Below are 72,089 nucleotides of genomic sequence, written 5' to 3'. Positions count from 1 at the left end.
AAGTTCTGACATGGCTGGAGATCATATCAGGTCTGGCTTGATTAATTATTTCCACATGATCAATCAGCACCTTATTTAGATAACTGGAGGCACTCACTAGTTAATTTGTGAGAGTAGAACAATCGGGGCAAGCATTTATACGGTCAGTCAATACTCCAATTAGTGTTAGAAAGTCAAATAAAGGCTTGAAAATAGCTAGTAGAAGAAAAAGAACTGAAATAACATAGCAGCTTCTCTGGTTTTAGATAGACTTTTTCTGATTACACTGCAATGACTCTACTCACCCTCTCCAGAAGTATTTGCCTAATCTTTCTAATCATCTGCTTCATTAAATATAAATATATATCTATGTAAAAGTTTCTGTATGCTTTTAAAGCTAGCTAACATAAATGCCAACAGTGTATTCATAAAACATCCCTAAAATTTGCATCTCTATATCTACTCATTTCTCTTCTACCTTAACAGGACTTACTTTCACCTGCAAAACAGACACTACATCTAGGGAGTAAAAGACTGCAGAATTCATAGAAAGGATCAATTACCACTCCATGTACTACCTGCTGCAGGGATTATTTTGCCTGAAATATGTGGTGGCCAAATCTGAACACTGACTCCTGCACTCATAATAAAATCTCTGGCCACAGTGTCATGGGATAACCTGGCAGAGGTTTACGACAAACCTTCTCCAAAATTACATTGCTGTTGTTCCCCACAGCATCTAAGCACCGGCAAATGCCTGTATATGAGAAAAAGAGAAATCATAATTTTAGATATTATAATTCTCCACCTTCTGCATGCAGAAGGAAAGAATCCAAATACACAATCTGATATTTCAGTTAAACCATTTTTATCAACATAAGACTGATTTCAACAAAATCTTCTGTGTGGGAAAAAAAAAAAGTTTAGAAAATTAACAACATTTTAAAAAGAAAAATTTTGAATTGTTTGCATATTTAAACATTCATGGTAACAATTAACCAGCTCATTACATCATAAAAGTATCTATGAAATAATTTTATTATGTTTTTTTTATTTTCTATTAAGGAAGAAATTTTGGAAGGAGAATTTTTGCTTTGTGTCTGATGAAAGAAAAAGGCAGTCTTTTTGCACACACCTTTTATTGGTGAAAAAATCATTACTTAGATTTTTTAAAAGTTAGATCACAAACATATTCTATTACTTTTACATTTGATTTCTCTTTTTGTCCTTAAAATCATATTTTCTCCATAACATAAAGAAGAGGTTAACTTAGATGTGAAGCCATCACAAAAATCACCAGCTCACCAGCACAGCTGCAATTGTTAGGTTCTGCAGAAGTGTAAGTACAAGGATCATTTGGAGAAAAAAAAATGATTGCGTTATCTCAAAAGTCCCCAGTTATTAAACTCAAAGAGAATCTGAGGTACCCTTTTTTTAGACCATTGACTTGATTTCCACAGCAATGACTTTTGTTATTGTGTGTTCCTGATATTGCCAGCCCTTCAGGGAGAAAAATTATTTACCTTAAGGTATACAAGTAAACATATAAACAAAAATATTTACATACTCTGTACTGTGAAAAATAAATTGGTTTATTGGTTGCTTGGTACTGCTGCCCAATAGAAGTTCTCTCAGTTTCTTGGATGATTTTTGAATCAGTTTCTAAATAAAATCTTCAGCAAGCTGAATGTAGGTGATCTAAGATGCAATCTAGTTTACAAATCCTTAGTCTTGTATGACCTCATTGGGAATTAGTTAAGCAGGTGATATGTTGGAATTTTTTTGATTTTTTTAACATAGGTGGAATTATTCAAAATTATAAGTGCAACAAATGTGGCACTTATAGAAAGAAATAATTACTCTGCTCACTTACGTTAAACCAAATCAAAGTGGTTTATGGATTTTTGAATTCTGTGTAATTAATAGGCCAGTTGGATAAACTGTATGTTTGGCATCAATACCAGCAATACAAAAGATAAAGCATGATACTGTACACGTACACAGTGTGAGTGTACCCCTACACATCTCTAAGTGCCCTCCAATAACTCCAGGACGCTCTAGCTGCACACACACAGCTGTGTGCTCACATGCACATGCAACCTCGTGTCTCCTGGCGTTGCAAGTGCGCTGCCTTTGTGTGTGACCTGCAGCTCTGCTTCTCCCAACACCCCGCGGTGGGTGCGAAAGATCCGCTGGGCTCACGCCGTGGTCCAAGGTGAGGTCCCCAGCATGTGGCCGCCTAGTCATGCCATGCCTCAGCTGGAGTGCAGCTGCCTATGCTGTCCAATGAGGCAGAGACTCCATTAGACCCAGGAGGAGGTCAGGACAGTGGTGAGATGACTTGAGGCAGTGTCACACTGGGGTTGGAGTGCTGCTCTATTACTTCTCTCCCACATCACAAAATGTCGTGCCTCTTTATTCTTCCAGTCAAAAGGATTTGTTTCTCATAAGTCCCTTGCAATTATCTGATTATTGCTTAATCTAAGTGACGACAATTTCATGCAAGGCTTGTCATTGATAATTTCCTCTTTAGGGGTCTCTGGTTTGGGGCAACATTGTCTCAGAATAGAATATTCTATTTACACACTGTTAAAACTCACTCTCCTATCCATTGCTATAATCTGTTCTCAGCCTGAGCATGTTAAAAAGAGGAATCTTTGCAGGTTCCTCTATGGCAAATCATATAACAAATTTTAAGGATAAGTGCTTTCAAAGAAAGTAAAAGAATCTTAGGGAATGGAATGTGTTAGTAACTGGATTTGATCTTGCACCCTAATACTGGCTATCTTTGGTCTATTAGCATGTCTATACCTTGAGAAAGAAGCATATGAAAGAGAATTTAGTTAAGCTTCCTCTGACAAAGTAAACATATTTTTACAAGATAAAAAATAGTTAAAGGAGTATGGCAAAATAAGAAAAGGTGGTTGTGTCTTTTACTGTGTGTCATCTGTATCCTTTTCCAGCAGTTCCTGCAGAAACCATAGAAGTGGTAGTGTATGCCCTTTACACATGGCTGTATGCCAAGCCATAGGATTTTGTTATAATTCTCCTTTCCTACACCTCTTACCATATTGAATTTGTCCTTGGAATGGACAACATCATTAGGAGTGAAGACTTAATTATAGCCACTTAGAGACAATTTAAGAACTGTTGTTTAATTTACTGCAATTTTAAAGTGGAAGCTAGATTGTAGTTTGGAACCTCAGCAGTTTTAAAACACTGACACATAAGACACTTAGTCAAAGGTTTGTGTAGCACAAATTCATTCTCAAGGAGAAGTGAAAGCAGTAAGGGCTCTCAGAATAATTTTTTTTTAAAGCACAAGTGTATATACTGAGGAGTAATCTGACCAGACCTTTTCAATTTAGTGGATTTTTATAATTGCTTTAACAAGCCATTCTGACTGGGGTTTATCTTGCCGAGCTTTAGACATTTACAGGACACACATCTGCGTTGGAAATGGTTAACTTTAAGAAAAATATGTCCATTTTAGTGCATCGCTAGTTTGTCTATTTTGGCTCACTTCTTTATGTAGAAATGAATCTTATGCTAGATAAACTTGTTTTTCATTCATTTCAAAAGGTCCCTAGGGTGATTACCTCAGATGTGGATATTTAGTTTAGTTATAAAGAATTCCATTCCAGTTGCCTTATAAACCATAAAGCATTTGTTTTGATTCAAAATGCATGTGGATGAGGTTTTTAATGGATTTGTTTTTTATATCTGACAGTATCTAATTTAATCTTATTACTTTACCGTCTGTAATTCTGGGGTCTCTTTTCTAGTTCCTATACATGTGAATTTGAAAATACATGTCATCTGTCATATTCCTGAAAACATGGTAAACTCATGATAACTCTGTTAGCTTATGACAACTTTATATCCAGATTGAAGAGTGTGGTTATTAGTGTGGTTATTTTTCAACATTGTTCTTGTTGTTTTTCTCTTTATTAAGAGATCCTGCTGGGCAGTCAGATACCTCCAGGGATTTTGATTACTGTTCAGTAACTCAAATATATTGCAAGTTCTCCATTTCCCTTTAAATACGAAAGGTAGGGTGGCATAACACAATGTACTTGTTCCTTAAAACAGAGTAAAATTTCCAGACTACAGTTGGGTGAGGATAAGTTTGTCCATTTGAAATTACTGAATAATCCTTAGCAGTTTTAGGAACATTGTCCCTATAAAGGGTTGATTTCCAACTCTAAAATATTCAACACAGTGTAAGAAAATAAAATCAAATCAAATCCCTGTGGATTGGAAATGAAGAGTTGAATTTTAACTGACACACACAATGTGTCTTACCTTCTCTAGGTAAGATTTGGTTGATAAATGTGCTTCAATTTTTTGTCATATTCCACATAAGTTTCTCATGCAGTCATTTATTCCTACAAAGAAAAGAAAATGCATATCTATTTAGAAGAAGTACATTTTCCTAACAGCTGACCTTGCATTAAAATGTTGGTTTCTGTTAGTGAAGATTACTGATGGTTTGGCACTGGTAGTTTGTTTATAGTTTCCTCTAGCAGCAGACTAGCACAGAAATGGCTTCCCCAGCCTTCCTGAAAGCTTCTAGGTGGGAATACCAGATAGGGAAGTATGTAAAATCAGATTCTGAGGCCCATGAAGGAAACACTATAATGCAGATTACAGAATTTTTCCAGTTGTTTTATTTGTTTCAGTATGTTTTTTTATAACAGGACACTGCACTATCTTTGGGTTACAAGGCTATATTCAGCTGGCAGATAAATAAGGTGGGGGAATATGGACCTCTTTTCATGCTTTACCTCAGATTAAAAGACAAGAAAAGTATGTTTCATGGCTTTACATTGCATTTTAGCTTCTGTATAATTTTCTGCAATTGGCACACTGAGATCCTGAACAACACAACCTGCTGGAATTGTAGAAAGTCTGACATCAGAATTTCACAGGAAATAGAGTTCTCTAGTAGGAACATGTGCTACCTCGGCAGTTGGGGAGATGGGTGTGAATGGGGAGCAAAATGTTGTATCCTCCTTCACCTAAGTTGCTGCCTCTGCCCTGCTTAGCATAATGGTGACATATAATAATGTTTAAATCAAGTTGCTGGCTACTTTTAAAAAAGGCATTTTAAGTTTTTGGTGATCTATTTGTTATTTGGCTGCTGAGAGTGCTCAGAGAACCTTTGCAAATGTTCCTTAATGACACCAAGAAGAAAGTAATAGCTTTATACATAATGTTGTTATGAAAACTAAAATAGTCCTCAACCATACTACTTTCTCCCTTTTACTTGAACACCATTTTTCAACAACAACAATATTAACTATGGAAAAATGTTTTATTTTAAAGCACAAAGAAAATGAGCATTTCCCTTACCAGCAAATGCATTTTTTTCTCTTGTGTATAAATGCATACAGCTCTCATAATCCTCAATGCTCTCAATTATTTTTAGCTTTGACTTAAAATTAATTGGTGAATATTATCAATTTCAATGTATTTCAAGACATCTTTTCATTCTGAATTTCAGTTCATAGCTTTTTATGCATATAATTGAAATTCATTTTAATCTTGCTTTAGCAGAAGCCCATATTTTAAGGGCTTCTACAATATGCCCAGTCTGATTGCACAGGAAAAATATTTTTTCATTTGATGCAGAAATGGATGAAGGCAAGTTGATAAGTTTTAAAGAAGTTCAAAAATATAGAATTTTAAGATAAAATATTGAATTATTAATACTATTTCTTAGCAAGATTTCTGAAGCATGCAAACACATAACACTGTGTTAACTACATGACATTCCTCAGATAGTTAGATAATTTCCTTTTTTTCCCCAAAAAAATTTCTATTTCTGCAGAATCTATAATATTTTTAAAATATACTTATTTTTTTCCCCTGCCCCAAAAAAGAAAGAATTCAAATTTCTTTCTTCAAAATAAGACTTCACATCAGTTAATTGGAAATGATTGTGCCTTTACAATTATTTTTCGTTTTTCTTCTGCTTTGCCCCGGGGTGTTTTAGAGAAAAATTATTTTTCTGAGCAAATTAGTTGGCATGGCTTCTTTGTTGTCAGGTAATCTTTTAGTGATGCTGGAAACCTAAGCACGTAGATGATCGAATTTCTCTAATTTAGAAGCTGTATCATAAACAGTTTTAGTACATGCTAAAATATTTGGAAGTAGTACTTTGTTGCTGACAAGCTCTTTTTGTCATCTATAAAGAACTTAAAAATTACAACTTAACATGCAGCCCTCTTTACAAGACTAACTTTTCATAGCTAGAAAAATTGTAAACTTACTTTTAAGTGTAAATTACAAAGGAAACTGGGACCCTGCTTCAATATCCTTGTGTATTCACATCTGAATAAGTGAAATTTCTCTTCTCTTAAACTATGTTCGTAGATGAGAATAAGATGTTTGCTGTTTTCACTCCATAACCCTAAAGAGGACATGACAGCTTACATGTGGTCATAATTGCTATGTTATATTAAGAGCTGACCAGGTATGTAGAAGCAAATTTTAATTTTTTTCCCATTTGTGTATAGTCTCAGCGGTATCTCCTAAAGGTAACAACAGTAAGAGTTGCAGATAATGGTATCTTGGATCACTGCATGAAGTATATTTATGGATTTTCAAGTACTCTTAATTTTTGACAAGGGATTATTTTTTCGCACCTAAGATGTCAAGAGATGAGCACATGAGAGTCCAGCTGTGAGTGATGTCACAGCACTCGTGCAGTTCACATGGTACGTGGTTTTTCTGCATGCATACCAGTAGGATTACTTTACTAAGTGAATGGTATCAGATTATCTCTGCAGATTTGGCACTGATTATGCATAGATAGGAGAAAACTTTTTTACTCTGAAAATAGTCAAGCACAGGAATAGAGTCCCTGGAGGTCTCTGAAGTCTCCATCCCTAGAGGTTCTCCTGGCTGGGAAAAGCCCTGAGCAATCTTTGCTAATCTTAAGGGTGATGCTACTTTGAGCACACAGGGGACCAGAGATCTCCTGAGATTCTCTCCCAGTTTAAACTCTTTGCCTTCTCCATTCCTTTTGGCAGCAGCTGTGATGTGCCCAGGACCTGTTTCCCACCATGACTTAAACGTCCAGGGTAGTTCTGGTTACTGCAGGAAAAACTAATTTTATCTGTTAATAATAAAATATCTGATCAAAAGGGGATATTTGCCAGTTCAAGCATGTTGTAAATGGGGGGAACATCCAGGAGTGCCTCTTTAGCTCTGTAAGTCATTGTGTTCATCCTCATGACCTCATTTCACTGCTTTCCAGCTAGCAGCTGCAGATTTGAGGGGGAAGCCTCAGGTAACATAATCACTTTGATTGAACACGTGTTGTCCCATTTATTTTCTGGAAGTTAAAAGAGGTCAAAACAGAATTTCCCCATGTCCTATAGCACAGTTAAAAGAGCACAACTTGGGCAAGGACTTGTTTCTATTCATTATTTTTCAAAAAGAAAGAAAATTTACTTGCAAAATTTTTTTTTTTTTAAATTTTTTTTTTAATACATGAAACATTTATTTTTCAGGAAAATAAGTAAAAAATTATATGAAAGCAAATTTAGATTTTTTGGGAGTTTTTTGTTTTGTTTTGGGGAAAGGAATGAGAGGAATGGGATTTTCTAGATTTGGACCTATTTGTCCAAATAATAGGACAAATTACTATTTTTTATCCTGGAGATAAGGACAAAATACGACAATTTTTAAAAAAATAAATATTCTGCTTATAATGCCATTCCACAAATAATCAAGTTTCCTTTCTTTTTGTTTAGTTTTGTGACCTTATTATTTATAGAGGGCCTTGTGATGGTATTTTACAATGTTGAGTGTGTTACTTTCATTACATTTGTGTTCTTAATTTTTTCCTCAACTTGGATGTTTCCTTATAAATATAAAAGGGTTTCACATTTGGTTGAAACCTGAGCAAGGTTTTGTATTTGGTGCACAAATTCTCCCATAAATAGAAGTCTATGGGGTTTTCTTTTTTAATAATTTGATAAAATTTCTACTTAGTATATTTTACTTTGGACATGTCTGACAAGCCTACTGACTAGCCTGAAAACACAGAGATGTTAGTATGTTTGGTAATATTGCTGTCACTGTGTCACTTTATACCTTAAAGTGGTTGCCTTTGAAACTAGAGGCAGCAACTAGTTGTTGTTTCTAAAAAGAGCTTAGGATATCTTGAATTCCAGAACTGTTGATTTAAAGGCATATTTCTAAATTAAAGTTGATTATTTCAATTATATAATCAATATAAAAATATGTTAATATACTATCTAAAATATGCTATTTTTTTCCTACTGTGTAATTTACCAAACCTTGAAGGGTCTATTTTTTGCATTTTGTATTAGAGGCTTCAAGTATCTTTTCCTGATTGAGTTCTCTAAAGAGCTACTGCTCCATAGGAAATGAAATCTGCTCAATGCCTCTGTCTTTTATATTAAGGCTTTTTACTGTCATTCATAACTTGACTATCAATAGCAAATCTCTAGTGACAACATAGGATATATTTATCCTGAATAAAACAGCTCCAAGGAATGTTTCCAGCCACTGGAACCAAATTGTCTGCATTGTTAAATTGTTAGATTTGTCCCTCGTGTGGTTTTGGCCCAGACCAAATAAGACTCTTCCAAGCAGCTCCTGGGCACAGTCCAGCAGCCAGAACAGACCAGAGACCATCCCCAGTGGGCAATTCAGATATGCCTCATCCTGACCTGATTGTTTTGGAGGAGCAAAAGAGTTAATAGCAGCAGCACAAGCTTTACATGCTGCTGATCTCATGCCAAAAAACAGTCCCAGGATGCATCAGTCATAGCTATGGATGCTTGTTCTCCTCTCTCTCTCCTGTATCAAAAATGTCCCAGTGAAGACATTTTATTCCTCTATATTTGGTTGTATTTGGAAGTCTTTTGGCTACCATTTTCCTCACCACTGTATGTTCCATCTTGAGCTTTGTGGAGCATTTTGTTCTAGAGATATTGCTACCAAGGTGTTTCACATGAAAAGTATTTGAGCCAGTGATTACTATGTAGATTTAAATCCTTAATGGAGTGTTGGAAACCAGCACAAGTGAAGCTTTGATGCTGTATATGATGGTTGTAGAATCATGTGGTAAATCATGGCAATAAAGCATAATACACAGAATGGATTTACGTTTTAATATCACATTATAAAGTGGGTAAATTCCAGGGAACCTAGTTCATTTTTAATGTGCAAGTTATTTTTTCCTTTTCTGATTTATTTATTTGGATGTATTAAGATTAATTTCAGCAGGGCATGGATACTTGAGTTGTAGCAAAGTTACTATGTGAAGGAAAGACAGAGGTTGCACAGATCTTAAAGCTGGGTGTAATTATATTGCTTCTTGGTGTCAGAAATAGGAGAGAAAAGAAGCACAGTATACTTCCATCTGAACTCTATGAGCTACCAGATGTTATATGAATCAGAAACAAGTTATTGTTTTACTAGAGTATCTGAAAAACCTTCATAAAATATTATTATGTTGTGAAAGTGTTGAATTAAAACAATTGCAATATTTCATCTTTAAATCCATTTTCATTTAAACACATAGTTTTGCACTCTACTTTCTCCTCCAGGCTTTCCAGCAAAGGGATTTCCATAATCATTCCCATAAAGAGGAGTTAAAAATGTAGCCCAGAAACACATTTTGAATGAGTATTTCTATTTCTGTGTAATTCAGCTTTCTTGGGAAGTATATTTTTAATATCTGACCACTTTTGCTTATACAGAGAGAAAGAATGTAATATCATTTACAGTTTTGTTCCCAGGAAGGTCCATTTTCAGTCTCCCTCCAGCAGCAATTACTTATGGAACTATTAATATTGCTTTGAAACAACTTCTGAAGCACTTGCAAGTGTCTGGAGAACGAGGGAGTTTCATGCAATTTAATTTTCCTGAAAACTGTAAGATTCTTTTGCTACCAATTACTGTGTTTTTTTGCTATAAGTTTGCAATAAATTAGTCATATGTGGAACTTGAGGAATGCAATATTAGGTTAATTCAGACTATTTTCCAGATTTTTTCCCCCTAGGTTTTGACAGAAATAGTCAGTTTGTTAGAAAGACTTATTAATAGAGCCCTAATAATCTCCTAATTCCATGCATTGGCCTTGGGAGAATTCTCAGTACAGTTTTCATACACTGGTTTTTAAATCTTGTTCTGAAATGTGGTTTATTTAGGATTTTCTGTGTCATCTCATGTTATGTCATTTTCAGTACCAAGTAGCCCGTACTTCTCAGACCTCTGAAGGATCTACTATTTTTTTCACCAAATGATTCTGTTAGCTGCTATTTAAGCATGTATGGTCCATGATAAATATTTGCATATTGATCACACTGTACCTATTGTCATTTATAAAACAGTAACTTAAAAGTGAACATGTTCACATACATTTCCAAATTTAGCCTAAAGCCTTTCAGAAGCCTTGCTGTTGTTACTGTTTGTTTAAGATAGTTGCAGCCTCAAGTACACTCTGAGATTTTTTTTTTTTTCTTTCCATATGATATGCATGCTTTTGTCTTTTGGGTGTTTTTTTAAATTTTTTTGGTTTTTTTCCACTGAATAACATTTAAACACATACTAGGCAGTGAAGAATACATGTGCTTATGTGTGACATTTTAAAGAACTACTTTCATGAACATTCAAAAGACATAATTGGAAATAGAGGTGCTCAGAGGTGGTATTAAAATGAGCATTCATACACACATGATTTCTGTCCAAAAATAATGCCTAATCTAAAACCAGATAAAAGAACTGGTCGTGATAAATGAGGACATGGTGGAGGAAGGATCAGCATGCCAAAGAAAACAACAGATGATGGATGCTACTTTCTATGCCTAGGACTTCACTGAAAGTGCTCATTTGTGGCAGAGTAATGCAAAATATGAAAATATCCCCAGAATAGCCAGCAGCAGCAAATGATTTAGAAAGAAGTTGGGAGAAAAATTCAGTGGAGAATTCTTGAAAATATCTGCTACTAAATCCAAAGCTATGCTCTCACTGATCTTATATAACACTACATCTTGCAATTTATCTATTTTTGCACGTAGTTGTACGTTGCATGAGCTTGCCAGCAATATGTTGCAGATAGTTTTTTGTTTTGTTTTGTTTACATCTTTTTTCTTCGCAAAGTTCTGCAGAAGGTTCTGAGGAGTTTCCTATAGGTTTTAATATTACTTTCTAGTGTATTGGATTTTAAGTTCTTGTGAATAAGCAAGTTTGAGAAGTAATTTTACAAATATGAAAGACATTAAGCAGTGGAAATCAGTGTACCTAGATTTTGTAAAAAATATCTGCTGGACTCAAAGTTATGCATTATTTCTAGCTAAATGTTGATATTTAGTAAATGCTTTGTGCACCTTGTTACATTCTCCAGTGAGGAAAAATGAAAGGTACTTTGCATGATTTTTGAATTGTGTTTTAAGTGTCAGGCAAAAGATCTCTACCTTCAACTGAAATTCCAATGCTAGAGCAAATTAACTACTGGGGAACAGCTTCTTCATTAGGTCACATATTTTTAGTGTTCTCTGTAAAATGCTATTCATTGCCAGAGGAGATTTTGTGACGAGAAATGGGAAAAAGAGCAAAAGGGTGAAAATAATTAGGAGATGCAGATTAGAAATCAGTACAGTTGGGAATATATGTGATGATGAATGCATTATGGTATTTTGGGTGGATTAATGTCAGAGCTAACTTTAGAATGCACTGAAATGAGTGAATGCTTGGTACCTCCCTAGAAATATTTAAAAGTGAAAGTATTTGGTGATAGACAAAATGTTTTGTTTTTCTCTCTCTGTTGCTCCTGTTGGATATTAGGAATTTAAAATGGGTTCCTTCTCCATTCTGTAGTTCAGTTTGTCTCTAACTTTCTCAGTTTGGGTTTCTACTTAATTTAATTTTGTATTTGAGTGCATGGATATCAGCATGCATGATAACACCCTACTTTCTTCTAGTAAGCTTAGCAGATAGTATATTTTGGTCTTTTACTGACCAGAATTTGCCAATCATATGTTGCAGAGAGTGATTACCTTGTTTGATATGTAAGAACTTGTTATTTAAACAGCTTAGTCGTCTGAAAGCTGGCAATTAACTGAATTCAATACTAAACTAATTGGGACTACTTTAATCTATGGGATGCTCCTGGTCATGTTTTTATTGTATGGAGGAAGAATTTCAAAAGGCCTGAAAACTTGCTTTTCATCATGAAAATTTTGTTTCATATGAAAGACAACAAATGGATATAACGGATGTTGATGATCCTTTCACTGTGAGGAAAAGATAATGTGGATAATAGTAAACCACAACTGAGGTAATTGTGAATGTTGACAATAAATGGCACTAGTTCCAAATGATGCCTTTGAGCAAACTAGAAATATCACAATACTTTCTTTAAATTTTGATGTTCATTTCACATTTTTCATAATAATGATTTTTCTTTATTTGAGGTTGGGAATATCTATTTTTCATTAAATACTCCAGAAGAATTCTTCTGGTTTAGCTGGTTTTCTTACCCTGTTTCTGCTTTAATAAAATTCTTCTGTTAAAAAAGGAAATCATCTAATCTGAAACCCTTGCTCATAATTCATCCACAGAATCCTAGTAAATGAATGTGAACCAGATGATCTAGTTCAGTGTTCTTCCCTAATTCAATAAAGTTCTATTTCTGATTTTCACTTTATTTCAAGTTTAACTTGATTTTCAGATAAGGCCTGAGGTGACAAAATATTTAGCCATAAGATTTAGACTTTGAGTGACATAGCAAGGGAAAACAAGAAAAAAAAAAAGAAAGGAGTTCTGAACCAACCAATTTTGAAGGACACCATCAGTCTTTTAGAGATCCTAATGAAAAATGGTATGGAGCAAATTCATTACAAAACACATATATAGGAGGTAAGTTTTGAAATAGCAATTCTTGCAAGACAGTACCGGGAAAGTACATTCTCATTTAATCAGGGAATGAGGTGCTGAAGAACTAATATTTTTAGGGAAGGAAAATTAAGTTTGTGGTTAGCCTATTTCCAGGAAAGCTTCTTAGTGGATTAGAGGTTGTCTACAGATAAAATTGTCTATATAATTAGGATTAGATTTATCCTATTACTTGATACCTTGTCAGGTGCCTCACTGGAAGTTTATTAACTGCTAGCATGCTGTTTTTAAGGGAAGAAAATATCTCCAGGGAGTGATTCAGGTATAAGGTGTGTTATGACCACGCTTGCTCTTGCATGTGTCTCTTGACTAAAGTGTTGTTGTTGTGAGTACAATCACCAGTTTCTGGATGGGGGAATGATATAAATTTCTTCACTAAAAATATCTGTGATTATAAGTAAATTAGATTTTGGAGCTATTTTGATATTTAAAAGCATTTCTGGACAGCACAGGGTTTGCTGGGATGTTTTAATCTGCCTTCCTACAAAACTCTGTAATGTTCCTTGTTGAGCCCTAGTTCTAATTTAGCTGCCTGTCTTTGAAAATCATTTTGAAAAGGAAGGAACTGCCATTTGAAGGTAACAGTTGCTCTGCTGTGATTATCCACTCCCTGGTGTCACTGTTACACACATAAGGATAGGTGAGATGAATCCCATTGATACCTAAAATTCTGAATTACTGTATTCTGCTCTGAGTCAGACCTTCGCATATAAATCTGCACAGAGCAGCATGTGACCAGAAAGTTCAAGTCTGTCAGTTTAATGCTGTATACAATATTAATTCCAAACATTAATTTTCTGCATTGTTTTTAGTTTTGATTTGTGGTTGTAAATATGTTTTATGAAATTTAGCCTAATTTTCTTGCTAATATTTCAAAAGTTGCTTCTAGAAACTGTGCACATAATTTATCTTCTGAATTTTTCAGTTCACTCAGCAAAGCCATTCCTTTGTAAAATCTAAATTTTAACCAAGGTTTTTTTTTTATTTCCTTTTTTTACTTTTACCTTTGCAACTATTCCCCCTGTTCTTTTCATGTTTTTATTAAGTATTTTCACTGTTTTTGCTTTTGGTTTCTAGTATTTGCATTTGTATACAGTCCTACTGATTTAATTTAATTTAGTTCACTCTTTGTAGTTAACCTGGGATTATATTAGTGTATATTCATTTTCCCTCTTCACATAGATTCCCAGTGCCACATTGGGCAAATAATTTTTGTTTTGACAATTCATTCCTTTTTTGCTTGCCAGAGAACAAATCCATTAGCTCTCTGAAGATATCATGCAAAACTCCATTATGACGAAAATGCTAATCATGATTGGCTAGTCATGTCTTGCTTCATTACTAACTTTGATGTTTTAAAAGCCACTGGACATTCTTCTCATAATCTTCATGAGCTTTGTGTTGTTTCCAGCTGGAAACCTTTTTGGTTGAGAAATGGAAGCTGCAAAACTTCACTGTGTTTTTTCAAGCACATAGACAATAGATTTGCCAGGTTTGTTCTTTCCTGAGAGTCTTTAGGAAACTGCAGTGTAGGCAGGGTCTTCAACATGACTACAGAAGTGGAAGAACAAATTTGTTTCTGCCTGGACTAACTGATGAATCAAATCACATGGACTCAGGAAACAGAAAACACTTAAGAACCTTGCACAGAAAAATAGGGGAAGCCTCTTCCTAACCATAACTATTTCAGAAATACCTATTTCAGAAATAGGTTGTCTAAGGCAAAATTTCCACACCTGAATATGCAATAAATTCTGCCTCAGTAGCAGCTGTTTTCTTTCAATTCTGCTTTTTAAGTATTAATATTCCAATACCATTTCAATGCTACACTCTCATTTCTAGAATTCTCTCAATTTAACCACTTGAAGGTACATGGCAAAGGTTATCTTACACAGAAGAATCTTTATTCAATATAGAGCTCTAATTGCATGATCACATTTTTAAGCTTGTGTTTAAGTTTCATTGACAGAGGTCAATGGCTCCTAAAGCTCATGCTTTAAGTTGTGCTGAAGTGCTTCTCTAAATGGAGATAATTTTAACACATGCTGAAGTGCTTTCCTGACTCTGGAACCAAATTACATCCAGGGCAAAACTTGAATATCTCTAGTGAGATATATACAGATTTTAATTTTATTTCATACTTTATATTTTCTTTGTTTTTTTCTCTGGTGTTTCCCATTTGATACTCTGATATTATTTATGCTCTTTTGAAATGAATACTGTATGAGTTTGCATTTTTTTTTATTAATCACACTTTGTTTAAATTATGTATCTCAGCATGCTATCTCACTCTCTGAATTCTCATAACTCTGTCATGTAGAGCTGTCTTTCACTTCTATCTCACACAGTGTAAGCAAGATCTGCTAATGGCAACCACTCTGTAGCTTCATACCTTATTACAAAATAAATGAATAAGATAACTGGTATCTACATCCCTTAAAGTGTGTTTGGTTGTAGAAATAGGCTGGGAGAGGAATGGAGATGGTGAAAAAGTTGAAACTTGTGTTGGATGATTTCAAGTGAAGGAAAGCAGGAAAGAAGGTTTAAGGGTCTAGACATTAATAAATTTTCTTTTATTCTGAAGTTCACTTGTATCTATGGAAATACTACTTGAACACACGTGCAGCTAAGACTAACAGTAGAGTCTAAGCTATTTTGAAAGCCATATGCTCTGCACACACTAAAAATCACCCATCACATTGCCTCCTTCTGTCCAAATGATTACCTCTGCTCCCACTAATCCAAGCCATTCACAAAACAGGGACTCTGTTAACAGTATATTTTTAAAACCTGGTTGCTAGCCAGTATTTATAAGTTTTTGCCAGAAATTGTTTGTATAAGAACTGAACTGTTGGAAAGAAAAATTTTGGGGGTTTTGTTTATTTTTGTGCTGTAAGGGAAGCTACTCATCTGTTTAGAAATCACCTTTGAAAATTCAAAGCTCAGTACTTCACATGAGACTTTTCACTCATATTCAGTGCCTCTGGCTTACAAGCAAGTGTCATATGGTTGCAATTAAAACGATGTCACAAAAACTTCAGTGTAAGTAGGGTAACATATGCTCTTAAGGAGTTTGTTTCAATTTCCAGTGCTTTGAGTCTTGCTGGTGTGGGGAGTCACATCTTTCACAGCTAGTCAGCCTTCCTGCCTTAGATATGTCAGCTGATGGAGTGCCAGTTAAAACATCTTCAGAAAACGTTGACAAGTATCTGAAGGGAGAAAGCCAACTTCTCCAAAATAAACAAAGCTGACTGAAGAATAGGAGTGGCAAGTTTTGCTCCAAAGGTGGTACATCTATCAGTCAAGCAGACCATGTCTGGCATCTGAGAAATATTTCTTGAGGGATGGAGAAGGGGTTTCAGTATTTCTACCTTCTGCTGTGGGAACAGCCACAGACTCGTAAAATGTGAGCCAGACATAGGGAAAACAAGTAATTAAAAAGCTCCAACCAAACAGCACTAAGAGCACAGAAATGTGAGAAATATAAAATGTTTGCCATTCATTCTTATCATAGAAGGCTAAAGCTGCAAAAAGTCGGTCCTGTTGCAAGAGTGATCTAAATTAGTGAGACAGACTCATCTTGCATGCCTGCACTCTTAAAATGCATAGCTGCAAAATTTGTTGGCTGTGTTTACAAAGAAATGCCTTGCAGAGCTACTTTCCCATTATGAATTTCTTAGAACTGGGGCAGGCATTTGACTCAAGTTCTCAATTCACGTTGGCACATGTACGACCAAATTTTCCTAGATTTCAGCATAATCTTTACATCTACTATGCAAAGAGAGCAGGAAAATCAATCTGCAAATTGCACATTCCAACGCTGTAACAACATTTGGTCTTCCTTCATGGTTCTTTTTTTTTTCCCCTAATAGAGTTTTCCCCCCACACACTTTCATTTTAATCTTTTATTTGGCAATTGCATTTCCCTTCCCATACGGCTCATGTCTCAGTGTACACTAGTAATTCAGCTCTGGCTGTCAGAAAAATTAGCAGTTTAATGTGCTGGGCAGAAAGTAGCCATTCTTAATTATTTTCCCATATAGGCCAAAAATATTCTTTCACACTGGGGGAAAAAATCCTGCTTCAAACAAGATCCTATTTCAGTCTGTTGTATGCCTTAACTCATCATTACTTCCATAAAATCCTTAAACATATTTTCTTTGCCATCTGTGTTAAACTTCTTACAAGGAGGGAGGTGCTAAACTTCCAGTTGATGTTCATATAACCTAATATTTTATCTTTGCTGGAAAATCTTTTTTTGGTTTCTTGGCCATTTACTAAAGCAGGTTTATGCCAATACTATCTCTACTATTACTATTATTACTAATATTAATCATTTAAAATAAAAATCAAATGAAAATCTTTCACAATTCATAAAATGGAAAGAAAATATTTTTCTGACACTAACAATCTCCTCACCAGTGAATTCTGCTTTTATACGGGGGAAATTTTGTTTAGAATAGCAGAGTTTAGCAATGTATCTGCTTTACTGTATATCTCAAAGGTGACAGTATTGAAATATTGAAGGTGTTAATTGTCGAAGCAGTACCAAGGGAATTTAAAAATTCTGGGTAATGTACCAGTTAGGTTTTTTTTTTTTACTGAATATAACTGGCACTTTTACAAATTTATTTTGTTCTTTTAATTGCTGTCACCTAAGTTGTTTGCACTCTGCCTAAACCATATTCGTTCTTTATTTTTAGGATATCTTCACAATATCATATCTTGCTGTAGTTACACTAATTTTATTTTACAAAGAAAACAAATACACAAAAAAAACCCCTCAAAACAGAAAAGCAAAATACTCCACACCAGACCCAAAAATCACCTCCTCACCCCTGTCGAGGTTAGTAGAGAAACATATGTCTGAGAAAGATTTAGAATGGGAAAGTTCAAAACCTGACCATACAGATATGATTTTAGAAACAGCACTTATGTTCATTACCAAATAATTTTTTCCTAAATGGGGTGATTTTTGACAGACTAAGAGCAGAGTAATTTTGAGTCGTCCAAGAGCAGTGACAACATTTGGCTTGTGATGGCCTTAGTCAGAAGAGGGGGCCCTCCTCACACGTTGTTCAGTGACTTGGTGTGCTTTGTGAGGGTTTGACCACATCAGACATTTAGGTCTGGAGGGGAGATTAGGACTCACTGTGTGTAACATACAAAATTATGGGACAAGGACCTGATCTAATTCAGGACATGACATTAGGCATATGATAATAATCTACTTCCTTTCATAACAAAACTTAGCACTGCATTGCTGCACTTGTATTGCATTACATGCCATGAGAAAAAAAAAAAAAAGTATGAATATAACCTGTTAAAAGTATATTTTGTGTGTACAATTAAGACTTGCAGAATGATGTGTATTCTACTTTTGTTCAGCTCAAATTTTTTTTTTTTTTTTAAGTTTTCTCAGGACATTTTTGTAGTTCTTGTAGTTTCCTGACAGTAGTACCAATGGTTACAGCTGAGAGATGTCTGTATTTCTAAATTATGTGTTATTCTGACAATACTATGAAATATGACAAAGACAAAAAAAACCCCATATTATATTGAATAAATAAAATTTTGTTTTTTCTCTTGATAAGGTGTTCTGATCAACCATGTAGGACTGAATAGCTGCTCAGATGTAGTGTTCAATTTTTGATGCTACTACACAGGACCATCAGCTTAGAAGTGGCTTACAATTCCTGCTGTCAGCGTTATTCTTTTTCTTTTCTCCTGTGTGAATGAATTAAAAACATTACAGTGATTATCTAGTGGTACATCTGCATTAGTATTTTTGTTTGTACCCATTGTTCTGCCCTAAAAAAATCTGATTTTCTCTTTCCTCTGTTGTTTTGCTCTGCAGAGCAGTTTTGGTGTACTGATTCAGTTTAAAGGTAGACTTCTTTCAGAGAGAGCTGAATTCTGGCAGGTACACATCAAATGCTTTCTTGCCTTCTTTGGCATCTGAACCAAACACTGGCTTCAAGTAGGTACACACATGGTAGGGATCTTAGTCCACAGAGCCAGATAAGATAAAGTTCAAAGCAAAAGTCCTCCCCCACAGCAGAGGGAGAGGTGGAGAGAGAGAGATTAGGTTTTTGAGTAAAATTATTTAGTAAACCACCCCAAACTTCTTGCTATTATGCCCAAAACATATTATGCAGACAGGATCCCGAAAGCTAAGGGACATACTCCATCCATTATGACAAAATAAGCCAAACTACAAAAGGATGGAAAGTTACATTTTATGTCAGTGAAAATTCGGCACAAAAGGCATACAGAGTAGACCAGATTTATAAATTTCTTTAAGAAGTATAAATTTTCTGGGGAGGTAACAGAACTATAATTTTCCATTGTTAGAGAGTGGTGAGGTACTGGAACAGGTTACCCAGAGAAGCTGTATATGTCCCATTGCTGAAAATGTTCAAGGCAAGGCTGGGTAGTGTCACTGACAAGTTCTATGAAAAATCCTTTCCTTAGGATTTTCCCTCCTGAGAAGTTGAGAGGCCTCAGGAACAAACTGTAAACAATTCTTATCTGCTGCTGTGGAATGCAACAGGTGGATCTGTGATTGGTCTCATCTGGTTGTTTCTAATTAATGGCCAATTACAGTCCAGCTGTCCAGACTGTCTCGGTCGGAGACAAACCTTTGTTATTCATTCCTTTTCTATTCTTATCTAAGCCTTCTGATGAAATCCTTCCTTCTACTCTTTTAGTATAGTTTTAATATAATATATATCATAAAATAATAAACCAAGCCTTCTGAAAAATGGAGTCAAGATTCTCATCTCTTCCCTTATCCTCGGACCCCTGTGAACAATGCATCAAATGGTGACCCTGAGTGAAAAAAGGACACCACCACAGGGTAGAGCTCTGAGCAACCTAGCTTAGTGAAAGGTGTCCCTGTATGTGGCAAGTGAGATGGAACTAGAGGGTCTTTAAGGTCCATTCCAACCTAAAACATTCTATGATTCTATGAATTCCAATGTTTCGAATCCTGTTTCAGCACTGAGGCACATTTAGTAACATAGCTACAAAGTGTTTGTAGGTACTATTTTCAAGCTCTAGGTGAATATCTTCTCAGATCTGGAATTGTGAAATGGTATTCTTAATATCTTAAAGCATGTGTTCTGTTATGGAAAAATCATCTGCATAATTCTCATTCAACTCTTCAATTCAAACCATTGTATTCTGTACAGCAAATTTCAATTTATATAGAAGAATGACTAGTTTGAATTATACACGTTTTCTGTTAAAATGCAGTACTTGAAACAGATGGAGAACTCTAGGAGTGAATTTATGAGATTAACACACAGCTCTTCACATCAGTTGGGAAACTCTTTGTGAGAGTGCAGGTAGTATGTGCTTAATACATTCTGGTGGTGCTTTTGTGTAGATTGAGAGTTGTATTGATTCAGTAGAAACACACAGTGGGGGTATGTTTTTATGCAGATTATCTCATTGGTTAGCCAGTATAGGAATAGAGAAGATCTTAACTTGAGTGTTTGAGAAAACAGAGTGGTACCTCATTTGAATGAATTACCTTCATTCAGCTTGTTCTCAAAGACTTTCTCTGATCAGAGATTGTATCAAAGAGTTGGCTTACCTTTTGTATCTCTTACAAGTAAAGATTTCTTCAGCTTCGGAAAAAAAAATACTTTGATATAGCTGGCATAATTGTTTGATGTGCTGGATCAAGCTGCCTGAAAAAACAAAACATATATGCTTGTATGGTAGTGATTAGAGAGGATGATATCAGGTTCTAAAGTTCATATTTTTCACTATTACCTTGGATATTTTCTTACATGAGTACTGTTCAAGTACATGACTTTAGGCTGTTTTCAGTGTATTTTCAAATCACTTAGGGTTGCTAGTCTAGAACATGCATTTTAAATTTTTGAAAGATTGGGTTTGTCCTCATTCCTTTGTGTTAGACTCGTGAGCTGTCTGTGGAAACTGCTACTTTAAAAATAGTGTCAGATGCATGTCAAGTACAATGACAATGCACATTTTGCAATGAGCATTTGCTCAACACAAAGAGATCTGTGAGATCTACTCTGTGGCAGTCGTGAAGGTGATAACCCCTCACAAGCAGCACATCTTGAGATTAATAAACACTACCTTGGTTTCAGCATCTGGAGTGTGAGTTCCATTTTGCATAGAGTGACCTTGGTGGAAGCACTGAAACAGAGATGTGTGTTTGTGTGCACGTGCGCAGGTGTGTGTGACTGAATTTATGACTTGCTGTTAATACCAGCTACAAGGAAATAACATCCCTCACTATTTCCTGCTTTCTTACTCTATCATTATTAGTTCACAGCTTTATTTATCCAGGAGATATACAAAAGAACATCTTTACCTGTGTTGTTATCAGTGTTGTTTCCTTTAAGATAATAAAAGAAAATGTCTCTGAAATATACCCTCATACATTTTTGTTTGAGGGCCAAATTCAATAGCTGCTGGTGTCAGATGAAAGATTGATATTGAATTAATTGAGTGTCTAGCCTTTATTAACCTTTATACAACATGAGATAAATAGTCACTGCAGGTAACCTATTGCAATAGACAGCTGGCAAAAGGTGGAGTCCTTGTACCTTCTCCTGACTGTAAATGTCGGATTCTGAGTTTATATCCTTCCACTCTGGGTCTTCTGGCTGCTTCCTTCTGAATGCAATTCATCTTCATCAGTTCTCTGCTGAAAGAACAGAACCTACTCATCAGTTTTACAGCCAGCAACCCTTTTCATTGTTTTTCAAGCAAAAAGCTTCTAATGGCAGAACTATTTTATTTTTTTAAGGAAACATTGCATGTTTACACTATTATACATTATGACTTCCCTATGTGAGTGGAAAAGTTTTACTTGTCATGTTTTTTTTATGGACTGACCCCGTATTTTGATTTATTTTACTAGCGACTTTTAAAACAACCTGAAGAAGGAAAGGGGTGGTATCCATTCCATTCCAGTGTTTCTTAGCTGCTGTTAATTCAGTTCTCCAGAACTGACTGACCTACAGGCAGCAACATTAAGGAAATGTTTTTCACAGCAACATATTTTCTTCTACTTTTGAATTTCAGTTTTATTTTTCTGAGGCAATTAACAGCATTGGAATACCTATGAAGAAGATTTTTAGTAAGAGCCAGAGGTGGGGTAGCAATATTCTGAAGAGTCAAAATTTATGCTGGTTTAGATCATGTGATGAAGTCACACACACACATACATATCACACACAATATTAATCATAAAAGCATTTTCAATAAAAAAATGAGCAAAAGAAGCATAATGAGATGAATAGACATTTTCAGATGCAGGGCCTGATTATTTCTCAGTGAAGTTTTGCTTCAAATAGTTCGTACTCAGTGATTGCCTTCTGACTCATAACATACCTTAGAGAATTGAAGTATTCTACATGGTAAGTTTAATAAAATAGCTAAGTAGCACACTTTAGAACCTAGTCACATAGTAAAGTCACATAGCTCTGCATTTTGAGACCATCTGTACTGCGAATATAGCAACAAGTCATTCACATCATTTGCCATACAATAATAGTCAGGGAGCTATTTTAGGAGCAATGGTCCTTACATTGCAGACATCTAGCAAGACACTACAAAATACAATTTATTTACTTCAGTGCTTCACGAAGATTAACTTTATCCTTGGGAGGCTAATAACCCTAGGCTCTCTTAATAGTCCATGGAAAGAAATAAGCTCTCTCAGTTGATTCTGAGCAGACCCCTAACTTGAAGGATGCAGACCATTTGGGAAGAGTACAAAAGAAATCAAGAAGAGATTTCAAGACAGTGATCTCTTGTAAAGTGGAAATTTGACTTGTCATGAAGAGGGGAGAAGACAGAAGGATATTATCATTTTAAAATATGTACCAGACTGCTGCAAAGTCTGTTGTCCATATAGACAGTGAAAAAGATAAAAATAATAAGATAAAAAATAATATAGTAAGGAAGACTTATATTAAACAGTAGAAAAATCCTCCAGAAGTATAGATATGGAAGCATATGTTTTTAAAACTACCTCAAGAATGGTTCTATTTTGTGGAATGGGTTAAGGAGATTTCTGTCTTTAAATGAACTTTTGCAACCATTATCCTTGTTTACTGTGCCAGAATATCCTCTGAAAGGTTATCAGATGCTATGTTCCTTCCAATAAGAGACAATCATCCCATGGACTCCATAATTGATTCCCTGCCTATGAGCAGCACTTCATACATCATTCACTTGACACTCTATTGTGTTCTTACAATACACATATGTATTAAGGCATTTGATGCTATTACCTTCAGTATTGTCTTAGCTCTACTGAGAGATTTGATTCCCCAATAATCCTATTTTTTTCTATGATAATTCAGTTTACTAATAAAGTGTTCTAAACTGTGAGACAAGATTTATATCCAGTTTTCATTCTAGTACATAAAGTACTTTTTCAATCATCTCTTCATTCACTGCCCCTACTGAACACGCAGACTTCACTGATATCTTTTCAATGCAATAAATTTTGTTATTGATATACATGCATAATAGAGGAAATATTGGACTTATTTCTCTTTTCATTTTTACAAATGAAATAGAAAATAATTATCACAAACCAAGTTTACTTATTAGAGACTTATAATCCAGTACTATTTGTCTCTGTGTTCATGTAAACATTTCAGTGGATTTGGTCCTACAGGATATGTTTGTATGTGCACTTTAGATGAAAACAGTAATAAAATTGACAAAATGTGAGAGACTAAAGTATCAAATGGGCTGTCTCCATATTTTAAATTTATATGAACAGCAACATCTTCTTTAATCAGTAATTTATTGAAATGAAAGTCCTTTAGCATTGTCCTCAATTTGAAATTCTCAAGAAGTATTAAGGATTGAGATCTTACATTGTCATTTCCTAATGTTTCAATTGAATCTATAATTTTTGTGAGCATTCTAATTACAATGCATAAGATTAAAGTTTTGGGTTACCTAAAATTTTAATGGTGACAACACCAAGTGTGTTGCTGGTTAATACTTTTTCAGTTGGTACAAACTCAATGAATTTCTGTCCAACACCACCTTTCGTCCTTTCTTATAACATTTAATGAACTCTCTCAGGCATTTTATCTAAGTATTTTACCAAAGTTCATCTGATTAGAAAAAAGAAATAAAAGCACTATAAACATCGCCAAGTGAGTTGAACTAGAGAAGTATTAAATACAGAAATATTTAAATGGCCAAATAGTCAATTAAAAAAAAAAGATTAAAAGGACACAAATGTAAATGCAGCTTATAGACTGCATTAACATATACAGTAACTACAATAACTTCCTACAATAGTAGTTCAAGATAATCCTAATCTTAATTTTATTTCATTTTACTTTAAATTGTGCTTGGCAAAACTATATAGAAGTTTTATGCAGCATGATATTCTACTTTTCTTAATTTTATTTATTCTCTTTTTGTAAATTAGATAGGGCAGTTAATATTTTTTTTCTTCTCCCCCTCTTCCCCAGTAGCACAATAGGTGCAATTTAAAGAGACTGCACATCCCCCAGGTGAACTCAGATATTATTTTGCTGTTGGAAACACACAGCATTTATACATTGCATGATGGCTCAATCAAATTATTAAAAAAAAAAAGGATAATTATGTGGTAAAGCCATTTGGTAGAAAATCTGGTAAATTTTCCCAATAGCAGTAGGGAAGCCAGCATATGAGAATAGCAAATTATTTTCATGTAAAACATTATGAAGTTGTGTGACCTCTAGTAGCAAAGAGATCAAAAATCAGCAGTAGAATGGGCAAGAGAATATAAATATCATGACACTGTGTAAAGGAAGTGCAAGCCAACTTCACTGTCATTTTGCTCAGCTTTTCTCTTTGCTAAGAGAGGCTGGATGACCTGAATTCAGGCTACAGACTGTTAATCAGCAAAATGTTGAAGAGATGTCTATTTTTAAAAATCTTTTGTCTGATGAAAATTTTCCTGCACAAATTATTTCTGGGTGTTTTTTAGATGAGGAGACCAATGCCAGTTCTTTAGGCTTACATGCTCATGTCATTGGAAATATTTTTATTTTAGAAGTTCAGAATTATGGAAATATGTGTTAACATAATTTTTTATTAGAAAAGTAAATAAACGCCTATTACTTGTGATCCAGGGAAGAAACTTGGAAATAAAATGTTGTTTTAAGATCTGCAGAAAAGGAGAAGGCGTATCTAAGCAATCAAATGTAATCTTTATTTTTCTGTAAACTGCCTTGAATTTTGATCCTTGACTCAGAATTTTAAGTGCTTGAGATTGGCAGTGCTTCATGTGCGTAGTCTTCTTGGGAGATATTTTCTTTCAGCTAGTAGATGAACCATGAAATTGCTGAAATCAAATGGAGTCTCAGGATTGCACAGAGAGAACAGGCAGTTTTTCTTTGTTTACAGCAGTGGATAAAACAATGTGCCTGATGAGCTAAGCCAAGGAGAAGCATTTCTGCAGAGATACATTGAGAGTTTTTTCTCTTGGATTGAGTCAGTGAACCAAATTCTCTGTTGCTATAAATTGTTGCAGATTACAGTTTTGTTAAAGGATTGCTGCTGTCCATTCTGTGCATCTTCCATTTTTGTTCCTGCGCTTACTCGTCCAGCCAGGGTTCTTGCAGAATCACGTTTACCACTTATGTATCTGATTCCCTTGACTAAGTCAATTTTGCCCCACTAAAGACTTCAGAATTAGCAGTGGACTACACAATGCATATAGCAAAGGAAAAAAAATTATCTTCTGTGCATTCCTCTAAAGGGAGTAATTGAAGGAGCAGGAGGGTAGTGGTTTGAATTGGTTTGGTATAGAAAGAAGTATCTGATAGAAAAACTAACTCTTTGTAACTGTCAGAAGGATATGAACAGTCTTTCTTAAAAATGAACTAATGTTGAACTATGACTCTAGTGGAATAATTGCATCTTGTAAATTATTGCTTTCTGAATCCCCATAAACAATAATAATCCACTGTAGGTGTTATAATGGTAATGATAATTGTAAAAAAAGAGTATTGAAAGTGCACTTATTAGAACCATTTCTTTCTTAAGGTGCTTTGTATGTCGTGGTAATTCAATTTAATTAAATTTTCACAGGTTAGAAGGTATTTTTTTAAGCAACTTTGTAAAATGACACTGGCACTTTGAGCAGTAAGAACTACCAAGGTCATCCTTTTTTTTTTCTCATCATATCCTGCAGAATGAGTTTCTTAAAGCCTCTAACCATTTAAAGGAGAGGTAATAGGAAATGCACTTAGGACACATGATAAGGGGATTTTTCTTGGGGAGAATTTGTAGAAGCAAATTGTTGCAATTTTTTTTTTTTTTTTTTTTTTTTTTTTTTTTTTTTTTTTTTTTTTACAGATCAGCTGGCTAGAATTCACATGAAAATCAGACGGTGTTTTGGTGGGTGTAAAGAGATGTCCTCTGAACAAAAGTAAAATGGGTCTGTTAGATATGGGGTCCTTATACCACAGATTTAGAAGACCCAAAAGGAAGCAGTCTCACAAACTAGAGTGCATTAACTTACACATTCATTAAGATGACAAATAATTATCAAGGACTTGCGTGTATGCTATTTTCTTTTTTTACACATAGATTTTTTTTTTTCAACTTAGTGAAAGTTCTTGCTCTTTAATTTCATGTGCAAGTCTTTTCAGAGATGGCTTCTAACTGCAAGTGCTACACTATAATGTTAGGTGTCCATACAAAATGAATATAATGTGGTGAAGTAAAAGAACACGTAGTTTTTTGCAGTTGGCTTTCCATTAAAGACAGAAAAACCAAACAAACAGGTGTTTGACAGGTGCTCAGAGATTTGGAACATTCAAAGTGGCCCCAGTAGAACAGAATTTGTGGACCAAGCACAGGTGAGATGCAGCATGGTAAATGCAGTCCAATGTTACACTTGCAGAGTTTATTGCATGCATCTCATCACGTCAAATTTAGTTATAGTTCCTCCTCCTTTGACTTACTACTTTTCTGTTTCCTGCAGATCATCCTTCCTTGTCATATTTAAGGCCATCAACATGAACTATCCCACTGCCATGGTGTTGGGCTTGAAACAAGGATGGGGAGAGGGTAACACAGAGTGGGACTTCAGCATAATTTTCACATATGGTGATCCTCAGTATCACATCCTATAAAACCTCTAACATAAGACTACAGTTGTGGTGGCATGAAATGTTTGTTGATCCTAACTCAATTGTCCTCATTCACATGCTTTTGTGTTAAGACAAGAGGGAGAAAAAATGTAAATATTAAAAATCAATCAAGTTCTGTACTCAATCCAAATTATACCTCAGAAACATCTAAAAAAAGGTATTTGGAAGAATAAATGGGACCTTTTTTTGGGCAAAAAATTCCAAACCAAATAATTTCTGGCCAAAGTATTTTAATTCAGAAATATGGGCTTGTGCACCAAAAATCTTCAATGCAGATTCTTTATGCACCTTTCTGTAGCTTGACCTTCCTGGATTTTCATCTGCAGTAACCTTTCAGAAATGGCAGACTTTTAGGTAATGAAAAGTTCTATTTTCCACTGGAAAAAGTCCCACATTTTTATGGAAATTTTTTAATTAAGTTTACCAAATCTGCTACAAAATTTATACTTTGTTTCTGCTAGCTCAGGTAATTGGTTTCTCACTTCTGTTTCTGTTGGACCCATAGAGAAACCTGTCACAAATATGGAGGCAGGTGGGATGTGTATGCCATAGGAACAGATCACATCAAAGGACATCACTGTATTTGAGAAGTTCTGATAGCTTCTATTTCATACTGAGCTGAAAGTAAATTTTAAAACTTCTGTGTAAAGGGATTATCCATGTTGGTCTCTGTAGTCCCATGAAAAGTACCAGTGTCTTCTTCAATAAAAACTTTCCTTCTTCTTCTTCTTCATCGTCTTCTTCTTTTTCTGTTTGTTGGAAAAAAAAAAAAAAAAAAACAACAAATGAACAAATAGACAAAGTAGAACATCATCATACAAGTAATAATAAATTACATTACTGAGGCAGACAAAAAATAGGGAAATTGTTAAACACCATTAAAGCCTAACCTAAAACAAATATTTTGGTTCACGCTTAAATGTGATAGTCAGATGCACTGCTGGGTTCTAATAAGTAGATTTTCTACTGAGCCAGTTGTTTCTCTCCACAATATCCAGCCACCTAGTGACTGCTTTGTGCCAGGTGGCATTTCTCCAAATATGTGATATTTCCATGTCTCTGTTCACAGCTTTCTGGAGACAGACAGATAAAAATACACCAGAATATCATTCTACTTGTGGATGAATGAAAATGCATATGACACTGCAACTAATTTAATAGCAGACTAAAAAGGCAGTCAAAGCAGAAGTTTATTAATGAGTTTAGGGTAAATGAAAATGTTGTTAGAAAGCTAGAGAAAAGCTAAGAGAACATGCTAAATGTATTTGAAAAAGAAAAACATGCACACCAGAAGGATGGATTTATACCAAATTGTACAATCTCAAAATGATCACTGTTATCCCCTGATAATCAGTGTTTATAGCAGCTTATGATGAACTTTAAATATCTATTGCATAAGTCAGGTGCTTGGAGTAAAAAAGGAAACTAGATGACTGTCAGATTGACAGAGCTCTCTGGCTTATTTGGAATCACAGAACCCAGAAGTTTGCTGTAGTGTACATTTAGTCCCTACCAGTTTGGTGCTTCAAAGGTAGGTGTCCCCCACAGAACTGCAAAGAAATCAAGGTTTCCATTTCCTTCTCTGTGCTGAAGACTCCCATTCAGGAACTTGATGTAGGGCATATCTGGCCAGTGTGAAACTTCATCAAAGGCACTTTGTTCTCAGAAAGAAAGAGTCTTAGAAGAAGAAAAAAGCTTGGAGGTGGTCTCCTTACCAACTGGGAAGGAATATTTTCACTCCTTTCTTTTTGTGGGTCTAAAATAGAAACCACATGTTGGTGATATGAAAACGTTTCTGGAAGAGAAGATGAAAGATATTAACTGCTTTGTGGACAAGATATCCCAGAAGAGTATATGAAACAAAGGATTTATAAAAAATTGAGGGTTTTTTGTGAGTTTGGTCAAGAATCAAAGAGTGAGAAAAAATATTAACAATAAAAGTGATTTTTATTGCAAAAAGTTTTACATCTGAGTAATTTTTTTAATACCTTATATTTCTTCTTTCCAAACTGTGAAAGCTGTATCTTCTCACTGATGATTTTAAAGCAACAAAAGAACAAAACAAGAGAAAAAAAGAGCAATGCATTGTTTATGTAAACTGTAGCTGATATCTTGGACTTTTGCATGTATTAGAAGACTAGGACTAGACTGTAGCAGAGCATTACTGTGTTCATGACACAGAAATGTATTCATTAAGAACAGTTTACTCTTGATCCTTATTCCATTTTAGACTCCCTTCCTAGTGTCTATGGAAGAAAAATGAAATTAACTATTGTAAGCATTTCCCAATTACTAAAATATGGTTATTTGATAGTTTTTAGAAAAGTTCATGGGGTTGTCAAACCCTGCTGTTTAAAAGCTGTAGAAGTTCGAACATTAGCAAATTTTGAAAAATATGTTTTCCTTTTTATTTCTCTGTCTCCAAGGTTTTTTAGCAGTATTGATCTTCAAGTCAATGCATCATTATGCTGTTCTGTGAAGCCACTCATATCCTATTGCTATGTAAGTGCAGCCACTGAGAAAAAAAAAAAAAAAGAAAGTGTATTTTCAAGGAAATAATACTTGGATTACAAGCAAAACCAAGAAAAGGAAAAGCAACAAAAGGAATTTCACTTGAATCTACAATCAATAATATTTGACCTTATCTGGTACTTAATTGGTTGGTTCTTCAACTGTTTAGAATGGTGGATTACTTACCCTGGTTAGTGGAGCTGTTTTACAGCAACTATGTACCTTTGTATTGATCAGGTCTGTGTGTTTGATCATGATTATACCATAATGGATCATTCAACGGAAAGAATTTACTTGAGCACTGTTAGCTCTTAATAAGTCACCACATGTTCACTGAACAGTGTGATTGTTCTGTTCTGTTCCAGAGCTGAGAGGTGCTGAGGCAATAATATTAGGAGACAATTTATAAAGCAGTATTATCAAACTGGAAAGACTAAAGTTGAAGTAAAAAGCATTTGTGAGCTGTGAAGGGTTGTCAATACTTTTGACTAGTTGTACTTTTAAATTTAAATTTATTCATTTATTGCTACATGGAAGTATATATATGTATAAAGACATACTTATCCATACACGTGTGCCTACGCAAGGTTGGATGTGTCCTAAGGCAGAACTATGATTAGGCAATTGTATAAACACATCCTTGTGCTCTAGGTGGTCTTCAGTAAAGATGGACTTGTTTTGCCTTTCTTATTCTAATTCTTAGACTAGTTTTAATTTTATCCTTGTTAAATTTTAACATCAGTTAAATGTGCATGATGGCCAGCTACTGAGAGCAGACCTTCATCACTCAAAGATACTTTGTCCAAAAGGACTAAGAAATTTATTACCTGTACTCTGTTCATTTTCTTTACTGCACTAAATTTAAGCTCATTTATTCCATTTCTATGAAATGCAATAATTTGAATTAAAATCTCTTTAGACTTCTTTTAGGTCAAAGTTATATTCAGGCATGGATTTTTAATTATTGTCATTAACAGGAGTTACTAAACCTCCAGTTTCATGTAGATTTCAGTAACGTGACAGCCAAGCATAGAAATCCTAAAAAGAACTCATTATCTAAATTGTGTGTCCCTGTGTAATTATGCAAGTCATTCAGCAAAACATTTCTGTTATCATTAAACAGCCAGTTGGCTCCTGTATGTTGATATGCAACCACAATAACTTCAGTTAGTGTTGCAGTGCATAAAATAAACACAGAACTGTTGACATGACATATTTAGGACAAAAGAAGCATACATACAGTAGTTAGGAAAAAAAAAAACCAAAAAAACAGCATGCTGAATATTTTTGGTTGGGAGACACTGTACAATTTGTTCATATGAATCCTTTGCAGAGTTTCGTTTTCAGTTATGAATTCAGAGCATACCCTACAGCATTTTCTCATGCAGCAGGAACTAATTGAGGGAGTTCTCTCTATTATTTATGGACTTTACATTAGCTTAAAATTCCTCATATTTCACAAACAGTTTCTTTAGGATGGAGGAGAATAACCTTGATCTAGAATCTCCAGTTACATTCCATTAAATTCATGTAACATTATTGCTTCTCAGCCTATGTCCCGACATTGGCTTTATATGAAGAAAATGTTCTTCTTGGGCTGAAAGAGCATGATGCATCTTTTAATAGAATGAAAACATGTCAGGACAGCAATTGCAGCAAAGGATTTCTATAATGCAGTACAGAATGCAAAGCATCTGAGACAAGGACCGAGAAAGCTTTAAAGATAGCTGGTTATTCAAGACTGTTTTGTAGATTGTAGATTCAGTCCCTAATCAGTGTTCACAGTCTGATTGAGCAGCTTTATCTGGAAAACTTCTGTTGTCTTAAGAAAAAAAATATAGTTACAGCAAAATCTGGTTATATGTGTTTGTGCATGTAAAAGAAGTAAATAAGACATTGGTGTGTTTTTTCTCCTATCAGAAAGACAGTGTGTTTAAGAGTTAAATCTGTGTATTTGACCTGTAAAACACCTTTTTGTCCTGATGTAAATAATAAGAATAGCTTTTTTTTTTTTTTTTTTTTTTTTTTTTTTTGTCCTACAAGTATGATTTTCTTTACCAGACATACATTTTTGGTTTTTAGGACATTTTTCATCTGAGTGACCTTTCAAACAATCATCTGTACGCAGACAAGTGTAATGAATCTTCTTCTTTTCAATTTCTCTTCTCAATTCCACTAGGTATTTGTGACAGGGTAGTTCATTATGTTTTTTTCTTCTGGAAGTTGCCTCAAACTTTTTTTAATGAATGGCATTTTTCCCCTCTTTGAAAAAAAAGATAAAAATAAAATCAACTGTTTCTGAAAAAGTCTTGATAGAACAGTGAAATGCAAGCAGTAATTCCAAGGACATGGTAAAATGTGACACAGACCAGGGTATTTTTTGTGGCAGTAACAATTAATGTAGGAAATATATTTACATGGGTTTTGAAAAGCAGACTGGAATCTCTGGAGGGGAAAAAAAAACCCATAGCAGTTTTTCCCCTTGCTCCAAGTTTATTTTTATAAACTGAATATGGTTTTTTTATTTACTCATATACATAACTTCAGACAACCGAAATTACATTTCTATTTTTATTAACAGAAAATCACACAAGTTAAAAAAGTATTTTATGTACTCTTATTGGATTTGCTACAGAGTCTGCCTATACCATAAATCCACCCAGGACTGTGTCAAGGCAGTGAGGCTAGCTGGGTACCCTGTACCCCTGTGCAGTCTCAGGAGCAGCGTGGCTGGATGCTGGGAGCAACCTCTGCCCCATGCTCTCCTCCCCACACTGTGTCTGGGAGAGGCTGTTCCTGGAGAAAACCATTCTCAGCCCTATCTCACTTGGGCACTGGTGTTTCCTTCATTTAATGACGGTGAGACACTGAAGTAATTGAGAGGTTACCCTTAGTGGTTTAGCCTTCTAGCTTCTTTGGCTGGTTTGCCTAAAATAAAAGTGAAAAAGAAAAAATCCCAACTCTAAAATAATCGCCGTTAGAAACGTGCATATGTCTTGGCATGCAATAAGACCTCTTTCCAAATTCCACCCATTTCTCTCATATAAAAAGATGTCATCAAGTGATTCATAAAGGGTAATTAATTGAAGTTTCTCCACAGCAAAGTGGATATGTCAGTGATGTAGAAAGCAAGCTACTGCTAGAAACTCTCCCTCCACTTCTCAACATTGTAAATAAAACAACAAAAAAGCAAAGCTATACTTTTTTTATAAGTAGAATAAAAATTCAAAGGTGAATTTTTTAGCAGAATATAGCAGAGGAAATTATATCAGAAAAATTCAGCAGGAAAATATCTGAAAACCAGAATATATTCCAGTATTAGTTTTAAAATTTGGTCTGAAATATATTCTCTAGCAAACATTGAATTTTCTATGTTTATTACTGGAGTTTGCAGTCAAAAATAGCATGGCATTAAGCAGAAAGAATGATGATAAAATATGTTAATTAGCAATTAAAAGCAAGGATTCTGGTGTTGTTTACTCCACTAAACTTGAAACAATGTTAGTTCTCACCAATTTAAGTTCAATATCAGTTTTTGACTGGGAATAGGCAGTAACTCAGATAAGAATCCCAGAATTTCTAAATCAGCATTTCATGAAAGTTTCAAAGGGGACAAGCAGAGAAGGGGGGCAGATGCAGCTTTCTTCAAATAGCAGAGAGTAGGGAAAGTGCCATTCTCATTCTTTGTTCATTATTTAACCCCCGTGATTTCTTCCTGGCTTCTTAAAAAGATCTGTATAAGCAGCTACTTTGAAAAATACAAGAATTTCAAAGCTTTTGATTATAGATTGCCAGGAGTGTAGCCTTCCTTTTGTCTATTTAAATACCTAAATTGACCTGAGAATCTAGAGAAGCACCTCACAGATCTTTTTGATTAGCATTCATAGTATTTGAAAGAGTTGAATTTTTTCTCTTCTTTGAACACCACAAGCTCATCTGGATGAAAGAGGAGCTCTGTAAATTTAGGGACAGTGGAAATTCTCCAAGGAAATCCTGTGGTTCAATGAAAAATTTCATCCATACAAGAGCTGTATAAACCTGACCCTCATGACTGCAGTACCAGTAATTCAAATAAAATCATATATAAAGCGGCATTGGGTCACAGCACAAGATACAGTGGTTATTGCTGTGCAGTGATGGATGGGCATATAATAATGTCAAAAACTGATACTGATTCATGAAGGGTCTTCTACTCTCAAAATAAGCAACCTTCACCTTGCCTTGAAAATCTTGCTGGGGGAGGGAAACGTTTCCCTTTCTTGGCCTAGATAGATATTTCAAAAGCTTATTCCCTGATACATTTTCTATTCACCAACTATTTGTGCTAGCTGTTTGCATGATTTACAGCAGAAGGGATTCACTCTACATGAGAAATCATTGTCTGGAATAAATAGTACAGAGATGGTATGCACAGCATAGGAGACAACCTGAGGTGAACGGCAGCCAAGAGGGTGTGATGGGAGTTATGTATGTTTTACTTATAACTGTTTTACACCCCTTTGTGATGTATAGGCGGCATGGTGCATGCTGTGAATCTTAAACATTTCTATTTCTGTTTCAGTTTTGAGGAGGGAGAAATACTGTGCTCTGTATTAATTGGATAACTTTGGCTCAAGCTTTTAAGTGTGACAAATGGAGATGTGCCAAACTGCCTGAAAGTAATTCTGGTTGTCAGTGAACCAGAGTGGCTGCCAGTTTGCAGACAATTTCTAGTCTTCTTGAGTCTGTCACATCTCTTTCACACTACCTATTTACCATCTGAATAGAAAGCCATCACTGTGAGACATAAATAAATGTATTTGTCTTTAATATGACAGTGTTTCTTTGAGGGACTTGTGCAACACTGAGCTACACATCATGAACCAACCTGAACTTCTGCAATGACACAAATTGCAGACAGGTCTCCTGAAGCAAGCAACAATTAAAGTGCTGCGGGAAGCCAAAGAACATTATTAATAATGAGGTGACTTTGTGGTTACCATGTAATTTTCTTATGTTGGAATGATGTTTGTGTTAGGTTAGCTCATTCTCCCCAGGACACCTGAAAGGATATTTGTGATAGAACAAACAACCTACCCCTACGGATGTGACAGCAGAAGGCTTTGTTGCTTTATGAGTCTGATCCAAAGATGCCTTCTGTTTCTTAGTTTACAGGAAATCCAGGGTAAACCTTTTATTTACAGATAGGGAACACTTGCCAAAACAGAATAAAAAAGCAGCTGATTAATCAGCATGCAGCCTTCATCTTGTAGGGCCTAGCTGCCTGGACCTTTTTAACATTTAGAAGATTAGCCTTAGTGGGAGAAATGTTGTGTGGAAATGCCTTTGATAGCTCTGTGTTTTAGTCTATCATGTTTTGCAAAGGGGATGGCTCAGGGTTTGAAAATGTCTGTGTGTTAGAGCAGAGAATGTTCATGGCTGGGGAAAAAAAATTACCTTGTACTAGTTCTGTACTGCTGCCCTTTGAAGCAAAATGAGAGGAAAGCTTGCACTGCAGCTTCAGTTGATAAAATCTGTTTTCTGGAACATTTCCAAGTCTAAACATATATCATCTATGAGAAATAAAGCAGGCAAAGGATTGTATTCCTAAATAGGCTTGGAATACCCAGGCAAGTGCTAAGAAAACAAAAATAAGGAACAGTGCCCTGCTAGTTCAACCCCTAAATTATGCAGCTGTTCATTACCAGAATTATATATCTCATGCTGCCCTTTGGAAGGAAGGCATGGTGCACAGAGCTGGAACAATTACTGAATTATAGTACAATAAGAAAGGCCTCCTAAAGTGTCACATGCATGTAGAGGAAGATAAGAAAGGCCAGCTTAAGTTCTTGGCATTTTAAAGAAGGCAATCAAGAAACCCTTTGAATTCTTTGGTGTTCTTTCCCTGCAGTTCATCTACATTTTTATGCAAGTCTGACAAAGCATCCCATTCATGTGTCAGCACTCTCGTCTGTGGATGCATTAGTGTTTATTACAGGCTGAATTTGCAGATGCTGCCATTTGAACACAGTAAGAGAGCCAGTTGTGTGGCCTTAATATTTATATAATTAATAATGATTTCATGCTTCCCTCCCCAGTGCTTCTGAAATAAAAACAGCTACATTAGCATGGTCAAGCATAACAGGGCTCAATACAATCCTGTAAGCCTAAATTGTTTTGCCATAACAGGCTTTGAATTTTACTCTGAAATAAAATGTGTTGTGTTAATCAGCTTATTGTTAATGAATTATTTGGGTGAAACATTTGGCACATTTTTGCACATTTAGCTATAAGATATTTTTTTTTATATTGATCACACATAAAATATATACTGTGAAGAATAGCCTACAATGTCTTGAATCTTTTTGTATTTGAAAATAATAGTGTGCATTTTTCATCTCCCAAAATTTATATGTGATTATGGTCTGGAAATTAGCCTAAATAAACTTCTATTTTTCTTTTTTTTTTTTTGTAATTCCTCGCATTTATATTTACAGATAGTGTTTCTCTTCATGCATTTGGATTGTACAGAGAGTGCCATAATCACACACAGACTTTCAATGAAGCAAAAGTTATACAGTTTTTCTTGTTGATATATTATTTATATAGAAATAGAGGCCGTTGATAAAAAAAAGAATTACTATCTTCTAGTATATTTAATGCAAACATTTTTTGTATGACTACATGTTAAATGTTTCCACAAATTGACAAAGGTAAAAATCATAAGGAAAAATAATTTAATAATACATCAGCCTCTCTATTCTATTTCTTTTATTGGGAAAAGAAGATTTTGGTTATTCCTACATGTTGAAATGAAAAAGTTGGCAGACTGGGAGACCATTTAAAGATGTATGAGGTTTTTGTTAATTTGTTTTTTTTTTTGGTTATTTCTATTTTATTGATTTATCCAGAGTTTTAAAGGTGATTTTTTCAGTAAATTATCTGTCAATCAGGATGAAATTCTAAGCAAACATTCTATAAAAACCAACAAAGGACAGTAAAAACTTTAGAGCCATCCTTCTGTTTTTTAAATATCGTAAAACTTGAGAAAAAGCAAAAGCAAAGCAAACCCTTTTGATTACAAAGACGAAAAAAGGAATGACTTGCCTCTTAGAAGATCCAGCTAACAGAATCTATATGACTGGGGCTTTGGACCGATGAGTGAATACAGAGAGCTCTGATAGGCTTACTCTGTGGCTATGCCTAAGGAACAGGATCCCTATTATCAGAGCTGAAAGACACTTTTGCTGCTTTTGTCTCAGATGCTTTTTAACTGTGTTCACAGAATAGCTTTACCAGAACTTGCAAGGATTGTGTGTGCGGGTTCTTGTGTCTTTTGTCTTCTATTCCATTTACTTTTCTCTGCTGGAAGGTAGTCACTAAAAGCTTGTATCATTCCTAATTTCAATAATATCTCTACTGTGTAGATGAGGCAAAAGTCACTTCTCCCCTTGCTCCTTACTCAGTGACCCAAGAACAGGATGCTTGAGAAGGAAAATCATCAAAGTCATCAATGTTTTTTGCTGTCTCCTTGCACAAGTACCTCAAGTAGTAAAGGACTTACAGTACAAGGGAAGTTGAAACTGTCTTATGCAGTAACAGTTCAGAAGTCTTTCAGAGACAAAAACTTTTAAGTCTTCAAGACATGTGTTTGTCTTTTACACTTAAGCTTCCAAAAATTAAGCAGATCTTAATCAGAAGGAATATGCCATGTGAAGCATAAAACTATATGGAAATCCATGGAGAAAGCTCCATCTTTGCCCAAACCACTCAGTGGTAGAGAAGAATCTGAAGGGAGATTGTGTGTGGGGTTCTGCTCTCAGGGCCACATGCTCACAGTGCAAATTACCATGTGGGCACCACTGTGCCTGAATAGCTCCTTTTCTGATGGGTGTTGGGCTGTAAGTGTACATCATGTTTATTATTTGCTCAAATTATTTGTTTGTGGTCCGTATATGAGGTCAGAATGGGGAAGTTCAGGACAAGAAAGTGGGTTTTACAATTTTTCTGTGTAATAGAGAGTTTCTAAGAGGAAGCACAATATGAAAACTAATGGGATTAATAGAGTAGAACAGAGGATCCTTAGCCCCATGTAAAGATATAAATAGCATAGGCATTATTTTAAAACTAGAAGTTATATGTTAATAGGAACTTGACAATTAGATTTGAATGATTTTTACCATTGTGAATTAAAGCCATTACTAGGACTCTCTCTTAGATTTCTCACTGAAAATTAAACTGTGAAATCTTGCCATTGCACTATTTTAGGAATATGTTTGCTCTCATGGAAGTTTTGTTTTTGAATAGGAGAATTGCCAAACTGAAGTAAAGTGATACCTTTCAATTGGTAGTGCTACTAGATTTGAAGACTAGAAGCTCAGTTTTTGATATTTCAGGATGTGGTTTGAATAATATTGTTTGAGTTATTTAGGGTTGCAATTTATTGTAACAAGTAAAACACTCTACAAATCCTTTGAGAAAAAGAAAATTTTCCAATTAAAATACAGTAGGGCTGCAGGATATAATTTTTTCTTTCTTGTCCTGACATTAGTCTGGTTAGCAATAATGTTTGTTGTGAATTTATATTTACAAGTAAACAGATCTTATTTCACTGTTTTTTACATGGATGATATTGAATAGTATTGGCTTGTTTTTATGTCCCTCTTATAGGGACAGATTCTGGGGGTGACACCTTCTGACTTTAGTGCTGCTGTAACAGCTGATACAGCTGGGGATTATGTTTATGATATCTGTGAGCAGCTCTGCCTTGAGAGAAAATAAAAAGAGAAAAGGATTTACATTTGTTTTGTGATTCTTTGTTCCTATGGAAATTGAAGACACCTTTTTTTTCTATGAGATGAATTTCAACTTTTCATATCTCTTGAGAATGAATTTCAGGCACCAGGGAGAACAAAAGAGAGCATTTCTAAGTAGGAAGAGTGCTTTCAGCCCAGATACAAAAAACATGACACCCCCCCACTGGTCTGGCTTGCTAGAGGGGTTACTAGTCTGTCATCTCTAGCACAGTTATCTCAGTACTTCTTTTGAGTGATATAAGAAGACTCAAATTTGGGCCTGTGAGCTGCAGATAGCTTTTCCTGAGATCAAACAGAGAAAAGAATGTCTATTTTGGCTTTAAACATTGGATTGCAAATATAGGGCTGTTGTTCTTATTATTGACAAGTACTTCTTTGTACCTCTTTCTCTGCACTCTCCAAATTCCATCAACAGCCATTAGCTCCAAAAAATGTAACAGGGTATTTTTTCTTTTTTTTTTTTTTTTTTTATAAGTAGCAACTTTGAATGCTTGCCTTCTCTTTATGTCTTCTGCAATTGCTGTTAAAATATTCATATCCTTGATTTTAAATAAATAAGGCCTCTACATTTCTCTAAATCAATGTGATTTAAAAAAACCTTTCTCCCAGGGAATTCTGGGTGAATGCCAATTTATCCTTACGATAAAAAGACATTTTCCTGCTGGAGATTTGTAAGCTCTGTCTGAAATATAAGGATGATTCTGACAGGAATCCTAGGGTAAAATCGCAGTAATTTAGCTGAAGCCAACTGGTATTGATGTAAACAAGATTAAAATCATCCTTTGCATACATGAGACACACATGTATCCTAGCATAAATCCAGTTGTTACTCTAGAAATGTGTTAGAATGAATGCTTCAGTAAATATTTCAATACTGGAAAACATTTCCCAGGTACTCATCTTAAAAAAGGGCACAGACATTCTAAAAGGATGCATCAAGTGTCAGTGGGCTATAGATAAAAAGGATTTGTTTCTTGATGCAGCAATTGTTTAACTAAGTCAAGAGACAAATGGAGCAGCTTGTGGCAAAAGAGAAACACATAACCAGTATGAATTCTCTTATTCAGGAGGGAGGGATACCACCTCTTTCAAACACATCATTCAGTGTCATGATTAACAGGATGCTTTAGAGGAATCCCATCTTTCAATGGTGCATTGCTTCAGGGAGGTATCAAATGGGCCTCTCTGCAAATAAATTAGTTTGCAAGTCTTACTTTTTGTTCTTCTTGGCTTCCTCACTTAACAGTCCAGAATAGGCCTGAGTACTTACAGGGCATCCATTGTCATGGTATCAGAGAGTTTTTTAATCCACAACCCTCTGTGTTACCCTGTAAAGTATGAAAATTCTATTATCTTAATTTTATAGATGAGCATAAAGAAACAGAGGAACCAAATGACACTGCTAAGGTCATACACATTGTCTTGATTTAGGAGATAATCTTGAAAGATCTGTCTTCTGTTGCTTCAGCTGTAGAAGCTGAGGAGGCAATGCATACACCAGAACTCTACACTTTGAGTAATTTAGTAGTCAGCAGGGAGAAGCAGACACTTTCGGGCACAATTCATCTCATCGTAAAGTAAAACCTAGAGGAGTTCTGATGAATCACGTTGTGAAAGAGCCTGTTTAAAGAATTTAGTTGATTAGCTGAAAGGTATTCTTCAATTAGAAATGCCAGTATTTCATCAGATTATTCCTTCTTCTAGTACCTTCCTTCATTAGATGAGATTTTTCAGAAGCATTCATACTGAAAAATCTCACCCTCTTGCTAAAAAAATTCTTATCCTTAATGCTGCAAATTCTCTTTGTAAGGAATTATAAATCCTTTTATCTATCTTGTATTAGAAACAGTACCATGGGACTACCGTTTCCTAATACTTTATTGCTGCACAAGCTTCTATGGTATATCAGCTACCTTGACTGTAGTCAGACATTAAGCAATTAAATACAAGACTATAAACTTCCAATAATTTTCAAAATAAAGTCTGCTGGTTTTATGGTGGGATTTTTGCTAATATAAGAATCTAAATGTTGGGATGGAGTCCAGTACTGCCTTATGATAGACACTGCATGGTCAGATTTATTCTCATGACAACACTTTCACTTAATTTAAAAAGTCATTTGATGTCTCTATTTGTTTTCCTATGGTTTTCACCATTTTGTCTGTCTGGGTTTATTTCTCTAAATGAGCAAAGTTAAAATCTCCTAGTCTTCTCTAACAAGAAACAATTCTGCCTTTTTTTTCTATTTCTTTTTTTAATTCTTCTGATAACTTGGTTTTCACTGAAAGTACTTTCCAGTTTTATGTCAGAAACACATTGCATCAGCCCTTTCCCTATAAGTCTATATTTAGGTCATTACTGAAAATATTATGCAGGATTAGTTCTGATATTGAATTATGTGGGACCTCTCTCCAGCTCCATCTCTTCCCTCTTTGAATCAGCCTACAAGTTCCATTAGCCTATATTCTTGCTAAACTAAAATAATTTACTATATGGAACTTCATCACATGCTCTGCTGAAGTCCAGAGATGATATTTACTCAATTTCCTTTGATTCTAAAAATGAAGTAATTTACCATGATAATCTTACATTATCTTTGATTCTTAAAATATTTGTGTCAGAATTCCCCATTTATCAGCTGTCACGGTGTTATACTTTCCCTTTATGTTCTGTTTTATTCCTTCAGACCAATTCTTATGGATTTCTGGCAACTTGTGCCTGCTTTTCTCTCCTCCAAGATTTGCTATACGTTTATGACACCCCATTCAAGTAGCACTCGTTCTGTACATCATTTATTTATAAAATGGGTTGGTGTTGAATGTGGATTTTCCCTCTGATTTATTTTGCCCATTGTCTGTAATAAATGCCTCCCAGTATAAAGCAGGTGCCAGAAAAAAATACACAAAGCATAGACAGGGAACCTTAGGTGATATGCAACAGAGTTAGCAATGAGTTTAAGCAACTGCTTCTCGTTGGTGCTGTGCCTGCTGCAGCCCAAGGTTAAGGGGGGAACTGTGCAAACAAGTGATGCAGTTTACTTAATCAGCCTTATCAACAAGGAGATGTTACTAACTGAGTTGTAAAATAGCGGGACTCTGAAGATGAAAACTAAGTAAAGAGACACTGAGAATACATTCTCAATGCATAACATTTAGAAAAAAGTATGCTTTTAATGCTGCTGCCTTCTAGGGAGTGGAAGTGCAAGAAAGCACTGGACAATTTACCGAGAGGTTTATGTCATTCCTATGCTCTGACAACACGGGTATAGAAACTGACAGAGCATAAAGTTCCTTTGAAAGTCAGACTACTGAGAAGTTGCAAAGTGATTACCTGAGACTGTGAAATAGATTAATTAACAAAGAAAAAAAATGCAGTGCTTAATAAAAAGTTCCATATTCAAGGTGTCTGCCAGGTGTGTTTTGCTTTCAGTGCTATTTTTCTCCCCACAGCAGGGAACAAAATTTTCCATTATAATCAGGAATACTCCTAGCACTTAATGCCTGAATGAGGGACCAAAGACAAATTACAATGTAATCAATCTTTTCAAACTTTTGTGAAGAGTTTCTCCACTCACCTTGCACACAAAAATGCTATTAGCATTAGTGGAAGTTTCACTTGTTCCTTCTTCAGTTTTGTTGGCCTGGCCCACTGTCCTACAGCTACAGCTTTGGCCCCTTAATATTTCAAAAATACATACTGCTATGGTGAGTGATATCTGAAATACTCTGAAAGAGAAATTCAGAAACAAAGTTCCATTCTTTTTTTTGTGTCACAGTGCAGGGGGAAAAAAAAAAAAAAAAAAAAAGACAAAATTTGATCTAGCAAAATTGTCCTGAAATGCCTCATCACGTGTTTTGAGAATGATCTGAAATCCTTGGTAGAACAGGGGCTCTGTCCAGATGGAATCCACTCACAAGTGACAGAGCTCAAAGGTATTAATTTTGCCAGTAAAAAAAGTCAGGTTTTTATACAGCAATTAGTTTTAAGGAAATAATTAACTGTGTAAGGAAATATTTCCTAATCTGTATATACACATTAAAAGATTTAAGTGATGAAGTGTTATGGCAAAGCCAAGGGTAAGACATAGCTCCAGATTCAAATGCTAAATCTAGCTATCTACAATGAATCTCTGTACATAATAGGTGCTATAACTTCTTGTTGTTTTTAAGGGAGATTTAGTCAAAACAGTATAATTGCAAGAGCTGTTCAGATTCATTTCTATCCATTCGGTACAGTGATTTACTATATTTTATTGACTAGACTGACAAAATTGACAGGATATCTGTTAATCAAAAGGAGGAATTAGAAAATACATGTATCTGTGGTTCTCATGTAGGTATACACATATCAAATACCTAAAATTTCATTTCAGTCTTATCCTTTCCCTCTCTGGAGCACTACATCACCTTGATGCTTTAAGCTGTGAATATACAAGATGTTTTCTCTTAATTGGTTCAGATCACATGATCATCAAGGCTGGAAGAAACATTCAAGATCATCTAGTCTAGCCATCAAACTGGCACTACCATAATGCCCCCTAAACCATATCCCCAAATGTCATATCCAGATGTTTCTTGAACACTTCCAGATGACTGTCTCTAGAGCTGAACTCCAGGTTGGAATGAATCTTACCTTACTTCTGTCTTTAATAACCTTAAGTTTTATACCTAAATAAATAATAAGAAGATTCCCCATCACTCATTTTAAGTGAAATCTGTTCACTAAATTCAGTAATATAAATTTTAAGGAGAAGGATTTGTCATCCAGGCAACTGAGAAGATGGTGAGAGGAATATTTTTTTTGATAAAAATACAGGAGTACAGATGAGAAGTGAGTTGAAAGCATGTCAAAAGAGACAGTTAGCACAACTATATAGGTACAGCTTGGAAAAAGTAGAGTCCTGTGCTGGAGAACTTGTAAAGGAAGAATTGGTATAGTACGTAGGGAAGGTAAATGCTAAAGAGATGGTTTGCAGATCACAAGGTCTGTTTCCTTCAGTGCATGCCTTCCCAAATCAGATTTACCTGTTAAATTCAATTTGTGTTCTGTAGTGACAAAAGACCAAGTTTTACACCCAATGAAGACAGTAGCAAAACTCCAACCTGTTTCAAATGGGAGGAGGTATGTGACCAATGAATGTGTGGGAAAATAGCTGCCCAAATCTCTGCTGTCCCACCAAATAAATTGGCCTGAAATACATCTTTTTGTCCACCAGTAAAGTATTCTGGTATCTCAGCTCATCATGATTTTAAGCATTTGGACTTGTTTTTAAATAACTTGCTGGCTCTGAAGTAGCCCTTAAATAACTCACTTGATACATGGGTAATAATCATCTTAAAATTAACTGTTATTTCCCTCATGACTGCAGTTTTATAATAGTTTCTCTTCTAAAGCTAAATTGTTGGCACAAAGCCATGCTTTATTTGCAGGTGTTTACAGGGAAAGACAGGGTGTCCTAACCAAGTGTCCGTGATCCTTTTCAGTGCTCCAGGTCTGAAATCAGCCATTGAACCCAAGCACAGGACAAAGTCCTTAACAGAACAATAATGCTTAGGTGTTTTGACAAGACATTCTATGAACAGTAATTAACATCTGCACTGCCATTCCTGTCAGGGAGGTAAATGGAAATGCTAAGTGAGCTAAATCCAGTGACTGCTTTTCCTATTTATGGTTAATCACCTTTTTTGTTTGTTTCTTTTTTATAATACAAGAAGAAAAATATATTTTTTTATTCAGGTTGTTCATCTGCTTCATATGTTTTTATTTCTACTAGTTCAGTAAACACAAATGTGTTCATACTGCCCATTATTTTCAGAAGCTTGAAAATGATAAGCCTATATCATACATCTGTAAAGCTGAGTCCAAGATTATACATGCATGTATTTTTTAATTTCATTTTTCTTAATTTATTGTCACCATGTGGAAAATAAAACCAGTTTACCTTTCCATTTAAAACTGGAACCAAGAAAATAGATGCAGTGGATTGCCAAGTATTCACAACTCTCTTGGTGTAGAAATGGTAGGATTCTCATGTGACTGGACAAGAAATATCTGTTTCTAGCCACATTTTATAACAACAAAATGAATTCTGTGGAGGTAAGCAAGCCTTCCATTTTGTCTTTGGGTATTATAAAAACCCAGTGGTTTGAGGAAATCAAACCAAATGTTTTTCTTGGCATGTTCCTTCTCAAAATTTTCCTTACGTATGAACCCATGATTTTTTTTTACTACTTGAAAACTGGACTGTGTACAGACATAAAGCAGAATGTAAAGAGCGAGTAGCTTGTTGTGTGTGTAAATGTTCATGGTCCATGATCATAGTAACAATTTTTCTTCAAGCATCTTGCTTAATCCATTTTAACGAATTTAAAAATCAAAACTAAATTATAATATTCTCTTGCATAAAAAAAGTTCAGACATCTGGAAATGACATTTAAAGGATATTCCTTTAAAAGGGTTAGTTTAAACCTGCTCTATGTGCATTTTGTGCACTAATTTCAGGCAATCCTTTTAGGTCGTACTTAGATTTGAATGCAACTTAAAGTGGCCTGCTTTAGAGCTATTCATGAAAAAATAAAATATAATAATAAAAAAGAGCGGTGTTACATGTTTGGAAGGGTTCATTTGCTGAGATATTTCATTAAATAGGAAGAAGACAAAATAAGGTTACCAAAAAATAAAGTTTCCTCCATTAAATGTGGGTTCATTATTCATGTGAAATATTATTTAACTTCCTTTTCAGAATCACAATGATAATTTTTTGTGCCGTCTTCCAAGTGAGATTTGGAAGCCTGGAAGTACACCTCTTTCTAAACATCCAAATTGAATTGTGTGCATGCAGATGTTGCTTCCATATTAATTTTCAGTACATTGAATGTAATGACTAAATGCAGCACAGGTTAATTTTCAGGCATGGTTTAATAAAATGCAAGTGTTTTGACTCAGGAACATTTGTTTAATGGGAGTTTTACTGTAAACTATATAAGCTCATTAAGAGACTTATGGATATCTCTTCTGAAAAATGATGTAAATGAACACAGTTTTTAAAGAAAAAGAAGGAATTGTAGCATTGGTGTAGCTCAGGCATAATGAAATAAAGCACTTTCTGGTATTGTCTGTGTAATATGCCTGCAGTTCTGACAACTCCACTGGCACTGAGCTGAATTTTACAAAATTATCTAAATGAGATGCTGTTATACAAACAGAATTAGGAAATGGTTCTTTTGTCTCTGGATTAGTTTAATGACATCTCTGACATCTGTGTCCTGTGATATTTATCAAGGATATATTTTTTGGGTAGAATAGAAGAAAAAGTCAACAATATAATCAAGCTTACTTTTTAAGCTTGATTTACTATTATTTAAGTACTTTTTCCTGTCACATTTTTTAGTTATTCAGAGTCAAGAAGCTTAAGTTAGGAGAACAAGTACCCAGATTTAGGTCCAAATTCCACTAAGAAAAATGTACTTCAAAAGTATTTTCAAATCAGTTAAACTGCTTATTTACATAATATCATGTATGCATAAGGCATCTGCCACAAATTTGCAACAAATTCAGTTTAAGCTAAATCTGATTTTGGTCTGATTTGTACTGAAGGAAAATAGAAAAACATACAAGTGGCAAGAAGCATACTTTAGGAATAGGGATTCATTAAAAGATGTATTTCAACCTAAATTGAATGTTTATTAAGATAGTTGAAATTAACCTAATTACAGAATGAATTTATACTTTATGCAAAAATAGTCTTAATAATATTTCCTAATTAACAGGGACTTTTTAACACCATTACATAAATATTCATATTCATATTGTCCTTAGATGAGCTGCTTTCTTGAGTATAACAGTTGTAGCTTCTTGATCTTGTCTTTAAGAGGTTTTCCCCTTTTAATTCCTTGGAGGTAATCACTTTTTCCCCTTTCCCTTCCCTTCCCTTCCCTTCCCTTCCCTTCCCTTCCCTTCCCTTCCCTTCCCTTCCCTTCCCTTCCCTTCCCTTCCCTTCCCTTCCCTTCCCTTCCCTTCCCTTCCCTTCCCTTCCCTTCCCTTCCCTTCCCTTCCCTTCCCTTCCCTTCCCTTCCCTTCCCTTCCCTTCCCTTCCCTTCCCTTCCCTTCCCTTCCCTTCCCTTCCCTTCCCTTCCCTTCCCTTCCCTTCCCTTCCCTTCCCTTCCCTTCCCTTCCCTTCCCTTCCCTTCCCTTCCCTTCCCTTCCCTTCCCTTCCCTTCCCTTCCCTTCCCAAAACCTTCCCGAAACTTTCCCTTCCCTTCCCTTCCCTTCCCGAAACCTTCCCTTCCCTTCCCTTCCCTTCCCGAAACCTTCCCTTCCCGAAACCTTCCCGAAACCTTCCCGAAACCTTCCCGAAACCTTCCCGAAACCTTCCCGAAACCTTCCCTTCCTGAAACCTTCCTGAAACCTTCCCTTCCCGAAACCTTCCCTTCCCTTCCCGAAACCTTCCCTTCCCGAAACCTTCCCAAACCTTCCCAAACCTTCCCTTCCCGGAACCTCCCCCTTTTCTCAAATAATGTTTAAATGAAAATGTTTAATTTGACACTTTCTGCTTTGCAGAGGTCAATCTAATGCTAGGAGTATAATACTTGGAAATGGGTCCCAGTTGTCATATACAGATTCCTTATTTATCAATAGACAGAAATACATATGAAAGTTTAAATAAAAATGTATAGATATGCAAATTTAAAAATCATATTTTTAATTTTACAGCACAGTTCATATATATATATATATATATATATATATATGATGAAGATTATGAATTTTGCCTTTATTCAGTTATTGCTTGATCAAGTCAATATCCTTTTTTTGATATAACCCAAGTTACCATGGCTGCATTCAAGGGAGCCAGGATATGTATTTATCACAATTCAGAAGATCAAGATTTTGCTGTAAGTTAGAAAATGATTAGGAAAACAAATTATTTTAGACTTTTTTAACTATCAAAAAAAATGATATTAAATTCAACCTGAATGTTTTTTTTTTTTTTTTTTTCCTGCTGTAAGTGAGTTAATGGTCAGGCATCTAAAAACAGCACAAAAATTTTGCAACACTGTGCAGAGTAGAAATAAATATAGTTCAGCTCAGTTTCACAGCATTCTGCCAGTTCTCGTTTCCACTACCTCTTTCCACATTGAATCCTACCTTTTCTCAAAGAGAATTTGTAGAAATTACTAACCAAAATTTGATTTTATATTTAGTTGACTGAATCTTCAAAATAGAGACTTAAGTTTTTTTAGTCTGACAGCAGGTTCATGTTTGGGGCATATTAATAGATCAGAAAATGTGACTGTGTCAAAAGTGGTGTTGTCTCAGCATGTTGCCTGTAAATCAATTCAATAAAGTATTTTGATCAAGTATCATAAATATTTAGGGGTGTGAGAAAAAAGATAGTAAATTATTGTGACCATGGGATGCTTTATGAATATTTTATTATCACCATCCATCATCATCTTTTGGGAACAAAGACATTTTTTAGGCAGCAAAATTAAGAGCTACATAATGAAAAAAATTAATGCTGAAAATAATATTATTCCAAATATTTGAACACTGGTCTCATTAAGTGATGCAATCAAATTTAAAAGGTTCATTTGCATCCTCTGGGGAGTTCTTATGCATTAGATTGTCCTGCTAAAATTAAATGTATGGCAGGAAAAAACTGCCAATTTTGAGGAAATAAAATTAGGTGAGATAGCATTCTTCAGAGGAGTAGCTAGAGTGGACAAAAAGATGGATGAGTTCCATGCCATACTGAAGATGGTTGCAAATTTATAAAGATATGCTGTCTGCTCTTTGTGTGCCATAAAGTCTGTCTAAATAACAATATCCTCTCAGGGAGAGAATCTGCTGTTCTGGCTGCCCATGTATTGTTGAATTTGGACTATCTCCATTTGCAAATGTTGACTTTTCATCTGTGCCCAGAGAATGAAATCTGTATGAGAGATGTGCAAAGCTTTTAATCTTTATTTATTTGTTAACAAACGGGGGGTTTTTTTGCCAAATACTGTTTGCATTTCTTTTCTCCTGCTCTTCCTGCAAGGTGACTGTCTGCATCCACAATGTGACACTTCAGCTAAGAATACAAATTGCAGTCATTTGTGTGTCTTTGTTTGTTTGTTTATTCACTTGTTTGTTTGTTTTTAATGACAGAATGTATTAAGTCAGAATAAAAAAAACCAGATATTATTTTGTATCTTCTGTATTTCTAAAGGGTATGCTAGAATTGGCTTCATTTGTCAGTGAAAGCTTATACAAAATGCAGCTCTATGTTAATGGTTGCTGATACATAGATTTTTGAAACCAGAAAGAACCACTAGATTATCTAGTGAACCTATTTTAATTTCTTTTTTTAACTATAAATTCTAAAGTTTCACCCATTTAAGTTAAAAAATAAAATAAATAGTGGCATAAAGATCCGAATATAGGCAATGCATGATAAGTAATGGAGCTGGATTTGTATGAGCAGCAAAGAATCATTCAGGTTTGAGCTGCTCAGTTGTAGCTCAGCACCACTCCAGACCATGGTGCTTTGTGACACCTCCTGTGGCATCTTCCCACACCCTTGTTGCAAGGACCGTGCCCTTGTGATTTCAGATTGTTGCAACTTGCCTGCAGAATGGTCACAGGCTTCAGGCTGGTTCAAATGTCTGTTTGTTCTGAAAGACTAGGCAGCGCTGAGTAAGCTTGGCCCCTCGTATCTTACAAGCTTAGCAGACACAGGAATTGTATGTCTACTTCCTGACCATGCACACATGGAAATGCAGAGTGATTTACATACATGTATGTCAATGCAGAAAAAGAAGTTGGAAATAGGAAGAGAAAGTTAGGTCAGGTAAAAGTAGCATCCTTACAGTAGAGCTATTACTGATGGAGGCGTACCTTGTAAGTCATAATGGTAATAAATTTCTAGGCGATATACCAGAAAAAAAGAGAAAATATAACAAACTAAGAACATTCCATTTCATGACAGCTTTTAAAGTAGAGAACTTGTAGGGGAAAGGAACTTGAGATAAGAAGTGCAGAATACTTTCTTAACTTCTACTTTGTTCCCTTTCTTAGCTCTGAAAAGATATAAATATGAAGAAACTTCAGTCATCACAAAACTGGAGAGAAACCAAATTTCAAGTACTTGAATATTGTTGCCTTCAAAATTTAGCTGCCCACGGAATCAGTCATGCAGAGTTTTTGTACAGTCATGTACATGATATAGAACCCATCAGGATCACTTAAATACTTCACAGAATAGTGTAGAAAATCTTACTGTGCGAGTTTTTCCTGCCTTTTCAGAAAATACTTTTGTTCCTGCTTTTCTGTATCCTAGGCAGTACCTCCCACACACCCTTACTTCCCCTGCTTCCTGCCCCTCCTCTCATTGCGCTAATTAAGGATTCTGACAGCTTATCTCTGCTAAGTTATGCAGATATAAGCTAACCTTACAGTGTCATTTATTTGAGCCTTAATGAAAAAGAAGTTTTGTCCAAGACAGGGAACAGAGAGTAGCAGGGGTTTCTTGATCTGTACCTTAGAGTATAGAGGAAAGCAAGTGAGAAGCAGCAGGGTAAAAAGTGGTAGTGATAAGTCTACCAAAACTGGTAGCTGTGATAGGAGGAATTCAGGGACCTTTGAACAAGGTAATTTGAGGATGGAATATGAATTGACTGTGCCAAGTAGAATGACCATGGAATAAGTCACTAAAAATATATATTTTTAATAGACACTGAATGTTTCTTTTAAATAATAATACCAAGGAAGCACATCTGACGCAGCATGTGTGTGGTTTTGTAGTCTTGGATTATTTTTTTTTAACATACTAGAAACAATGAACAGTCTTCCCCATTTATTTGTTTAATACTTAAGGGCAAAATAAAAGGCAAATAAATCTTCATAATTATAAACTTTTTTTCCAGTTTTTATATTTAATATATGACTAGTTGTAAAACCTTTGTGAAATGGAGTAATGTCCTTTCAGTTCTATGAATGTTCCTTATGTGGGGAGGGCTGTAAAATCATGATGTCTCAGAGAAGGTCATTTAGTAAAGTAGCCCATGAAAGCTCAAAATAACCCCAAAAAGCCCCTTTCTGTATTTGGGGATGAATAGAGCTGAAAACATTGCTAATGTTTTTTTTTTCATTTTAAGATGCAATATGAAAAATTAAATAAATTTGATTGTCTGAAACACAACTGTGACCGTGTTCAAGTCCACCGTACTTAATGTTAGCACCCTCGGGCAAAGAGTACCAATTCATGTTGCTTGAGACCAAAAAGTCTCACTGAGTGGAAATTGTCTTGTGGCCTTAACTCTTTCAGAAATGAAGAATGAATTTTCCTGCTGTAAGTAAGAGCGTTTTAAAGAAGCAGGTTGAAAAGCAGCTGGTCATCACACCAGAAGCTAGTTGCTAATTGCAGCTGTAAGTTAATCAATGAAATAGCTGTTTAGCTTCTGGGTATAATAAAAAGAGATAAAAGACCACACAGAAATTCCAGCATTAGGGTATGACCAGCTCTTGAGTGGCATACATTATTTTCCTTCTTACACCTGTCTGCTTTTGAGTAGGCAAGTCATGCATCTGCTTGACAGCTATTAACAGAATAAAATAACAACACAAAAGCATTTTTGGGAAAGATCTGATATAAATATTTACAAAGACAATTTAAGGGAGTGTTTGTTATGCACTTTTGTGTTTGCTTTCAAAACATTTAACTCCAGAGACAGATGGCTTGTACAGTTTTATCAGCACTTGTGTCATTATATATTCAAGCAGCCAAGACTGATAACCAGCCGCACGGATTATAGATTGTTCAGAGAACAAATACTTTGAAAAAAATCCCCCATATATCAATAAAGTACTTCAGCATGGAAAAGCTTGATACAGAAATTGCAGTGACATTTTTTGTGAAGAGAAAGGCAACAAATTAATACACTTATGAAATTAAAGCAGCAGGAACAGGTTTTTAAGTGGTGTCATTGTATGTGGTAATGAAACAACTTTAGAAAACTGGGTGAAATCTATTGTTCAGCTGTGGTGGAGGAGAAAGATAATTAACATTAAGGCAACGTTATGTTTTCTTCAATACATACCAGCCAACTCCTCAGTCACACTTTCCCCAGAAGATCGCTCTCTTATCATATTGCTCAAGATCCTTACACTTTATGCTGCTAAATAGCAACCTGAACAATAGAGTCTTAGAAAAGAACAAATTTTATGTTTAAGAACATAATAAAACAAAACAGAAACTCAAAAACCTAATTTCTAAATCAGTCTTTTTTTTTTTTTTGTAGGTGCGATCTTTTCATTGTTCCTTTTCATTTTTTCTTGTATTTTATAGTAGAAAATTTGTAGAATACCTTAAACCATGATTTTCACCATTATTAGCAATAATATTTACTGAACAATTATGGTTCATCTAAGGGTCTTAACTGCAGATAGCTATGGCAGGCACCACACACGTTATGAATGAAGCCACCTTTTTCCTCAATAAGTAAGCATGGCCATCCCCTTAGTAGCTCAAGAGTAAAAGATATTATTCTAACAATCTGCACTCATAAAAAAAAAAAAAATACTTTGTGGATTTCTTTTTCTCTTGTGATGGCTCAAACTAAAAGTGATTAAAACTATAATTCTTAGTTATATATTAGATGAAGCCTTGCGAGGCATTTTGTAAACTTAAACCTCACAATATCTTAGTAAGGCAAGTAAATATTCCCTGCATTTTAGAGATTGGAAAGCATGAGACAGAGGACTGGAAAATATGTGTACACATTTGAGTAGGAGTCTGAACCTCTTCTCAATTCTGGACACAGGCATATGTAGAGGTGTGTGCAGACTGTAACACACCTCTCAGCTCTTTGAACAGTTATACAGTTAAAAGAAGTGTTTTTCAGGTGTTGCCTGAGATTCCCAATCCTCTCCTCAAAAGAGAGTGTCTCACTCTGTCTACAGCTGTCACTTGGTGTGACCAACATCCATATCAAAATTGTAATTGGCTGCTATAAGGACTGCATGGTCCTGCCTTTGATTGACATCTCTGCATAGGGAAGGTTGACTGAGGGAAGACTAGCACACAACAATTAATTTTCCAGGTCTCAGTTGGACAGTGGCATTTTGTTAAACTGAAAAATATCCAAGGGACAATTCTTGCACAGTCAATCATCTCAGCATTGTTACCCCATTCATGTCTGCTGCTCAGAGTAGTAGCAGATATGAGAATATTCCAAAAAGTCTATCAGCTTAGAGATGGCTAAAGCAAAGGATGCTTAAAATTCATTCCGAGTGTGAACAGCATTAACTCCCTAGTACTGTTACTAAAGAAAGCAAAACACATGAGGTAAATCTTCCAAAGAGTTTTCCATGTAGTTTATAGGGTCCCATGCATATTTATTCTTAAATTAAACCAGCTTATTGCTCATTTAATTTTTAAATGGAAATTATAGTCCTATCTCTTGAAATTTATTTAACTAAACAGAAAAACTAATTTATTCCCTTCATAACTATCGAACTGAAGGCTCTCCTGTTATTCTTTTATACCACTGCAGACTGGAAGCACAGAGTGCATGCACTGTCCTTCCTGAAAAGTGTCATTCTGTGGCAAAATGTTTTCTTTCTATTATGAAAGTTTTAATGTCTGCAAAACCTTTTTTTTCTTTCTTGTTCAGTAAAATAGTAATTTACTGGGAGAGTAGGCAGGTTGAAAATAGTTCTGCCACTTCTCACTTATTTTTTTTTCTCTGAAATGGGAAAAAACTAATTAAAACTGAACTTTAGTTGACAGCCAAAAAAAAATTTAAAATTCAGCTTTTAACCTGTGGACTAATTTTTTGAAAAGTGAACAATGTACTGTGAGTCCTTTCTTTACTTATAATTGTTTCAGTTTGGGTTTATTTCTCTCTAAGTACCTGCCTCAGTTTGGTTAGAACTTCACAATACAAGATTACAGCAAGAGTCTTATAGAAAAAAAAAAAAAAAAAGAAAAAAAAAAAAAACACCTCTCTTTCAGGTCTCATTTTAGAATTGTGGTTCATGGTTTTCATTGAAATCTCTGCTTAGAGCCTACTTTACAGTTGCTTTTTTCTTTTTTCCTGATTATTTTGGTTTAATTATTTCACCTTGTATTGATCTAAATGGAAGGGAGCATTGATTCTATACATTTTTCATGTTCTAGTTTTCAGCAGTAGAACACTTTCTTATGTGGGGAATTCAGTAGCAACTTTTATTACATTTTATTATAGCTTATTATACTCTGTCACATCAACCATATATTCTCTAGGTATTTAAAAAGAGTTGTTGCTCAGATATAAGAAGATTAGCTAATTACTAATATAACATGTGGAAATATGCCTGATTTTTTTTTTATGTCTGTGTTTAAAAGCAGTCAGAAATGAATAGGAGTTTCCATAAAATTAATTGAGTTAATTTCAGTGTTAAGAAAAAGATGTTATTAAGGGTAATTTATTGTATATGCATGGAGTACAAGAGAACAAAATATTCTTTGGCATTTTAACAGAGAAATCTTTGTTAGACTGTCTTCACTTATCATTTTGATTCTCAATTAGATTATTATTAAGATGCACTTTTTTTTCTGATACACCGCTGACATTTTTCTTCTGATTAGTAACTTTGCTATTCATGCCTACTTACTAATGTTCTTTCTCAAAATTCACTCTATAATTTCCTTCCTGTCACTGGGATGGTTAATCAAGGAGATATGTCTCCTTAACTCTTCAGATGTTTTCACCACTAGCCTGTTGATTTACTCTGAAGTCAAGAAAAGACATCTCAAAATTCTTGCACAAAATTACAACACAGCAATGACTCCTGGCAAAGAATATCCCAGATACTCAGAAATATCTAACAAAAACACACAAAATGATTTCTCTGCCTTTTTCCTGGCTTGCCTTTCCTCATACAACCAGCCTGAGCAGATGAGCAAATTAAGTAATTTTAAAATGCGGTAAGACTGACAGGAATTTAGTGTTGCTGAAGGCATGGGTGACCTGTCTGCTTGATTGCAAGAGGCCTGCAGCTGGCCCCCTGTGTCCTTAATAGTGTGTGAAAAGTTATGTAGATATTTAATACGCATAGTACTTCAGCAATCTTCATTTCTGTCTCCTGTGGTCTTATATTTCTAGCTTTCAAAGAATTATGAGAACAGTTCTTTTTAAAGTGTCAGATTTACATAAGACTTTTTTTTCCCTTTGACTTTTATGGTTGTATCTGTGTAGCATCTGAGATGTGTTTAATGATCAGAAGAGTTACAGATTTTATCCTCTTACCTGATGCAATGTTTTGAATTGCTTCCTGGTTTCATATTAAATCAAAAAAATTTTACTTGTGTCTTACTTGTTGAGACTATACATTGGAGTGTGCATCCACTGGGTAGATACCTAGAACTGTGCATCAAGCTGTGTTCGTAAAACAGTAGATATTAGAATAATCTTGTATACAGCACATTCCTTTGGGCAATCTTGTTTTTGGATAGTTCAGATGTTTCTCATTTTACAGTAGGCTGTTAATCCACCGAAGTTCTTTAGCAGTAAATTGAGTTGAAAGCAGAACAGAATACATCCAAATAATAGGCCCTTAAAAGCATTCTCTCTCAGAATCTGCAGGGGTAGGTTTGCTTCCTCTGACATTTTCACTTACCTAGCTCTCTTTTCTTGGTATGACTTAGAAAAAAGGACTTAAAAGGATCCATAGTAGGATCTGAGAACAATAACATAGGCATAATTGAACTGTTTCTCCACTTCTGGAAACAAGGCAGGTAGCACATACAGGGAGTATATGCCCTACAAAGCAACTACTTTCTAATAGAATGAAAATGCATGTAGAATTTACCAGCACAATATTTGATTGCAAGATCATTGTTAATTTTCTCCTGAGGTCTATGTATATGTTTAATGACAAATATCATAATCTAATATTATGTCTTTTTTTCCCCCTTTCTCCCCCTTTTTTCTTTTTCTGTTTTTCTTCTACAGATGGGCCTCTTGGTCCACGAGGATTAGCTGAAGCTACAGAGATGTGTACTCAAGAATGCCTGGTTTTGGGTCACTCAGACAACTGTTGGATGCCTCCTAGCTTGGGCCCATACCAACAGCCAAAGTCTCCTCTCTCCACCTTTGCACCTCAGAAGGAATGGGTTAAGAAGGACAAACTAGTTAATGGACACACATTGACCAGGACCTGGAAAGAAGATAGCAACAGAAACCAGTTCAGTGATCGAAAGCAGTATGGTTCCAGTGAGGGCCATTTTAACTCTGGCAACCACATGACTGACATTCCTCTGGCCAACTTGAAGTCTTATAAACAGGCCCCAGGATCTGTGGAGAGTCCAAAGGAGCACCAGCTATAAGAAATGGTTACTTTGGACCAATGACTTTAGCTTACTTAGACTTGCTAATACTATGTGTGTGTCAGAGCTTTATGTACTGGGTAGACCTCTAGAACTATGCTTCACCTAGCGGAGATATGCGTATCTTTATGTTAGCACCGTGGAAGGTATGATGTCCTGCAACATGAAAGAGTGTTTCTACTAGTTGTGTGGTTATGTTAAATAGACATTATTGAAGTCTGCCGAGATCTCTCCAGTTTGAAAATACCGTTTTATTTCTTTGTTTTTTGACCCTGGACTGCTGCTATGAACAACAGAAGATGCATTTGGAGAGTGAGAGAGTGCGAAAGCTCAGTGGATTGCAAAGATTGAAAAGCATATCCAGTTAGAAAATTGTGCTTTTGTTGTCATTGATCTATGCTGGGACCGTTATACTTGAGATCATATTGCAAACAATTGAAGCTGTAAACATTAAACCTATTGTGCTATTAACAATGTTAGTGGACACTTGTAAGTCAATCAGCGTTCAAATACTTGTAAATAGCAACAATTATTACTTACAATTTTTGTGTACTTATAATGTTCACTTGAAAAGATACTGTAGCATATTTCTGTGTTTCACAGTTGCTTTTTAATTTCTTTCATTTGCTTTCTTGTTGTTTTGCTTTATTTTTTAGTGATGGTGTTTCTGTGTTAGTAGTCTGTCTGACACACAATGTTCCAAGAAACTCAAGCCACTTGTATTAAAAGTGAAAAAAGTGATGAGGTAGGAAGAAAGATTGCTTGTAGAAAAGGAAAAAAAAAAACCCTCTTTCTATGTAATAACAAATGATGCCAGCATTCAGTTAGAATTTCTTCTTTTTTTTCTATTTTTTATTTAATTTAATATTAAGAAATGAAAGGACTTGTGTAAGGGCTTAAAAACTTACCAATTTTTTGTTTAATTTCCATTATGTTTCATAAAACAGGGAAATTGCAAAACAGAAGAATATTTAAATGTGTGGTTGTGGGCGAGGGAGAAGGCTATTCGTTTAGGATTCTTGCTCAAATTAGTTGTAGTCCGTTATTTAATGAGTGGTAGCTGATGTCGATCCCAGCTGAAATACGTGGAGGAAATTCTACAGGAGCAAAATACAACAATAATGTTTTTCCAGTTGGGCAGGTGTGTGTCTATACCCAAGACAGTTCGTATTGCTGAAACAGCAACATTTGTGTTGATCTTCATCTGCGTTAACGTTGTAGTAACACAAGTGTTTTTAGACCATAGCCACAGAATATTTAATGTGTTGTGCCTTCATGATGTAACAGAGCATTCTCCTGGTAGGCTAGTTGGGGGAACTAAAGGGTTAAATCTCTAATTATTGCTGTTTAACTGTTTGTTATCATAGTTGGTCAATGCCTGGCAGGTACCAGTATCATGTCACCTCAGTCAAATCAGCAGAGTGACTCCTAATGTTAGTAAGATCTAAGTTGCACGCAAAGCAAATCCAAATCCAAAACATTTTTAGATGGTTTTTGTTAAGGCATGAAAGATGATTTACACAAATAAATAGCATGCAAAGAAAAAAAAAGTCCTTACAGAAAAAAGCAAGTTACTTATGCCACAATGAAACATCAGTCTTAAAGTAACAAATTTAGCTAATCTGAAGGTGATTTTATTTTTACCATAAAACCAGAACCTTTTTGTTTCTTTCTTTATTCTTTTGTATATAGCAGTTTGCTTTTATTTTTTCCTCCACAGTACAAAAGGCTTAAAAATGGGTTAGGGGTGCATTGCTTATTGCAGTACTTATGTCAGTTTGTGAGGGTTGTTTGATGACTTTGACAGAATAAATATCTAACCAGTTATCCTTGTTACTGCTTTGCCAGTTCAACATTATTTAGTTATTCAGCTTTTGCAATAAATGTTCTGAATTTCTGATTGTGTTGTGTTAGTTCTTGGGCAGATTCCTAAGGGACTTTATTCCTGTTAATTTCTCTTTCCTTCTGTTATTGTTGGTTTGTTTGTTTCTTTGCTTCATTCTGAATTTGCAGTTATTTTTCAAAGCATACCATAGTCCATTAAGTTCATATCTGTATATGAAAGAATGGAGTATACAGCAAATGATAAATCCTGAGGGCTAAATTCTGACATTCCTATGTAAGTAAGAACCTATTCAAAATTAGTTATTTGACTTTGGTAAAGTTTTATTTACTCAGTACAAGGAAGACAGAATCTAGCCCACATTTCTTAGGCCTACATAGGCATATGGAATAAGCATCCTAGCATGAATCTCTGTAAAAGTACAGGGGTAGCACATAGGAAATACAGCACTTGCCACACTTTGGTCTTTCTTTTGAGAATAGAATTAAGTCATATCAAAATACAGTAAATTCTTTCCTATTAGGAAAATTTGAGTAGTTGCATAATAATTTTTGTTGCAGCACAGGTAAAAAACAGAAACAAAAAAAATGCTGAACCTTGAAAAATATGTATCAAAAGCGTACCAATATGAGAGTACCAATACCTTGAAAAATATGTATCAATAAGAGTACCTATTTTTGAACATGCTGAATTTTAAAGCAGAGATGCACTGAGTTCTATATTAGAACCAAAAATACAAAAGTTATTTGAAAACTCAAATAGCACCAACCAGTTTAAATTACAAATGCCTTTTTAAACAGAATGCATTTGAAAATATTTCGATCATGGACAGAAAGTAAAAGATGCAACTGTTGCTGCAGAAAGAGAACTATAGTCTGTTCCAACCTTCAATACTTTGTCCTATTAGCAACCTGTGAAGGAGGAGCTAAAACAAATTTGGTTTCAATTGCAAGCAGGTGAAAATTTTCTTATCTAATTTTCTCAAATGCTGTATAATTTAAGAATCTTTAGGCCTTACTTTGAAAAGTAGCTTTGAAATAGTTATTAAATGAAAAAGACAGGAGAAAAAGAAAGCTGAGAAAGAAAGAAGAAAAAGAGAGCAAGAGAGATAGAGTCAGAGACAGAGGAAGGAAGGAAGGAAGGAAGGAAATAAGGAAGGAAATAAGGAAGGAAATGAAGGAAGGAAGGAAGGAAGGAAGGAAGGAAGGAAGGAAGGAAGGAAGGAAGGAAGGAAGGAAGGAAGGAAGGAAGGAAGGAAGGAAGGAAGGAAGGAAGGAAGGAAAGAAATATCTGCAGTTCTGAGAACTGCATCTTAATTCCATTTAAGCTAAATTAATGTGTCCCAGATGTTTCTACAGGATTTGAATTTGGCCCTGACTATGTATTTAGTAAGTGCGCGTTCATTCACAACCATTTGGCTGGCTCAATCTGTAGTAGTACTACTATTGTCTAACACACAGGAAAAAAAAAAAAAAAAAAGGGAAAAAAAAAAAACAAAAAGGAAAAACCCTTCAAGAGTTCTGTGATATCTCAGATGAAGAGCTTTAACAAAATTAACAAAATTTTAAATCCCACTGTACCCAATGAGATGACAGCTGAGTATTGGTGACTATTCAATTTTACTATCTTTGAGGCTAAATGTTACTTAAAATTATTCATAGCCTTTCATGTTACAGATGCCTCCCTGATGTCAGGTTTGGCTTTTTGGTTTCCTTCAGACTGAGTGTCCTTTATTTATTTATTTCATAATGTGCACACTTAAAAGACTGCTAAAAAATGTTTGCCAAATATTTTTTTTCATAATTCTTTATTTTTGCCGTCAATGACCAAAATATCTTAGTCCAAATAGAAAATTGAAAGTATGCATAGACATAGTTACTTAGTCCTACTTATTCTTATGCTGTGCCAGCTCTAAATAAAAACAAAGCAGTCAGAACCACCAAAAAAACCCAAAAAAACAAAACAAACAAAAAACAAACAACCAAAACCAGAAAGTTTAGAATTGAACTGTGAAACATTTTCTTGTGGTTTAAGTAGTGATGTACTAGAACAGATTGCCTGGAGATGGGCTTGGTGCTTTGAAGAATAGAAAGGAAAAATAGCCAAGAACAATACATGGGGTTTTTTTGTCAGAGGGAGCAGATGGATTAAATGCCTTCCTGAGATTCTTTACAAACGATGTGACTTGGAGAAAAAGTATGATGGTGGAACTACTGAGCCCCACAGCATGATGAGGTCATATAAAAGAAAAAATTTGTACTGTATTTTCTTAGAGAAATTGGTTAAGAAATTGCCTACTCAATGGCCCTTGTTAGAGTTCACTTGGAACTCTGTGGAGCACTGTGTGAAGACTGACAAAGATATAAATGGAGCAGAATTAGGAGTATGCAGTATAGATCAATTTTAACAAATAAATATAAAGAAAATGATAATCACATTCCTTGCTTAATGTGGTTATTACCTTAATAAGTTATTATTAAGATCCAAGATCAGAAGGAATCTTAAGGACTTTATCATGTAGTACATTAAAATAATGGAGAAATTTAGGAAACTTTGGATACATAAATGGCATAAATGCAGGAGATGCATATCTGTGTTAAAGAGCAGGAGTAATAAAGACAAATGTAGCTGACATGAGAAAACAAAGAAATGGGGAAAAGAAGATTGCAATATTGATCAGAAGTTGAATCTTGGGATGTTTTAAGCAAAGGGATGCATTAGTTGCTTTAATGAAAGAGAAGACAGAGTGAAAATCATGGAATGTGACAGTTGGGGACCCACAGGCCATAGACTCACAGCATAGCAAAAGACACAGTGGTAGGGTCTAGCAGCCTTAGGCAGTTCCTCAAAGTATATTATAGAAGTGTACTACTGGCATGAGAGCACAGCAGTGGAGTCATATCCAGTTCGGACAGAAGGACAAGTTTTGATTTCCTGTGACAAGAAAATATTTACCTGATTCAGATGATAAAACTTTTTATGGCATGTATCCTTGCCATAACAATGAACAATAAGCAGTGAGCGTTCTCTAGAGGATATATCCTCACATGAGCCAGCTCAGACTGTAAAAGCAACTCAGTACTCACAGCTCCATTTTTCCCATTTAACACACTTCTTTTGTGGAACTGTGTACCAAAGTCTTGACTTTATTTAATTACATGCTTGCAATCATTTCTGCTGTGATGAAAAACTTCAAAAAGAGGATCAGCTCTAGAGCACAGAAAGGCATTTAAATATACAGAGAACATGATACAACACAACCCAGAAGTGTGAATCAGCTCAGTATATCATGGATAGTTGAGCTGTAACTCAATTAATATTAGTTTTATTAACTTGCACTGCTCACCCCCTTAGTGGATATATCCATCAAATATAATTACCCCCTAATCTAAAACCACCTCTGACTTTTCCTCTTCTTCCAGAAAGAAACTCTCATTGGTGAGCAAGTAGATGCTTACTTGCAAAATTATGAGATACCTTTTTTTCACACATTATTCAGTTTAAATTCTCTGAAATACAATACTTTATATGACACAGCTGCTAATGTTATAAATGCTTTAGCTATATATATGTATATGTAAATGGTGAGAGTCCATGGACTCTCACCAGCTGAGTTGAAAGTAAGATCATACCATAGAGGGACAGGTTCTGATCCTTCAGGCTTTTTTGAACATCTTACAAACAGAAATATCAGGACCTCTACAATAATTAGTGACAGAAATGGAAAGTCCTTCAGTATAGAGTGGTCAATAGAGCAGTATATAATGCTTTAGAAGAGGTAAATGTGCCATTTCCAGCTTTTTAAAGCACAATGTAATTTAGTTATTAACTGAAATAAATGCCAATAAATGAAGAATTACAAGTTTGGGTGGGGGATGGTTTTGGCTTTTTTGTTGTTGCTGTTTTGTTTTGTTTTGTTTTTTTACACTGATGCAGACACATCACTTGCTGGACAGTAATAGAACTTATGTGCTGAGATGTACCCTCATCCTGTCAAATAATCTGAAGTTCTTTTGAGACATCGAATGCACTTAATTTCTTTAGAACACAACAAGCCTCCTCTTGTAGAAATAGCTCAGAATTTCACAGAACTGGGTCCGCAGTGAGAAGAATATCATAGACATGCAGGTCATATGCTACATTTTGAAGCAAGAATGCTTTCTCTAACTGCAGCATTTCATGTTTCTTATTACAGGTCTAAGTTTATACTGCTACCTAACTGTACAATAGCAAAAATGAGGATGTTTTTAGCTATCAGAAAGTATCTGAAATTCTCACTGTATATTATGAAAAGACATGACTTAAAGAAAGTAATGTCCCTCATTTTCAAAAATAAGTTGTTGTTCTTTTTTTCTTTTTTTTTTTTTTTTTTGCCACAGCCATTCTTAAGTCCACCTGTTGTGCCTAGGTATTACAACACATTCTAATATTGCATGGCATGTAAATAGATATCTTAATTACTCATAATGATATGATTATATACACACATATATATATATATATATAGATTATATATATATACATAAATATTATCAGTCACATAATTACTCAGTATTATTTAATGGAATTTTGGGACTATGGATTTTGTTGTTTGATGTACTTTAAACTGTATGAAGCAGCATATTATTAAGACTATCCTCACCAATGCTTTTGATTATTTATTCATTAAATAAAGTGCTTTCTTTTGCTTGTTATAATCCTGTTTGTACAACCATGTGATAATGTTAAAATGGGTAAGTACTGTACGGGAATTATAACTGTTTCTTTTCTTGTCTAAATATATACCTATAACAATATTTATTAGTGAACTGAGTTTTAAGAATGTGTCTTTTTATGTGTTTGCTGCCTCTTTTCACATATTTTCACATATTTTACTGGCATTTAAACCTGTTGTTGTTCAAAGGAAACTCAATTTCTGCTGTCATTTTACTCACTGCAGTATTCCATAGGATCTTTCCCTTCCCGGAACTGTCCCTTCCCTCTCTTTTTCTGTTCCTTCACAGGAAGGGAATTTAAAGTGGGATCTCTGGGTGGTTCTGCAGCAATGTACACATTTTTGACATCTTGTCATATGGGTGCTAATGGAGATGAAGGCTGTTGACCTCATTGCTCTCCCAGTGGAGAGCAGGAGAGAGAGTGTAACAGAAAGACAGGAAAGAAATGGGACAGGACAAGGCATTAGGGAAGCAGTAAATTGTTACAACAATGAAGAGAGAAATTTTGAGCATTCATATCTCTCTAGCACCATAAAAAATGACCCTCCTATGTAAATAGATTTGTGTACACACAGCATTTAATACTATTGTCTTGTGGAAAAGGGATATCCAGAATGGTGGCAAAGCTGTACCAGTTTTTTTTTTGTTTTTTTTTTTTTTAGAAATTGCTCTTTTGCCTGCTATATGAATATAGAGACCACAAGCAATGCCATGGAGTTTAAGTAACTGAGCACTGAGTTTGACTATTGCATTATTAAATTCTCAATATCAAATGCTTATAAAATATTTATCTATAGATAATTTGCAAATAATCTGTAGGCCTAAATGATCAAGAAATTATGTGTTACCAACGAGCAAAGAAAAGAAAAAAGGACAGTACACAAAGACTTTCATTACTCATAAACAATACAGACTCTCCTAGCCCTCACAAAAGGGCACAGATGGTAAAGATACAGGTGTAATGCCAGAAAGCAATTGGTGAATTTCTTTTCATATGCAACATTCTACAGAAAGGTCTGGGTTATTACCATGTCTGAGGTTTAAATTAATTCAATGTGAGGTTAAAGAAATCCAGTCACATAAAATCAAAATCCAATATCACATTAATAGAATTCTCCTTTTGTCTATTGCAAGTCACTATTTAATCATTATGTAAAAAGCACTGCATAATTCTTAGTACTGTGAAAGGAAATTTTTTAAGAGAACATTCTTTAAATTTATTTATTACTTTGTGGTTTTTAATTCAAGTGTAGAGTTTGTTTTCTTTTGGAAAGAGAAAGATTGAATTCTGTTTACAGTGTTCATACTTTTAATTTTGGGTGATTTTAGATTTTTTTCTTCAGGAGTATTATTTACCACAGGGAATGACATGGTCCTGTGCTTTTACCATATGATCTTAGGACACTTAAGCTATCTTCAATAGGAAGTTCTTGTACATTATTGATAAAGATCATGCATAATTGCTGTCGACCATGTGGTGTTCTGATCCCCAGAGGAAAAAAAAACTAAAAGGAGGCAGTCACATAAAGACAATTGTTTTATTCACTACAAAGAAACCCAATCCAATCTACCAAACAAACGAAAAATGAAAAAATCACCTGTACTGTGTTATGAAAGCAAAATTTATGAGAGTCTATTCATTCAGCCAGAACTACCTACTTGCCGAGTCAACAATACACTGCTTGCTTCCTTCTTTAGGAACAACACTGAATGAAACTGTGAACAGTTCTGCCTCATGGTGAGTCTAAACCTCATTCTTAAAACAATTTGAAAAATGTCTCTGGAGCCTCTAGATGTATGTTTTGAGGGAAATGAAATATTGGGTAGGTCTCTGACTCTTTAGATTTAGGTGCATGGTTGAGCAGCCCTTTAAAATAACCTCAAATTCCCCAGCAGGTAAACAGCTATTTTTGTAGAGCTCCAGAAAGAATCCTTTTATTCCCAAGTTTAGCCACATTAGATCTCTGCTTTATGGAGAATCATAGCGCAGAACTTGTTCCAAACTTTGCAGCTGACAGCTGCAAAGTCTCTGGATATTCTACCATGGCAAATTACGCATCACTAATATCGGAAACCTGAAAACCTATAAGCAGAACAACAGTGATAAACAGGGATTGAAGCTCAACTGATTCAAGCACCCTATGGTTCAAAAAGAAAGCAAATAAATGTTGTGGAAGAATGATTTAAAGATGTATCTAAGATTGTTAGAGTCTTATTTTCTTTATGAAATATGTAGCTGCAGGGAAGTATATTGCTAATACTGCATTTTCTTTGGATGCCCTACTGTGTTTGGTTCAATTACCATGCTAAAGGCTAAACTCAATAATTTTACAAACAATAATTCTACACAAATATGCATTCAATCAATATATGGTTATTGTATGGAAAGTAGCAAGAAATTGAGTTTTTCTGCAGTTCTAGAATATCAAATGCATAATTACTATTTATAATAAGCTTGCAGTCACAGACTCTGTAATTCCTTAGTCCTGAACAATTGCATAATTACTAATTCAACTACATTAGCATTGGGAATAGACATGGATGATTTCAAAAGGGATACTACTTATTTAATGAGGTCTCTGTACATTTCCAAAATTATAAAAATTCTGTTTAACAGCCAGCCACTGAAGCTTTTGGGTATTTGAACCAATAAGTCAACCAACTGCCTAACAAAAGAATCATTAGAAATGAAAACAAACAGAAATGAGAATGAAATTGCATTTTTCACAACTTGAAGCTACCAACACTCTATTTCCTGACTAGTTTCCAACAGTCTGTCTAGTTTTACTGGAGAGTAGCTGCTGCTGAATCTACTGAATATCTAAAGCTGCCATTTGTGACAGTGTTTTTGTATTTTGAATGTTTGTGGCATTGTGATTATGCTAGGATAAATATGACAATAGACCATGGACACAGAAGGGCTATTCTGAATTCGTGGCCCTTCTCTTGCATTCACCACCTCCTTTTTTCTGTGTGTGATAGACAGCAAATTATCACATCCTGAGGTTGTGGAGCTGGTATTTTGCCAAAAGTAAATAGTTGGCAGGCCTGTCTAGAAAGGAATTTGTAAAATTTTGTAATACTTGCATTTTTTTTCTTGAAGGTACCTTTATTGTACAAAGGTCCCTGCACTAAAAGCTGCCTTTGATTTCAGTGGGAGACAGATTAACTCAAGCAGTAGTTTTCATGTCAGCGGTCATTACACCAAATAAGGATGAAAGGATATGTCAGTCAGAGACACCACAAAATCCTCCAACTCATAGGCCCCCAAGTAATCCTGCTGTGTAACCGACAATTATTACACATAGAGGAGGAAAAGGGAAGAAAGATTTTAATGTAAAAAGATTTAGACTGCCTAAGTTACAGCATGGTAGTTACAGCTCTGTCACACGATACCCAGCTGTAATCAGCACTTCCTCTTCCCATGGTGGACAGCCATCCGTTTTAATGATTTTTTTTTAGTACTTATAGCGTACATGTGAATATCTGTACATGTTCATAAATTTCTCACTCATCTCCATCCAACAAGCTGCTCTTGATAAAAGGTAGATATTGGCTTAATCAATATGTTCACTGGAAAAAATAAATTCTTATCCTCAAAACAGGACACCTGAGCCTGAACTACAGGTGAATGGGGTCATCTTCATCTCCTCCTAAGGAGTGGAGAATGGCGAGAGCTAAATCACCACATTTGCCTTCCAGCCAACAGACCTTCTAAAGATCAGGCTGAGTGCTATGAACTAAGTGTCCTGAGATTGCTGAGCCCTATCTAGAACAAGCAGAGGTACTATGGGAGGCAAGAACTACCTACAACTTTCTTTAGCATTCCAAAGAGGAGTTATGCCGTATTAATCTCCAAATGGTAAGCCTACAGCAGGCTATTTTGCTACATGAGCTCCTACTGCATTAGGCTGAGTGCAGATGACACTGTCAGGTTGGGGAGCACCTCTCCTGACTTCTCCTAGCCCATCCTCAAACATCAACCTAGCTGTGCTGAGAGATCTCTCAGCACCTTCACGGCTACTTCTTGGGAAAACTGAGCCCTGCAGACATCCACAGAGAGCTCCATAATGAAAAAGAAGGAACATGGAAGTGCAGACCAATGTGGCTGCTCCAAGCCAGAGCATTCTGCTTCCATGAAGTATGCATATAACGCCACTAGAGAATGAAAAAAAAAAAAAATTAGTGAAAAGTTCACCTAAGATACTTTCTCAGATAGAAAATGTATTTCTTTACAAGCTTGAATTTCTGGTACTTGAATTCTGTGTGAAATAGGAATATTTCACACAGAAAAATTCTTATGCAATCTGCCCTCTTTTTCCCACTTTTATTCCAGTATCATTTCAGCCTTCTGGCTCCAAGGAACAGATGTCAATGTTCCTGGGTAGTCTTTCCATGTTCCTACCTATCTTTGCTCTACTGCAAAATCTCCCAGGATGCCCAGGGTAAGCGACACATTTTAGAAAATCATAAGCCTTTTAATCCTACAGGGCCTCTTTTTTTTTTTTTCAGATTCAGACCTCTGAATCTTTTTAACTTTAGGGGAAAGACCACTTCTTTTTCCTCCTTTAGACCTTCACGTAAATCAGACTGTCCATGAATTCAGTTTTGCACAACATAATATGTCCCAAAGATGATGCTGACCTGCTTCAATACTTGCTGTGAATTACCTTTGTGGACAGACCCCCCACATTTTAAGGGAAAATTCTACTTTACAAGGGTGTTAAAGGCTGTAGACTTGTAGGTAATTATGTATAGTAGCTACTTTCACAAAATTTGAGGGGTTTAGAAAGGAGACAGAAAATAGAATAGGATAGGACAGGATAAGATGATAGGATAGGATAGGATAGGATAGGATAGGATAGGATAGGATAGGATAGGATAGGATAGGATAGGATAGGATAGGATAGGATAGGATAGGATAGGATAGGATAGGATCAGCTTTGACTGTCTGTAGAGAAAGGAAGAAAAAGGAATGGGAAAATAAAGATATAATATTAGATGTTTGGGCTTCCTGTAGCCAAGATCAGGATGGACAGTCTCTCTGCGATATCTTAGAGGATGATGCAACAGCTGGAAAGTTGTTCTGGATAATGGAATTTTTAATGCAAAAAGGTGAGGAAGAGTAGTGAAGTAACTCCAGAAAGAAGGAATATGCAGTCCAGGTTTTAGGCTGCCAGACCCGTGTGCAGGTGGCCTGCAGTGTGTATGCTGTAAGTGAAGCTTTTCCCCAGACTTCATCAATTCTACAGGAGTTGGAGGAGGCCTGGGTGTCTTAAATACAACAACGCTCCAACACATAAGCAATCAAGCAGGATGAAAGACAACCTGATAAACTTAGATAATCACTTTTTCAAACTCTGAGAACTGTAACAGCCTCTCCACTCTTGTCCAGAAGCAGCAACTCCTCAATTCCCCATTCAAACTTTTCCTGTCTGGCTGTAGATTCTCACACAAATTCCTGTCTAACTGATCATATGAGCATCATTTTGCTAGACTAAATCCTGATTTTTAATTAGAGCCTGTCATCTGTATGCAGTCTTCCTCTAATCTGTGCGTCTTTTCTATCAGTCAGCTCCACTTCCCCCCAAGCCTATAGTCTTTGTTAACGTTTTTAAAACATCACTGTGATTCAGATGTCAAGATAGGCATGCACGGTAGTAGACTGAGAACAGAATGTGGACGTCTCTCAGAGTTTATTTTGGACAGTCTTAACTTTTGGACAGTCCTGGCAAAAGTGAAGTAATGAATATGTAGCCAATTGAGAGCATTTTATCAGCAATTCTAAAAGCAGTATGTTATTTGTAATATATGCGAGAGGGCTGCATTACAGATGTTGGTGTTTTCTAAATCTCAGTGCATAGCTGCAGATGCCTTCTGACTACAGACATTTATCTTTGTGCATGTGTGAATGGGAATGTGGGGAAGAAGCTGTTATTATAACTCTGATGAGTACTAAGAGTTTTATAACCCTTTTAGTCAGATGAGCTGCACCTATTGTGACAACCATTTTGAAAGAAAAATAAGATAAATTTGTTTTTGTTTTTTTTTTTATCATAGGGATATATATGTTTACCAATCTCTGATAATTTATTTCATAATGAGCAATTCCAAGTCATAAAATAAAAATAAATCATTAAACCAGCAAATAAATAAATAACATATAGTGAAAATAATATATATTCATTCCTGTACTGAATAATTTCATTGGATATTTTTAAATGCCCATTTTTAAATTTTTTTTTGTTATATTGAAGAGTTTTATTTTTAATTCAGAATGCAATTGAGGGTGTACATAAACATATAATTTAGTTACATGAATTCAGAGGTACTGAAAGCCTGATCTGAAATCTATTGAAGATAATGAAGCCTTTTCTATCTTCACTTAGAAATTAAAACCGTTTTGTAAACTAAGTAATTAGTTAGAGTATTTAAAAACAAAATTTGAAACTAGTGGTATTAATTAAAGTGAGGCTTTGAAATCAGTTCAAAATATTTAACTCCAACTGCAATTAATGCAGAAACTTAAAACAGAGTTTCTCATCAACTCAAGTGTGAGATAATGCTTATGAGCGGGTTTTCATAATAGAATCCTTTCTCTGTAATTTACCAATTATTTTTGCTATATTATCCTTCAGAAATGAAGAAAATATCTCTCATGGTAGTTTCTTCAAACATTGTAACAGGTAGAAAAGAAAAAAAAATCAATCAAACAAAAAGAAACAAAAAACAGAAGGAAGAAAAAAACCCAAACCGTGGGATCATCCCAGTGTATTACTGGGATATGTTTTTCTAACTCGTTCATGAGTAGTCCTATGGGTTGCTGTAATCCTAAGGGTTGCTGTTGATATTTAATTATTTATGTTTTTTTGTTTGCTATGGATTCTATACTTTGCTCAGGATGCACAGGACTGTGGACATCAGAAGTGCCTCTGAGTTGCCAAGATCAGATTTGCTTTCTGCTGCCATAGGGGAATCAGATCCAGCAATATTAGCATGCCTCACCTGCACTCTGTAGGAAAACAGAGTTGGAAGGGGCACTCTTTGCTGGCTTAAGAACAGGCTGGATGGCCAGACCAGAACGTGGCAGTGAACGGTCCTGCACTCATTTGGTGCCTGGCCACTAGTGGTGCTCCTCAGGGCTCAGTGCCAGAATCAGTCCTGTTTATTGTCTTTATAGATGGTCTGGGTGACGAGGGGATCAAAGACACCTCAGTAAGCACGCAGGCAACATTAATTTGTGTGTGAGTGTCAATCTGCTGGAAGGTAGGAAGGTTCTGCAGGAAAATCTGGAAAGGCTGAATCAAGGAGCTGAGACCAAGAATATGAGGTTCAACAAGACCTGATACTGGGTCCTGAACTTAGGACACAACAACTCCATGCAGCACTACAGGCTGAGGCAGAATGGCTGGAAAGCTGCCCAGCAGAAAAGTACCTCAGGGTGCTGAACATGAGCCATCAGTGTTCTCAGGTGACCAAGAAGTCCAATGATATCCTGTCCTGTATCAGAAATAGTGTGGCCACAAGGACCAGAGTAGTGATTATCTCTGTACATGCATCCCTGGTGATTCTATACCTTGAATTATGTGTCCAGTTTTGGGCCCCTTAATTCAGGAAGGACACTGATGTGCTGGGGTGTGTCCAGAGAGGGTAAAGGAGATGGTAAGGGTCTGGAGCAGAGGTCTTATGAGGAGTGGCTGAAGGAACAGGGCTTGCTTAGTGAGGAGAAAAGGAGGTCTTCAAGGAAGACCTTATTGCTCTCTGCAAGTTCCTGATGGTTGTAGCCAGGTGGGGGTCAGTCTCTTCTGCCAGGCAACAGCAACAGGACCAGAGGACATATCCTCAAGGTACACCAGGAGAGGTATAGGTTGAACATCAGGAGGAATTTCTTCACAGAGAGGGTGATTAAACGTCAAAATGGGCTGCCCAGGGGGGTGGTGGAGTCACCATCTCTTTAGGTATTCAAGGGGAGACTTAGTTGACACGATGTTCAGTCAAAAGCTGGACTCTATGATCTCAGGTCTTTTCTAGACTAATTGATTCTGTGATCCCATAAAAACCAAACACAGAGACCAGCAGAGACGAAAATGACCTTTCAACTGGAGACTTCTGTCCTGGTCAACAGATTAGCAAGACCATGCAAGCTTCTGCTAGTATGTTTAGATTCAACTGACTCCCTTCAGCCTGGACTATGATGTAATCAAATCGGTCCTACCTGGTTGAACAATTTTTATCACTTGGAGTTGTATTTGTATGTCCTTGAAGTGTTTCATTTGTCTGTCCTGGTTAGATGTTATTTCTTTTAAGTCCAGCGCACACCAGCTGCTGCAAGATGCCAGTGTCTTCTATCCTAGATGTGTGATCAGCCTAGTGCAGCCTTTTTATAATGATCATGGCTACAGTCCCTGGAACATAACCGTGCTCTGAAACTTTTTTATTGAAAATTTTATCCTGCCATCTGATGCACAATATGGTCCACAGATGGTGCAGATGACATTTGTCTAGGAGTCATGTATGTCGTCACTAGCCCGTGTCTTCAAACCATTCAGCAAATTGGATAACAGAGCTGCTTTATAGACTTTTAATGTGACCTACCAATTAATGTTGAGTTGCTGTTTGACCTCAGATTAGCCTGTATCCACATCCTCATGGTGCAGTACAAAAAGTGGTATTCTTTCTCAAAATTTTTAGAACAAAAACAGAATTGTAGAAGAATGAGGGGGAGGACATATTACTGTTTTCTTCTGAAGTTTTTTTTTTTTTTTTTAATGCCTGGTTTCCATTGTTCTAAACTGGAAGCATTCCACTTGCTGACATCACATGTCTCTTAAGAGTCAATACTTTGGAGTTTATAGTTCACTTGTGTTTCTAATTTATTGCTATAAATGGCTAAGTGCCTCATGGAAGGGCCAGACTTCGATCACAGCAGGCAGCAGGGAGTTAAATGTCTTATGAATCTGAGTGTGCAGATAAATAGGTAATCTGATGCTCACAAGACATCTGCTGATATATAAAAAATACTATATGTGACTAAAGTTATTGAGTTTGTCTCTCATGTTCCTATTGTTCAGGACAATTAAAAATAAGAAGGGAAATTTTAAACCAAAACAAACGAAAAAACCCCACACATCTGTTAACTGATCAGATTTTTTCTCTTTTGTTTGTCTATGGAGAAAACTTAGAATGTAAGAGGAAATTTCATCTCAACAGCAGATTTTCTTTTTTGTTCCACAAAATCACAGAATGAGTTATATTACCCCACTGAGGGAATTATTCCTTTTTATATTTTTTAATTCAAAAACATGTAAAAGAGTAAAAGAGAGTTCAAATTATGTTGTACTAATGCATTACTGCTATAGAGGGTACATTTTCCCTCGAGATCTACTGTAAATTATACAGTACTAGGCTTTTAACTTTCTCATATGGAAAATTTCTTCTGAGTAGCTGTGTTGTCTTCTTCTGGACTATATATACCTCCTCTGTGATTTTTTTTTTCTCTGTTTATAATCTATTTCTGGATAATCAGAGCCGATTGCTGTTTTAAGTGATGACACGATTAAATCACATGCTTCTTGCATCATACTTTTCCTTTTGCAAGATTTTCTATTTTAATATTCGTTTCTTAAAAAAAAAAAAAATCTAAATTACAAAGTGAACATATGTTTCCAGTAAGCTTCCCAGGTGTTTAGCCTCAGTGACTACAGTTAATTTGAACCCAGAAACATCGATGAATAATTCAACTGAAATTATTCCTTTTGATGTGCTTTGCCTATAAAACACCTTATC

The sequence above is a fragment of the Haemorhous mexicanus genome, chromosome 2, assembly GCF_027477595.1.
Source record: "Haemorhous mexicanus isolate bHaeMex1 chromosome 2, bHaeMex1.pri, whole genome shotgun sequence".
Lineage (NCBI taxonomy): Eukaryota > Metazoa > Chordata > Aves > Passeriformes > Fringillidae > Haemorhous > Haemorhous mexicanus.
This window is presented reverse-complemented; position numbering follows the sequence as displayed.